Raw genomic sequence first — 72,089 nt, 5'->3', positions numbered from 1 at the left:
GCCCCTTTATAAGTACTCCCTGACCCCATGTGAGTTTCCCTAGTCCCATATAAGTACTCCCTGACCCCAAGTGAGTTACCTTAGTCCCATATAAGTAGTCCCTGACCCCAAGTGAGTTACCCTAGTCCCATAGAAGTACTCCCTGACCCCAAGTGAGTTACCATATCACCTTTATAAGTACTCCCTGACCCCAAGTGAGTTATCCAAGCCCATTTATATGTACTCTCTGACCGCAAGTGAGTTACCCTAGTCCAATATAAGTACTCCTTGACCCAAAGTGAGTTATCCTAGCCCCTTTATAAGTACTCCCTGACCCCATGTGAGTTACCCTAGTCCCATATAAGTACTCCCTGACCCCAAGTGAGTTACCTTAGTCCCATATAAGTACTCCCAGACCCCAAGTGAGTTACCCTAGTCCCATAGAAGTACTCCCAGACCCCAAGAGAGTTACCCTAATCCCACAGAAGTACTCCCTGACCCCAAGTGAGTTACCCTAGCCCCTATATAAGCACTCCCTTACCTCAAGTTAGTTATCCTAGCCCCTTTATATGTACTCTCTGAACGCAAGTGAGTTATCCTAACCCCTTTATATGTACTCTCTGACCGCAAGTGAGTTAACCTAGTCCAATATAAGTACTCCTTGACCCAAAGTGAGTTACCGTAGCCCCTTTATAAGTACTCCCTGACCCCATGTGAGTTATCCTAGCCCATTTATATGTACTCTCTGACCGCAAGTGAGTTACCCTAGTCCAATATAAGTACCCCTTGACCCAAAGTGAGTTACCCTAGCCCCTTTATAAGTACTCCCTGACCCCATGTGAGTTACCCTAGTCCCATATAAGTACTCCCTGACCCCAAGTGAGTTACCTTACTCCCATATAAGTACTCCCAGACCCCAAGTGAGTTACCCTAGTCCCATAAAAGTAGTCCCTGACCCCAAGTGAGTTTCCCTAGTCCCATAGAAGTACTCCCTGACACCGAAGTGAGTTATCCTAGCCCCTTTATAAGTACTCCCTGACCCCAAGTAAGTTATCCTAGCCCCTTTATAAGTACTCCCAGACCCCAAGTGAGTTACCTTAGTCCCATATAAGTACTCCAAGACTCCAAGTGAGTTACCCTAGTCCCATAAAAGTAGTCCCTGACCTCAAGTGAGTTACCCTAGTCCCATAGAAGTACTCGCTGACGCCGAAGTGAGTTACCCTAGCCCCTTTTTAAGTACTCCCTGACCCCATGTGAGTTACCTTAGTCCCATATAAGTACTCCCAGACCCCAAGTGAGTTACCCTAGTCCCATAGAAGTACTCCCAGACCCCAAGTGAGTTACCCTAATCCCACAGAAGTACTCCCTGACCCCAAGTGAGTTACCCTAGCCCCTATATAAGCACTCCCTTACCCCAAGTGAGTTATCCTAGCCCCTTTATATGTACTCTCTGACCGCAAGTGAGTTACCCTAGTCCAATATAAGTACTCCTTGACCCAAAGTGAGTTACCGTAGCCCCTTTATAAGTACTCCCTGACCCCATGTGAGTTATCCTAGCCCCTTTATATGTACTCTCTGACCGCAATTGAGTTACCCTAGTCCAATATAAGTACTCCTTGACCCAAAGTGAGTTACCCTAGCCCCTTTATAAGTACTCCCTGACCCTATGTGAGTTACCCTAGTCCCATATAAGTACTCCCTGACCTCAAGTGAGTTACCCTAGTCCCGTAGAAGTACTCCCTGACCCCAAGTGAGTTACCCTAATCCCTTATAACTACTCCCTGAACCAAAGTGAGTTACCCTAGCCCCTATATAAGCACTCCCTTACCCCAAGTTAGTTATCCTAGCCACTTTATATGTACTCTCTGACCGCAAGTGAGTTACCCTAGTCCCATAGAAGTACTCCCTGACCCCAAGTGAGTTACCATATCACCTTTATAAGTACTCCCTGACCTCAATTGAGTTATCCTAGCCCCTTTATATGTACTCTTTGACCGCAAGTGAGTTACCCTAGTCCAATATAAGTACTCCTAGACCCAAAGTGAGTTACCCTAGCCCCTTTATAAGTACTCCCTGACCCCATGTGAGTTACCCTAGTCCCATAGAAGTACTCCCTGACGCTGAAGTGAGTTTTCCTAGCCCCTTTATAAGTACTCCCTGACCCCATGTGAGTTACCCTAGTCCCATATAAGTACTCCCTGATCCCAAGTGAGTTACCTTAGTCCCATATAAGTACTCCCAGACCCCAAGTGAGTTATCCTAGCCCCTTTATATGTACTCTCTGACCGCAAGTGAGTTACCCTAGTCCCATAGAAGTACTCCCTGACCCCAAGTGAGTTATCCTAGCCCCTTTATATGTACTCTCTGACCGCAAGTGAGTTACCCTAGTCCCATAGAAGTACTCCCTGACCCCAAGTGAGTTACCATATCACCTTTATAAGTACTCCCTGACCCCAAGTGAGTTATCCAAGCCCATTTATATGTATTCTCTGACCGCAAGTGAGTTACTCTAGTCCAATATAAGTACTCCTTGACCCAAAGTGAGTTACCCTAGCCCCTTTATAAGTACTCCCTGACCCCATGTGAGTTACCCTAGTCCCATATAAGTACTCCCTGACCCCAAGTGAGTTACTTTAGTCCCATATAAGTACTCCCAGGCCCCAAGTGAGTTACCCTAGTCCCATAGAAGTACTCCCAGACCCCAAGTGAGTTACCCCAATCCCACAGAAGTACTCCCTGACCCCAAGTGAGTTACCCTAGCCCCTATATAAGTAATCCCTTACCCCAAGTTAGTTATCCTAGCCTCTTTATATGTACTCTCTGACCGCAAGTGAGTTACCCTAGTCCCATAGAAGTACTCCCTGACCCCAAGTGAGTTATCCTAGCCCCTTTATACGTACACTCTGACCGCAAGTGAGTTACCCTAGTCCCATAGAAGTACTCCCTGACCCCAAGTGAGTAACCATAGCTCCTTTATAAGTACTCCCTGACCCCATGTGAGTTACCATATCACCTTTATAAGTACTCCCTGACCCCAAGTGAGTTACCATATCACCTTTATAAGTACTCCCTGACCCCAAGTGAGTTACCCTAATCCCTTATAACTACTCCCTGAACCAAAGTGAATGACCCTAGCCCCTATATAAGCACTCCCTTACCCCAAGTTAGTTATCCTAGCCCCTTTATATGTACTCTCTGACCGCAAGTGAGTTACCCTAGTCCCATAGAATTACTCCCTGACCCCAAATGAGTTACCATATCACCTTTATAAGTACTCCCTGACCCCATGTGAGTTACCCTAGTCCCATATAAGTACTCCCTCACCCCAAGTGAGTTATCCTAGCCCCTTTATATGTACTCTCTGACCGCAAGTGAGTTACCCTAGTCCAATATAAGTACTCCTTGACCCAAAGTGAGTTACCCTAGCCCCTTTATAAGTACTCCCTGACCCCATGTGTGTTACCCTAGTCCCATATAAGTACTCCCTGACCCCAAGTGAGTTACTTTAGTCCCATATAAGTACTCCCAGACCCCAAGTGAGTTACCCTAGTCCCATAGAAGTACTCCCAGACCCCAAGTGAGTTACCCCAATCCCACAGAAGTACTCCCTGACCCCAAGTGAGTTACCCTAGCCCCTATATAAGTAATCCCTTACCCCAAGTTAGTTATCCTAGCCTCTTTATATGTACTCTCTGACCGCAAGTGAGTTACCCTAGTCCCATAGAAGTACTCCCTGACCCCAAGTGAGTTATCCTAGCCCCTTTATATGTACACTCTGACCGCAAGTGAGTTACCCTAGTCCCATAGAAGTACTCCCTGACCCCAAGTGAGTAACCATAGCTCCTTTATAAGTACTCCCTGACCCCAAGTGAGATACCCTAGTCCCATATAAGTACTCCCAGACGCCAAGTGAGTTACCCTAGTCCCATAGAAGTACTCCCTGACCCCAAGTGAGTTACCATATCACCTTTATAAGTACTCCCTGACCCCAAGTGAGTTACAATATCACCTTTATAAGTACTCCCTGACCCCAAGTGAGTTACCCTAATCCCTTATAACTACTCCCTGAGCCAAAGTGAATTACCCTAGCCCCTATATAAGCACTCCCTTACCCCAAGTTAGTTATCCTAGCCCATTTATATGTACTCTCTGACCGCAAGTGAGTTACCCTAGTCCCATAGAATTACTCCCTGACCCCAAATGAGTTACCATATCACCTTTATAAGTACTCCCTGACCCCATGTGAGTTACCCTAGTCCCATATAAGTACTCCCTGACCCCATGTGAGTTACTTTAGTCTCATATAAGTACTCCCAGACCCCAAGTGAGTTACCCTAGTCCCATAGAAGTTCTCCCAGACCCCAAGTGAGTTACCCTAATCCCACAGAAGTACTCCCTGACCCCAAGTTAGTTATACTAGCCCCTTTATATGTACTCTCTGACCGTAAGTGAGTTACCCTAGTCCCATAGAAGTACTCCCTGACCCCAAGTGAGTTATCCTAGCCCCTTTATATGTACTCTCTGACCGCAAGTGAGTTACCCTAGTCCCATAGAAGTACTCCCTGACCCCAAGTGAGTTACCATATCACCTTTATAAGTACTCCCTGACCCCAAGTGAGTTATCCAAGCCCATTTATATGTATTCTCTGACCGCAAGTGAGTTACTCTAGTCCAATATAAGTACTCCTTGACCCAAAGTGAGTTACCCTAGCCCCTTTATAAGTACTCCCTGACCCCATGTGAGTTACCCTAGTCCCATATAAGTACTCCCTGACCCCAAGTGAGTTACTTTAGTCCCATATAAGTACTCCCAGGCCCCAAGTGAGTTACCCTAGTCCCATAGAAGTACTCCCAGACCCCAAGTGAGTTACCCCAATCCCACAGAAGTACTCCCTGACCCCAAGTGAGTTACCCTAGCCCCTATATAAGTAATCCCTTACCCCAAGTTAGTTATCCTAGCCTCTTTATATGTACTCTCTGACCGCAAGTGAGTTACCCTAGTCCCATAGAAGTACTCCCTGACCCCAAGTGAGTTATCCTAGCCCCTTTATACGTACACTCTGACCGCAAGTGAGTTACCCTAGTCCCATAGAAGTACTCCCTGACCCCAAGTGAGTAACCATAGCTCCTTTATAAGTACTCCCTGACCCCATGTGAGTTACCATATCACCTTTATAAGTACTCCCTGACCCCAAGTGAGTTACCATATCACCTTTATAAGTACTCCCTGACCCCAAGTGAGTTACCCTAATCCCTTATAACTACTCCCTGAACCAAAGTGAATGACCCTAGCCCCTATATAAGCACTCCCTTACCCCAAGTTAGTTATCCTAGCCCCTTTATATGTACTCTCTGACCGCAAGTGAGTTACCCTAGTCCCATAGAATTACTCCCTGACCCCAAATGAGTTACCATATCACCTTTATAAGTACTCCCTGACCCCATGTGAGTTACCCTAGTCCCATATAAGTACTCCCTCACCCCAAGTGAGTTATCCTAGCCCCTTTATATGTACTCTCTGACCGCAAGTGAGTTACCCTAGTCCAATATAAGTACTCCTTGACCCAAAGTGAGTTACCCTAGCCCCTTTATAAGTACTCCCTGACCCCATGTGTGTTACCCTAGTCCCATATAAGTACTCCCTGACCCCAAGTGAGTTACTTTAGTCCCATATAAGTACTCCCAGACCCCAAGTGAGTTACCCTAGTCCCATAGAAGTACTCCCAGACCCCAAGTGAGTTACCCCAATCCCACAGAAGTACTCCCTGACCCCAAGTGAGTTACCCTAGCCCCTATATAAGTAATCCCTTACCCCAAGTTAGTTATCCTAGCCTCTTTATATGTACTCTCTGACCGCAAGTGAGTTACCCTAGTCCCATAGAAGTACTCCCTGACCCCAAGTGAGTTATCCTAGCCCCTTTATATGTACACTCTGACCGCAAGTGAGTTACCCTAGTCCCATAGAAGTACTCCCTGACCCCAAGTGAGTAACCATAGCTCCTTTATAAGTACTCCCTGACCCCAAGTGAGATACCCTAGTCCCATATAAGTACTCCCAGACGCCAAGTGAGTTACCCTAGTCCCATAGAAGTACTCCCTGACCCCAAGTGAGTTACCATATCACCTTTATAAGTACTCCCTGACCCCAAGTGAGTTACAATATCACCTTTATAAGTACTCCCTGACCCCAAGTGAGTTACCCTAATCCCTTATAACTACTCCCTGAGCCAAAGTGAATTACCCTAGCCCCTATATAAGCACTCCCTTACCCCAAGTTAGTTATCCTAGCCCATTTATATGTACTCTCTGACCGCAAGTGAGTTACCCTAGTCCCATAGAATTACTCCCTGACCCCAAATGAGTTACCATATCACCTTTATAAGTACTCCCTGACCCCATGTGAGTTACCCTAGTCCCATATAAGTACTCCCTGACCCCATGTGAGTTACTTTAGTCTCATATAAGTACTCCCAGACCCCAAGTGAGTTACCCTAGTCCCATAGAAGTTCTCCCAGACCCCAAGTGAGTTACCCTAATCCCACAGAAGTACTCCCTGACCCCAAGTTAGTTATACTAGCCCCTTTATATGTACTCTCTGACCGTAAGTGAGTTACCCTAGTCCCATAGAAGTACTCCCTGACCCCAAGTGTGTTACTATATCACCTTTATAAGTACTCCCTGACCCCAAGTGAGTTATCCTAGCCCCTTTATATGTACTCTCTGATCGCAAGTGAGTTACCCTAGTCCCATAGAAGTACTCCCTGACCCCAAGTGAGTAACCATAGCTCCTTTATAAGTACTCCCTGACCACAAGTGAGATACCCTAGCCCCTTTATAAGTACTCCCTGACCCCATGTGAGTTACTTTAGTCCCATATAAGTACTCCCAGACCCCAAGTGAGTTACCCTAATCCCACAGAAGTACTCCCTGACCCCAAGTGAGTTACCCTAGCCCCTATATAAGCACTCCCTTACCCCAAGTTAGTTATCCTAGCCCCTTTATATGTACTCTCTGACCGCAAGTGAGTTACCGTAGTCCCATAGAAGTACTCCCTGACCCCAAGTGAGTTACCATATCACCTTTATAAGTACTCCCTGACCCCAAGTGAGTTATCCAAGCCCATTTATATGTACTCCCTGACCCCAAGTGAGTTACTTTAGTCCCATATAAGTACTCCCTGACCCCAAGTGAGTTACCCTAATCCCTTATAACTACTCCCTGAACCAAAGTGAGTTATCCTAGCCCCTATATAAGCACTCCCTTACCCCAAGTTAGTTATCCTAGCCCCTTTATATGTACTCTCTGACCGCAAGTGAGTTACCTTAGTCCAATATAAGTACTCCTAGACCCAAAGTGAGTTACCCTAGCCCCTTTATAAGTACTCCCTGACCCCATGTGAGTTACCCTAGACCCATATAAGTACTCCCTGACCCCAAGTGAGTTACCTTAGTCCCATATAAGTACTCCCAGACCCCAAGTGAGTTACCCTAGTCCCATAAAAGTAGTCCCTGACCCCAGGTGAGTTACCCTAGTCCCATAGAAGTACTCCCTGACGCCGAAGTGAGTTATCCTAGCCCCTTTATAAGTACTCCCTGACCCCAAGTAAGTTATCCTAGCCCCTTTATAAGTACTCCCAGACCCCAAGTGAGTTACCTTAGTCCCATATAAGTACTCCCAGACTCCAAGTGAGTTACCCTAGTCCCATAAAAGTTGTCCCTGAACTCAAGTGAGTTACCCTAGTCCCATAGAAGTACTCCCTGACGCCGAAGTGAGTTACCCTAGCCCCTTTATAAGTACTCCCTGACCCCATGTGAGTTACCTTAGTCCCATATAAGTACTCCCAGACCCCAAGTGAGTTACCCTAGTCCCATAGAAGTACTCCCAGACCCCAAGTGAGTTTCCCTAATCCCACAGAAGTACTCCCTGACCCCAAGTGAGTTACCCTAGCCCCTATATAAGCACTCCCTTACCCCAAGTTAGTTATCCTAGCCCCTTTATATGTACTCTCTGACCGCAAGTGAGTTACCCTAGTCCAATATAAGTACTCCTTGACCCAAAGTGAGTTACCGTAGCCCCTTTATAAGTACTCCCTGACCCCATGTGAGTTATCCTAGCCCCTTATATGTACTCCCTGACCCCAAGTGAGTTACCATATCACCTTTATAAGTACTCCCTGACCCCAATTGAGTTATCCTAGCCCCTTTATATGTACACTCTGACCGCAAGTGAGTTACCCTAGTCCATTATAAGTACTCCTAGACCCAAAGTGAGTTATCCTAGCCCCTTTATATGTACTCTCTGACCGCAAGTGAGTTACCCTAGTCCAATATAAGTACTCCTAGACCCAAAGTGAGTTACCCTAGCCCCTTTATAAGTACTCCCTGACCCCATGTGAGTTACCCTAGTCCCATATAAGTACTCCCTGACACCAAGTGAGTTACCTTAGTCCCATATAAGTACTCCCAGACCCCAAGTGAGTTACCCTAGTCCCATAAAAGTAGTCCCTGACCCCAAGTGAGTTACCCTAGTCCCATAGAAGTACTCCCTGACGCCGAAGTGAGTTATCCTAGCCCCTTTATAAGTACTCCCAGACCCCAAGTGAGTTACCTTAGTCCCATATAAGTACTCCCAGACTCCAAGTGAGTTACCCTAGTCCCATAAAAGTAGTCCCTGACCTCAAGTGAGTTACCCTAGTCCCATAGAAGTACTCCCTGACGCCGAAGTGAGTTACCCTAGCCCCTTTATAAGTACTCCCTGACCCCATGTGAGTTACCTCAGTCCCATATAAGTACTCCCAGACCCCAAGTGAGTTACCCTAATCCCTTATAACTACTCCCTGAACCAAAGTGAGTTATCCTAGCCCCTATATAAGCACTCCCTTACCCCAAGTTAGTTATCCTAGCCCCTTTATATGTACTCTCTGACCGCAAGTGAGTTACCTTAGTCCAATATAAGTACTCCTAGACCCAAAGTGAGTTACCCTAGCCCCTTTATAAGTACTCCCTGACCCCATGTGAGTTACCCTAGACCCATATAAGTACTCCCTGACCCCAAGTGAGTTACCTTAGTCCCATATAAGTACTCCCAGACCCCAAGTGAGTTACCCTAGTCCCATAAAAGTAGTCCCTGACCCCAGGTGAGTTACCCTAGTCCCATAGAAGTACTCCCTGACGCCGAAGTGAGTTATCCTAGCCCCTTTATAAGTACTCCCTGACCCCAAGTAAGTTATCCTAGCCCCTTTATAAGTACTCCCAGACCCCAAGTGAGTTACCTTAGTCCCATATAAGTACTCCCAGACTCCAAGTGAGTTACCCTAGTCCCATAAAAGTAGTCCCTGAACTCAAGTGAGTTACCCTAGTCCCATAGAAGTACTCCCTGACGCCGAAGTGAGTTACCCTAGCCCCTTTATAAGTACTCCCTGACCCCATGTGAGTTACCTTAGTCCCATATAAGTACTCCCAGACCCCAAGTGAGTTACCCTAGTCCCATAGAAGTACTCCCAGACCCCAAGTGAGTTTCCCTAATCCCACAGAAGTACTCCCTGACCCCAAGTGAGTTACCCTAGCCCCTATATAAGCACTCCCTTACCCCAAGTTAGTTATCCTTGCCCCTTTATATGTACTCTCTGACCGCAAGTGAGTTACCCTAGTCCAATATAAGTACTCCTTGACCCAAAGTGAGTTACCGTAGCCCCTTTATAACTACTCCCTGACCCCATGTGAGTTATCCTAGCCCCTTATATGTACTCCCTGACCCCAAGTGAGTTACCATATCACCTTTATAAGTACTCCCTGACCCCAATTGAGTTATCCTAGCCCCTTTATATGTACTCTCTGACCGCAAGTGAGTTACCCTAGTCCAATATAAGTACTCCTAGACCCAAAGTGAGTTATCCTAGCCCCTTTATATGTACTCTCTGACCGCAAGTGAGTTACCCTAGTCCAATATAAGTACTCCTATACCCAAAGTGAGTTACCCTAGCCCCTTTATAAGTACTCCCTGACCCCATGTGAGTTACCCTAGTCCCATATAAGTACTCCCTGACACCAAGTGAGTTACCTTAGTCCCATATAAGTACTCCCAGACCCCAAGTGAGTTACCCTAGTCCCATAAAAGTAGTCCCTGACCCCAAGTGAGTTACCCTAGTCCCATAGAAGTACTCCCTGGCGCCGAAGTGAGTTATCCTAGCCCCTTTATAAGTACTCCCAGACCCCAAGTGAGTTACCTTAGTCCCATATAAGTACTCCCAGACTCCAAGTGAGTTACCCTAGTCCCATAAAAGTAGTCCCTGACCTCAAGTGAGTTACCCTAGTCCCATAGAAGTACTCCCTGACGCCGAAGTGAGTTACCCTAGCCCCTTTATAAGTACTCCCTGACCCCATGTGAGTTACCTCAGTCCCATATAAGTACTCCCAGACCCCAAGTGAGTTACCCTAGTCCCATAGAAGTACTTCCAGACCCCAAGTGAGTTACCCTAATCCCACAGAAGTATTCCCTGACCCCAAGTAAGTTACCCTAGCCCCTATATAGGCACTCCCTTACCCCAAGTTAGTTATCCTAGCCCCTTTATATGTACTCTCTGACCGCAAGTGAGTTACCCTAGCCCCTATATAAGCAATCCCTTACCCCAAGTTAGTTATCCTAGCCCCTTTATATGTACTCTCTGACCGCAAGTGAGTTACCCTAGTCCCATAGAAGTACTCCCTGACCCCAAGTGAGTTACCATAGCTCCTTTATAAGTACTCCCTGACCCCAAGTGAGATACCCTTGTTCCATATAAGTAATCCCACACCCCAAGTGAGTTACCCTAGTCCCACAGAAGTACTCCCTGACCCCAAGTGAGTTATCCTAGCCCCTTTATATGTACTCTCTGACCGCAAGTGAGTTACCCTAGTCCCATAGATGTACACCCTGACCCCAAGTGAGTTACCATATCATCTTTATAAGTACTCCCTGACCCCAAGTGAGTTATCCTAGCACCTTTATATGTATTCTCTGACCGCAAGTGAGTTACCCTAGTCCCATAGAAGTACACCCTGACCCCAAGTGAGTTACCATAGCCCCTTTATAAGTACTCCCTGACCCCAAGTGAGTTACCCTAATCCCTTATAACTACTCCCTGAACCAAAGTGAGTTATCCTAGCCCCTATATAAGCACTCCCTTACCCCAAGTTAGTTATCCTAGCCGGTAGAGGGTAAAGTGCCATAAAATTTTATAGTTACTTTCTAGGGATGGAGCTTTCGATGAGTAGACTATATTATAATGTATTTTGTGCGCATGCGTGCGAGTAGAAGAAACTTACGAACACAAGTAATCCAAAAATGTTTTCATGTAAATGTGTGTGCATTGATACTTACAGCTGAAATTAAAAGATTATAATAAGTAATATAGAAAGTTTGAGGCATAAAAGAATTAAAAGTATAATAACCATCTCTGTAAGAAAACCAAAGAGAAATGGCCTGTCATTCACTATACATATTGATGCCATATGGCATATGCACAAAGAATATAACAAAAATACTTTTAGATAAGTATATCTTTTGTATATAATAAGTGCATATTCAAGAATAAATCTTTTGTATGCTTTGTGGATGTATTTTGTTTATTTTACAGATTTAATCATTTATTTATTGTAAGCCATCTTCAATTTTTTATTGATCTGAAGTTTACATAGAATGGAAATCTCCCACAGAATAATTTCCATACCCTTCGACAAAGAGTGAAAGATCAACTTAGTAATTTTTGACATATTGTCTAACAATAGCATGTTATATATTGTGTTTATATGCTTGATTAACACTAATACTTTACATATCGAATGTACTCTTGACTATTTAATGAGAAAAATTTCATCATACAGTCTTAGGTCTAGTTGAGATAGTGTCTTTAATAGGTCTGTTGATTTGATATTATTTGTAATATTCTAATGTATTTTTCATATTATTATTATATGTCGAGTTTCGAAGCTGCAATTAAGATCCTCATACCGTGTTTAATGATTACAGGAAGTTCAACTTATATATAAAAGAAGAAAATATTTGGAATTGTCATACAAGAATGAGATAAGGAAATGGAGGAATTTTTACCAGCAGCCATAAAGGAAATTTCACAAGTATTTTCTGAACGGTGTGAAAAGATGAGAACAATTCAACAACTCCTATGGTAGCATGTGTGGTATCTATGCTATTATTGTAATATGTATAGTTTGCTACGACTTTATATCTTCAACAATAACACAGACCTGGAAAATTCAATTTTCTCAGTTTCAAGAATGGACGGGAAGGAGGGGGGGGGGGGGGCAATTCTTCCATTTTTTTTACTGAATATGAATGTGGCTTTGAAATTTGTCTATCACATCAGGTGTTTTGAAATATCAGTTAAATGGCTGAAAAACGGCTGTTTTCCTCAGTTTATGATTTTTATTTTAGAGAACAAATTTTCTTTTTGTAAATTACCACTATTGCATCGCATCCTGCTAGTATAATAAGTTTTGAAAATGGATTTTAAAGCTAACGAATAATACTATATGGTTTAATTGTGGAATTTAAACAAAATTCGTTCTCTGAAGTAAAATAATGAAAATGGCGAAAAAAGCCATTTTGTACTATTTAAGCTAAAAATTAAAAAAAAATCTGATTTACTGGAGTAATTTCAAAATCAGGTTCGTTTACAACACAATAAGATCTACAAGAATCGTCTCCGACCATTTTTAAAAATGAGGAAAATGAGATTTGGCACGTCTGTGTAAATATTTATTAAAATAAAGTGTATTAATTACTTTTCATATTATAAAAAAGAGGAATATAAAAAGCAACTTTAAAATAAAATAAGTAACAGCTATAACACTAGTGAGATTAGACTGTTAAAATCTGGGTGTAGATAAGTGATGCTGAAATTATAAGGTTCTCAAAGGCGAGTGTTTAGAAAGGCTATAACTATTATTCTTCATCAAAAATATCTTCAGCTTTAGTGTAGAAAACATTAAAATTGTGTAATATGAAAAGGGGAATTTGTAAACGATTATATGGTATCATAAAAAATAATAGTAAAGCATTACGTAATTTATGAAAAAAAAATTATTTTATTGAAGACGAAGAAACACTAAAAAAGGAATACAAATATTTGTTTAAACATGCATACAAGTTTGACCTATTTATGAGTTCGCTCCTTAGTAAAGGATAATATTAAACACGTCAATGTATCCACTAAATTGTGTAGACATGCATAATCAAAATCTGTTTGTATGTTTTCTGAATAAGTTTTATTTAATTTCAATAAAAAATAAGAATAGTTTGCATTTCAAAACTATTATACAGTCAACATTTTGTAACTGAAAGAAAAAATATATGATTTCATAATCTCCAAATTAACCTCATACAGTACATAAATGTTTAAGGAAGGATGAACATTACTATATCATATTATTTTATAGTTGATGAGACGGTAGAGGGCATGTGCTGCATAATATAAACTACTCACCCAAAGTTCCTTAAATTTGCTATAGGAAAATATTATGGCACTTTACCCTCTACCATCCTAGCCCCTTTATATGTACTCTCTGTCCGCAAGTGAGTTACCCTAGTCCCATAGAAGTACTCCCTGACCCCAAGTGAGTTACCATATCACCTTTATAAGTACACCCTGACCCCAATTGAGTTATCCTAGCCCCTTTATATGTACTCTCTGACCGCAAGTGAGTTACCGTAGTTCAATATAAGTACTCCTAGACCCAAAGTGAGTTACCCTAGCCCCTTTATAAGTACTCCCTGACCCCATGTGAGTTACCCTAGTCCCATATAAGTACTCCCTGATCCCAAGTGAGTTACCTTAGTCCCATATAAGTACTCCCAGACCCCAAGTGAGTTACCCTAGTCCCATAAAAGTAGTCCCTGACCCCAAGTGAGTTACCCTAGTCCCATAGAAGTACTCCCTGACGCTGAAGTGAGTTATCCTAGCCCCTTTATAAGTACTCCCTGACCCCATTTGAGTTACCCTAGTCCCATATAAGTAATCCCTGACCCCAAGTGAATTACCTTATTCCTATATAAATACTCCCTGACCCCAAGTGAGTTATCCTAGCCCCTTTATATGTACTCTCTGACCGCAAGTGAGTTACCCTAGTCCAATATAAGTACTCCTTGACCCAAAGTGAGTTTCCCTAGTCCCTATATAAGCACTCCCTTACCCCAAGTTAGTTATCCTAGCCCCTTTATATGTACTCTCTGACCGCAAGTGAGTTACCCTAGTCCCATAGAAGTACTCCCTGACCCCAAGTGAGTTATCCTAGCCCCTTTATATGTACTCTCTGACCGCAAGTGAGTTACCCTAGTCCCATAGAAGTACTCCCTGACCCCAAGTGAGTTACCATATCACCTTTATAAGTACTCCCTGACCCCAAGTGAGTTATCCAAGCCCATTTATATGTACTCTCTGACCGCAAGTGAATTACTCTAGTCCAATATAAGTACTCCTTGACCCAAAGTGAGTTATCCTAGCCCCTTTATAAGTACTCCCTGACCCCATATGAGTTACCCTAGTCCCATATAAGTACTCCCAGACCCCAAGTGAGTTACCCTAGTCCCATAAAAGTAGTCCCTGACCCCAAGTGAGTTACCCTAGTCCCATAGAAGTACTCCCTGACGCCGAAGTGAGTTATCCTAGCCCCTTTATAAGTACTCCCTGACCCCAAGTTAGTTATCCTAGCCCCTTTATATGTACTCTCTGACCGCAAGTGAGTTACCCTAGTCCAATATAAGTACTCCTTGACCCAAAGTGAGTTACCCTAGCCCCTTTATAAGTACTCCCTGACCCCATGTGAGTTACCCTAGTCCCATATAAGTACTCCCTGACCCCAAGTGAGTTACCTTAGTCCCATATAAGTACTCCCAGACCCCATGAGAGTTACCCTAGTCCCATAGAAGTACTCCCAGACCCCAAGTGAGTTACCCTAATCCCACGGAAGGACTCCCTGACCCCAAGTGAGTTACCCTAGCCCCTTTATGAGCAATCCCTTACCTCAAGATAGTTATCCTTGCCCCTTTATATGTACTCTCTGACCGCAAGTGAGTTACCCTAGTCCCGTTGAAGTACTCCCTGACCCCAAGTGATTTACCATAGCCCCTTTATAAGTACTCCCTGACCCCAAGTGAGTTACCCTAATCCCTTATAACTACTCCCTGAACCAAAGTGAGTTACCCTAGCTCCTATATAAGCACTCCCTTACCCCAAGTTAGTTATCCTAGCCCCTTTATATGTACTCTCTGACCGCAAGTGAGTTACCCTAGTCCCATAGAAGTACTCCCTGACCCCAAGTGATTTACCATATCACCTTTATAAGTACTCCCTGACCCCAATTGAGTTATCCTAGCCCCTTTATATGTACTCTCTGACCGCAAGTGAGTTACCCTAGTCCAATATAAGTACTCCTAGACCCAAAGTGAGTTACCCTAGCCCCTTTATAAGTACTCCCTGACCCCATGTGAGTTTCCCTAGTCCCATATAAGTACTCCCTGACCCCAAGTGAGTTACCTTAGTCCCATATAAGTAGTCCCTGACCCCAAGTGAGTTACCCTAGTCCCATAGAAGTACTCCCTGACGCTGAAATGAGTTATCCTAGCCCCTTTATAAGTACTCCCTGACCCCAAGTGAGTTATCCTAGCCCCTTTATAAGTACTCCCTGACTTCATTTGAGTTACCCTAGTCCCATATAAGTAATCCCTGACCCCAAGTGAGAACCTTAGTCCCATATAAATACTCCCTGACCCCAAGTGAGTTATCCTAGCCCCTTTATATGTACTCTCTGACCGCAAGTGAGTTACCCTAGTTTAATATAAGTACTCCCTGACCCCATGTGAGTTACCTTAGTCCCATATAAGTACTCCCAGACCCCAAGTGAGTTACCCTAGTCCCATAGAAGTACTCCCAGACCCCAAGAGAGTTACCCTAATCCCACAGAAGTACTCCCTGACCCCAAGTGAGTTACCCTAGCCCCTATATAAGCACTCCCTTACCCCAAGTTAGTTATCCTAGCCCCTTTATATGTACTCTCTGAACGCAAGTGAGTTATCCTAACCCCTTTATATGTACTCTCTGACCGCAAGTGAGTTAACCTAGTCCAATATAAGTACTCCTTGACCCAAAGTGAGTTACCGTAGCCCCTTTATAAGTACTCCCTGACCCCATGTGAGTTATCCTAGCCCATTTATATGTACTCTCTGACCGCAAGTGAGTTACCCTAGTCCAATATAAGTACCCCTTGACCCAAAGTGAGTTACCCTAGCCCCTTTATAAGTACTCCCTGACCCCATGTGAGTTACCCTAGTCCCATATAAGTACTCCCTGACCCCAAGTGAGTTACCTTACTCCCATATAAGTACTCCCAGACCCCAAGTGAGTTACCCTAGTCCCATAAAAGTAGTCCCTGACCCCAAGTGAGTTTCCCTAGTCCCATAGAAGTACTCCCTGACACCGAAGTGAGTTATCCTAGCCCCTTTATAAGTACTCCCTGACCCCAAGTAAGTTATCCTAGCCCCTTTATAAGTACTCCCAGACCCCAAGTGAGTTACCTTAGTCCCATATAAGTACTCCAAGACTCCAAGTGAGTTACTCTAGTCCCATAAAAGTAGTCCCTGACCTCAAGTGAGTTACCCTAGTCCCATAGAAGTACTCGCTGACGCCGAAGTGAGTTACCCTAGCCCCTTTTTAAGTACTCCCTGACCCCATGTGAGTTACCTTAGTCCCATATAAGTACTCCCAGACCCCAAGTGAGTTACCCTAGTCCCATAGAAGTACTCCCAGACCCCAAGTGAGTTACCCTAATCCCACAGAAGTACTCCCTGACCCCAAGTGAGTTACCCTAGTCCCATAGAAGTACTCCCAGACCCCATGAGAGTTACCCTAGTCCCATAGAAGTACTCCCAGACCCCAAGTGAGTTACCCTAATCCCACAGAAGTACTCCCTGACCCCAAGTGAGTTACCCTAGCCCCTATATAAGCACTCCCTTACCCCAAGTTAGTTATCCTAGCCCCTTTATATGTACTCTCTGAACGCAAGTGAGTTATCCTAACCCCTTTATATGTACTCTCTGACCGCAAGTGAGTTAACCTAGTCCAATATAAGTACTCCTTGACCCAAAGTGAGTTACCGTAGCCCCTTTATAAGTACTCCCTGACCCCATGTGAGTTATCCTAGCCCCTTTATAAGTACTCCCAGACCCCAAGTGAGTTACCTTAGTCCCATATAAGTACTCCAAGACTCCAAGTGAGTTACTCTAGTCCCATAAAAGTAGTCCCTGACCTCAAGTGAGTTACCCTAGTCCCATAGAAGTACTCGCTGACGCCGAAGTGAGTTACCCTAGCCCCTTTTTAAGTACTCCCTGACCCCATGTGAGTTACCTTAGTCCCATATAAGTACTCCCAGACCCCAAGTGAGTTACCCTAGTCCCATAGAAGTACTCCCAGACCCCAAGTGAGTTACCCTAATCCCACAGAAGTACTCCCTGACCTCAATTGAGTTATCCTAGCCCCTTTATATGTACTCTTTGACCGCAAGTGAGTTACCCTAGTCCAATATAAGTACTCCTAGACCCAAAGTGAGTTACCCTAGCCCCTTTATAAGTACTCCCTGACCCCATGTGAGTTACCCTAGTCTCATATAAGTACTCCCTGATCCCAAGTGAGTTACCTTAGTCCCATATAAGTACTCCCAGACCCCAAGTGAGTTATCCTAGCCCCTTTATACGTACACTCTGACCGCAAGTGAGTTACCCTAGTCCCATAGAAGTACTCCCTGACCCCAAGTGAGTAACCATAGCTCCTTTATAAGTACTCCCTGACCCCAAGTGAGATACCCTAGTCCCATATAAGTACTCCCAGACGCCAAGTGAGTTACCCTAGTCCCATAGAAGTACTCCCTGACACCGAAGTGAGTTATCCTAGCCCCTTTATAAGTACTCCCTGACCCCAAGTAAGTTATCCTAGCCCCTTTATAAGTACTCCCAGACCCCAAGTGAGTTACCTTAGTCCCATATAAGTACTCCAAGACTCCAAGTGAGTTACTCTAGTCCCATAAAAGTAGTCCCTGACCTCAAGTGAGTTACCCTAGTCCCATAGAAGTACTCGCTGACGCCGAAGTGAGTTACCCTAGCCCCTTTTTAAGTACTCCCTGACCCCATGTGAGTTACCTTAGTCCCATATAAGTACTCCCAGACCCCAAGTGAGTTACCCTAGTCCCATAGAAGTACTCCCAGACCCCAAGTGAGTTACCCTAATCCCACAGAAGTACTCCCTGACCCCAAGTGAGTTACCCTAGCCCCTATATAAGCACTCCCTTACCCCAAGTGAGTTATCCTAGCCCCTTTATATGTACTCTCTGACCGCAAGTGAGTTACCCTAGACCAATATAAGTACTCCTTGACCCAAAGTGAGTTACCGTAGCCCCTTTATAAGTACTCCCTGACCCCAAGTGAGTTATCCTAGCCCCTTTATATGTACTCTCTGACCGCAAGTGAGTTACCCTAGTCCAATATAAGTACTCCTTGACCCAAAGTGAGTTACCCTAGCCCCTTTATAAGTACTCCCTGACCCTATGTGAGTTACCCTAGTCCCATATAAGTACTCCCTGACCTCAAGTGAGTTACCCTAGTCCCGTAGAAGTACTCCCTGACCCCAAGTGAGTTACCCTAATCCCTTATAACTACTCCCTGAACCAAAGTGAGTTACCCTAGCCCCTATATAAGCACTCCCTTACCCCAAGTTAGTTATCCTAGCCACTTTATATGTACTCTCTGACCGCAAGTGAGTTACCCTAGTCCCATAGAAGTACTCCCTGACCCCAAGTGAGTTACCATATCACCTTTATAAGTACTCCCTGACCTCAATTGACTTATCCTAGCCCCTTTATATGTACTCTTTGACCGCAAGTGAGTTACCCTAGTCCAATATAAGTACTCCTAGACCCAAAGTGAGTTACCCTAGCCCCTTTATAAGTACTCCCTGACCCCATGTGAGTTACCCTAGTCCCATATAAGTACTCCCTGATCCCAAGTGAGTTACCTTAGTCCCATATAAGTACTCCCAGACCCCAAGTGAGTTATCCTAGCCCCTTTATATGTACTCTCTGACCGCAAGTGAGTTACCCTAGTCCCATAGAAGTACTCCCTGACCCCAAGTGAGTTATCCTAGCCCCTTTATATGTACTCTCTGACCGCAAGTGAGTTACCCTAGTCCCATAGAAGTACTCCCTGACCCCATGTGAGTTACCATATCACCTTTATAAGTACTCCCTGACCCCAAGTGAGTTATCCAAGCCCATTTATATGTACTCTCTGACCGCAAGTGAGTTACTCTAGTCCAATATAAGTACTCCTTGACCCAAAGTGAGTTACCCTAGCCCCTTTATAAGTACTCCCTGACCCCATGTGAGTTACCCTAGTCCCATATAAGTACTCCCTGACCCCAAGTGAGTTACTTTAGTCCCATATAAGTACTCCCAGACCCCAAGTGAGTTACCCTAGTCCCATAGAAGTACTCCCAGACCCCAAGTGAGTTACCCCAATCCCACAGAAGTACTCCCTGACCCCAAGTGAGTTACCCTAGCCCCTATATAAGTAATCCCTTACCCCAAGTTAGTTATCCTAGCCTCTTTATATGTACTCTCTGACCGCAAGTGAGTTACCCTAGTCCCATAGAAGTACTCCCTGACCCCAAGTGAGTTATCCTAGCCCCTTTATACGTACACTCTGACCGCAAGTGAGTTACCCTAGTCCCATAGAAGTACTCCCTGACCCCAAGTGAGTAACCATAGCTCCTTTATAAGTACTCCCTGACCCCAAGTGAGATACCCTAGTCCCATATAAGTACTCCCAGACGCCAAGTGAGTTACCCTAGTCCCATAGAAGTACTCCCTGACCCCAAGTGAGTTACCATATCACCTTTATAAGTACTCCCTGACCCCAAGTGAGTTACCATATCACCTTTATAAGTACTCCCTGACCCCAAGTGAGTTACCCTAATCCCTTATAACTACTCCCTGAACCAAAGTGAATGACCCTAGCCCCTATATAAGCACTCCCTTACCCCAAGTTAGTTATCCTAGCCCCTTTATATGTACTCTCTGACCGCAAGTGAGTTACCCTAGTCCCATAGAATTACTCCCTGACCCCAAATGAGTTACCATATCACCTTTATAAGTACTCCCTGACCCCATGTGAGTTACCCTAGTCCCATATAAGTACTCCCTCACCCCAAGTGAGTTATCCTAGCCCCTTTATATGTACTCTCTGACCGCAAGTGAGTTACCCTAGTCCAATATAAGTACTCCTTGACCCAAAGTGAGTTACCCTAGCCCCTTTATAAGTACTCCCTGACCCCATGTGTGTTACCCTAGTCCCATATAAGTACTCCCTGACCCCAAGTGAGTTACTTTAGTCCCATATAAGTACTCCCAGACCCCAAGTGAGTTACCCTAGTCCCATAGAAGTACTCCCAGACCCCAAGTGAGTTACCCCAATCCCACAGAAGTACTCCCTGACCCCAAGTGAGTTACCCTAGCCCCTATATAAGTAATCCCTTACCCCAAGTTAGTTATCCTAGCCTCTTTATATGTACTCTCTGACCGCAAGTGAGTTACCCTAGTCCCATAGAAGTACTCCCTGACCCCAAGTGAGTTATCCTAGCCCCTTTATATGTACACTCTGACCGCAAGTGAGTTACCCTAGTCCCATAGAAGTACTCCCTGACCCCAAGTGAGTAACCATAGCTCCTTTATAAGTACTCCCTGACCCCATGTGAGATACCCTAGTCCCATATAAGTACTCCCAGACGCCAAGTGAGTTACCCTAGTCCCATAGAAGTACTCCCTGACCCCAAGTGAGTTACCATATCACCTTTATAAGTACTCCCTGACCCCAAGTGAGTTACAATATCACCTTTATAAGTACTCCCTGACCCCAAGTGAGTTACCCTAATCCCTTATAACTACTCCCTGAACCAAAGTGAATTACCCTAGCCCCTATATAAGCACTCCCTTACCCCAAGTTAGTTATCCTAGCCCCTTTACATGTACTCTCTGACCGCAAGTGAGTTACCCTAGTCCCATAGAATTACTCCCTGACCCCAAATGAGCTACCATATCACCTTTATAAGTACTCCCTGACCCCATGTGAGTTACCCTAGTCCCATATAAGTACTCCCTGACCCCAAGTGAGTTATCCTAGCCCCTTTATATGTACTCTCTGACCGCAAGTGAGTTACCCTAGTCCAATATAAGTACTCCTTGACCCAAAGTGAGTTACCCTAGCCCCTTTATAAGTACTCCCTGACCCCATGTGAGTTACTTTAGTCTCATATAAGTACTCCCAGACCCCAAGTGAGTTACCCTAGTCCCATAGAAGTTCTCCCAGACCCCAAGTGAGTTACCCTAATCCCACAGAAGTACTCTCTGACCCCAAGTTAGTTATCCTCGCCACTTTATATGTACTCTCTGACCGTAAGTGAGTTACCCTAGTCCCATAGAAGTACTCCCTGACCCCAAGTGTGTTACTATATCACCTTTATAAGTACTCCCTGACCCCAAGTGAGTTATCCTAGCCCCTTTATATGTACTCTCTGATCGCAAGTGAGTTACCCTAGTCCCATAGAAGTACTCCCTGACCCCAAGTGAGTAACCATAGCTCCTTTATAAGTACTCCCTGACCCCAAGTGAGATACCCTAGCCCCTTTATAAGTACTCCCTGACCCCATGTGAGTTACTTTAGTCCCATATAAGTACTCCCAGACCCCAAGTGAGTTACCCTAGTCCCATAGAAGTTCTCCCAGACCCCAAGTGAGTTACCCTAATCCCACAGAAGTACTCCCTGACCCCAAGTTAGTTATCCTAACCCCTTTATATGTACTCTCTGACCGTAAGTGAGTTACCCTAGTCCCATAGAAGTACTCCCTGACCCCAAGTGTGTTACTATATCACCTTTATAAGTACTCCCTGACCCCAAGTGAGTTATCCTAGCCCCTTTATATGTACTCTCTGATCGCAAGTGAGTTACCCTAGTCCCATAGAAGTACTCCCTGACCCCAAGTGAGTAACCATAGCTCCTTTATAAGTACTCCCTGACCCCAAGTGAGATACCCTAGCCCCTTTATAAGTACTCCCTGACCCCATGTGAGTTACTTTAGTCCCATATAAGTACTCCCAGACCCCAAGTGAGTTACCCTAGTCCCATAGAAGTACTCCCAGACCCCAAGTGAGTTACCCTAATCCCACAGAAGTACTCCCTGACCCCAAGTGAGTTACCCTAGCCCCTATATAAGCACTCCCTTACCCCAAGTTAGTTATCCTAGCCCCTTTATATGTACTCTCTGACCGCAAGTGAGTTACCGTAGTCCCATAGAAGTACTCCCTGACCCCAAGTGAGTTACCATATCACCTTTATAAGTACTCCCTGACCCCAAGTGAGTTATCCAAGCCCATTTATATGTACTCCCTGACCCCAAGTGAGTTACTTTAGTCCCATATACGTACTCCCTGACCCCAAGTGAGTTACCCTAATCCCTTATAACTACTCCCTGAACCAAAGTGAGTTATCCTAGCCCCTATATAAGCACTCCCTTACCCCAAGTTAGTTATCCTAGCCCCTTTATATGTACTCTCTGACCGCAAGTGAGTTACCCTAGTCCAATATAAGTACTCCTAGACCCAAAGTGAGTTACCCTAGCCCCTTTATAAGTACTCCCTGACCCCATGTGAGTTACCCTAGACCCATATAAGTACTCCCTGACCCCAAGTGAGTTACCTTAGTCCCATATAAGTACTCCCAGACCCCAAGTGAGTTACCCTAGTCCCATAAAAGTAGTCCCTGACCCCACGTGAGTTACCCTAGTCCCATAGAAGTACTCCCTGACGCCGAAGTGAGTTATCCTAGCCCCTTTATAAGTACTCCCTGACCCCAAGTAAGTTATCCTAGCCCCTTTATAAGTACTCCCAGACCCCAAGTGAGTTACCTTAGTCCCATATAAGTACTCCCAGACTCCAAGTGAGTTACCCTAGTCCCATAAAAGTAGTCCCTGACCTCAAGTGAGTTACCCTAGTCCCATAGAAGTACTCCCTGACGCCGAAGTGAGTTACCCTAGCCCCTTTATAAGTATTCCCTGACCCCATGTGAGTTACCTTAGTCCCATATAAGTACTCCCAGACCCCAAGTGAGTTACCCTAGTCCCATAGAAGTACTCCCAGACCCCAAGTGAGTTTCCCTAATCCCACAGAAGTACTCCCTGACCCCAAGTGAGTTACCCTAGCCCCTATATAAGCACTCCCTTACCCCAAGTTAGTTATCCTAGCCCCTTTATATGTACTCTCTGACCGCAAGTGAGTTACCCTAGTCCAATATAAGTACTCCTTGACCCAAAGTGAGTTACCGTAGCCCCTTTATAAGTACTCCCTGACCCCATGTGAGTTATCCTAGCCCCTTATATGTACTCCCTGACCCCAAGTGAGTTACCATATCACCTTTATAAGTACTCCCTGACCCCAATTGAGTTATCCTAGCCCCTTTATATGTACTCTCTGACCGCAAGTGAGTTACCCTAGTCCAATATAAGTACTCCTAGACCCAAAGTGAGTTATCCTAGCCCCTTTATATGTACTCTCTGACCGCAAGTGAGTTACCCTAGCCCCTTTATAAGTACTCCCTGACCCCATGTGAGTTACCCTAGTCCCATATAAGTACTCCCTGACAACAAGTGAGTTACCTTAGTCCCATATAAGTACTCCCAGACCCCAAGTGAGTTACCCTAGTCCCATAAAAGTAGTCCCTGACCCCAAGTGAGTTACCCTAGCCCCTTTATAAGTACTCCCTGACCCCATGTGAGTTACCCTAGTCCCATATAAGTACTCCCTGACACCAAGTGAGTTACCTTAGTCCCATATAAGTACTCCCAGACCCCATGAGAGTTACCCTAGTCCCATAGAAGTACTCCCAGACCCCAAGTGAGTTACCCTAATCCCACGGAAGGACTCCCTGACCCCAAGTGAGTTACCCTAGCCCCTTTATGAGCAATCCCTTACCTCAAGATAGTTATCCTTGCCCCTTTATATGTACTCTCTGACCGCAAGTGAGTTACCCTAGTCCCGTTGAAGTACTCCCTGACCCCAAGTGATTTACCATAGCCCCTTTATAAGTACTCCCTGACCCCAAGTGAGTTACCCTAATCCCTTATAACTACTCCCTGAACCAAAGTGAGTTACCCTAGCTCCTATATAAGCACTCCCTTACCCCAAGTTAGTTATCCTAGCCCCTTTATATGTACTCTCTGACCGCAAGTGAGTTACCCTAGTCCCATAGAAGTACTCCCTGACCCCAAGTGATTTACCATATCACCTTTATAAGTACTCCCTGACCCCAATTGAGTTATCCTAGCCCCTTTATATGTACTCTCTGACCGCAAGTGAGTTACCCTAGTCCAATATAAGTACTCCTAGACCCAAAGTGAGTTACCCTAGCCCCTTTATAAGTACTCCCTGACCCCATGTGAGTTTCCCTAGTCCCATATAAGTACTCCCTGACCCCAAGTGAGTTACCTTAGTCCCATATAAGTAGTCCCTGACCCCAAGTGAGTTACCCTAGTCCCATAGAAGTACTCCCTGACGCTGAAATGAGTTATCCTAGCCCCTTTATAAGTACTCCCTGACCCCAAGTGAGTTATCCTAGCCCCTTTATAAGTACTCCCTGACTTCATTTGAGTTACCCTAGTCCCATATAAGTAATCCCTGACCCCAAGTGAGAACCTTAGTCCCATATAAATACTCCCTGACCCCAAGTGAGTTATCCTAGCCCCTTTATATGTACTCTCTGACCGCAAGTGAGTTACCCTAGTTTAATATAAGTACTCCCTGACCCCATGTGAGTTACCTTAGTCCCATATAAGTACTCCCAGACCCCAAGTGAGTTACCCTAGTCCCATAGAAGTACTCCCAGACCCCAAGAGAGTTACCCTAATCCCACAGAAGTACTCCCTGACCCCAAGTGAGTTACCCTAGCCCCTATATAAGCACTCCCTTACCCCAAGTTAGTTATCCTAGCCCCTTTATATGTACTCTCTGAACGCAAGTGAGTTATCCTAACCCCTTTATATGTACTCTCTGACCGCAAGTGAGTTAACCTAGTCCAATATAAGTACTCCTTGACCCAAAGTGAGTTACCGTAGCCCCTTTATAAGTACTCCCTGACCCCATGTGAGTTATCCTAGCCCATTTATATGTACTCTCTGACCGCAAGTGAGTTACCCTAGTCCAATATAAGTACCCCTTGACCCAAAGTGAGTTACCCTAGCCCCTTTATAAGTACTCCCTGACCCCATGTGAGTTACCCTAGTCCCATATAAGTACTCCCTGACCCCAAGTGAGTTACCTTACTCCCATATAAGTACTCCCAGACCCCAAGTGAGTTACCCTAGTCCCATAAAAGTAGTCCCTGACCCCAAGTGAGTTTCCCTAGTCCCATAGAAGTACTCCCTGACACCGAAGTGAGTTATCCTAGCCCCTTTATAAGTACTCCCTGACCCCAAGTAAGTTATCCTAGCCCCTTTATAAGTACTCCCAGACCCCAAGTGAGTTACCTTAGTCCCATATAAGTACTCCAAGACTCCAAGTGAGTTACCCTAGTCCCATAAAAGTAGTCCCTGACCTCAAGTGAGTTACCCTAGTCCCATAGAAGTACTCCCTGACCCCATGTGAGTTACCCTAGTCCCATAGAAGTACTCCCTGACGCTGAAGTGAGTTTTCCTAGCCCCTTTATAAGTACTCCCTGACCCCATGTGAGTTACCCTAGTCCCATATAAGTACTCCCTGATCCCAAGTGAGTTACCTTAGTCCCATATAAGTACTCCCAGACCCCAAGTGAGTTATCCTAGCCCCTTTATATGTACTCTCTGACCGCAAGTGAGTTACCCTAGTCCCATAGAAGTACTCCCTGACCCCAAGTGAGTTACCATATCACCTTTATAAGTACTCCCTGACCCCAAGTGAGTTATCCAAGCCCATTTATATGTACTCTCTGACCGCAAGTGAGTTACTCTAGTCCAATATAAGTACTCCTTGACCCAAAGTGAGTTACCCTAGCCCCTTTATAAGTACTCCCTGACCCCATGAGAGTTACCCTAGTCCCATATAAGTACTCCCTGACCCCAAGTGAGTTACTTTAGTCCCATATAAGTACTCCCAGACCCCAAGTGAGTTACCCTAGTCCCATAGAAGTACTCCCAGACCCCAAGTGAGTTACCCCAATCCCACAGAAGTACTCCCTGACCCCAAGTGAGTTACCCTAGCCCCTATATAAGTAATCCCTTACCCCAAGTTAGTTATCCTAGCCTCTTTATATGTACTCTCTGACCGCAAGTGAGTTACCCTAGTCCCATAGAAGTACTCCCTGACCCCAAGTGAGTTATCCTAGCCCCTTTATACGTACACTCTGACCGCAAGTGAGTTACCCTAGTCCCATAGAAGTACTCCCTGACCCCAAGTGAGTAACCATAGCTCCTTTATAAGTACTCCCTGACCCCAAGTGAGATACCCTAGTCCCATATAAGTACTCCCAGACGCCAAGTGAGTTACCCTAGTCCCATAGAAGTACTCCCTGACCCCAAGTGAGTTACCATATCACCTTTATAAGTACTCCCTGACCCCAAGTGAGTTACCATATCACCTTTATAAGTACTCCCTGACCCCAAGTGAGTTACCCTAATCCCTTATAACTACTCCCTGAACCAAAGTGAATGACCCTAGCCCCTATATAAGCACTCCCTTACCCCAAGTTAGTTATCCTAGCCCCTTTATATGTACTCTCTGACCGCAAGTGAGTTACCCTAGTCCCATAGAATTACTCCCTGACCCCAAATGAGTTACCATATCACCTTTATAAGTACTCCCTGACCCCATGTGAGTTACCCTAGTCCCATATAAGTACTCCCTCACCCCAAGTGAGTTATCCTAGCCCCTTTATATGTACTCTCTGACCGCAAGTGAGTTACCCTAGTCCAATATAAGTACTCCTTGACCCAAAGTGAGTTACCCTAGCCCCTTTATAAGTACTCCCTGACCCCATGTGTGTTACCCTAGTCCCATATAAGTACTCCCTGACCCCAAGTGAGTTACTTTAGTCCCATATAAGTACTCCCAGACCCCAAGTGAGTTACCCTAGTCCCATAGAAGTACTCCCAGACCCCAAGTGAGTTACCCCAATCCCACAGAAGTACTCCCTGACCCCAAGTGAGTTACCCTAGCCCCTATATAAGTAATCCCTTACCCCAAGTTAGTTATCCTAGCCTCTTTATATGTACTCTCTGACCGCAAGTGAGTTACCCTAGTCCCATAGAAGTACTCCCTGACCCCAAGTGAGTTATCCTAGCCCCTTTATATGTACACTCTGACCGCAAGTGAGTTACCCTAGTCCCATAGAAGTACTCCCTGACCCCAAGTGAGTAACCATAGCTCCTTTATAAGTACTCCCTGACCCCATGTGAGATACCCCAGTCCCATATAAGTACTCCCAGACGCCAAGTGAGTTACCCTAGTCCCATAGAAGTACTCCCTGACCCCAAGTGAGTTACCATATCACCTTTATAAGTACTCCCTGACCCCAAGTGAGTTACAATATCACCTTTATAAGTACTCCCTGACCCCAAGTGAGTTACCCTAATCCCTTATAACTACTCCCTGAACCAAAGTGAATTACCCTAGCCCCTATATAAGCACTCCCTTACCCCAAGTTAGTTATCCTAGCCCCTTTACATGTACTCTCTGACCGCAAGTGAGTTACCCTAGTCCCATAGAATTACTCCCTGACCCCAAATGAGTTACCATATCACCTTTATAAGTACTCCCTGACCCCAAGTGAGTTATACTAGCCCTTTATATGTACTCTCTGACCGCAAGTGAGTTACCCTAGTCCAATATAAGTACTCCTTGACCCAAAGTGAGTTACCCTAGCCCCTTTATAAGTACTCCCTGACCCCATGTGAGTTACTTTAGTCTCATATAAGTACTCCCAGACCCCAAGTGAGTTACCCTAGTCCCATAGAAGTTCTCCCAGACCCCAAGTGAGTTACCCTAATCCCACAGAAGTACTCTCTGACCCCAAGTTAGTTATCCTAGCCCCTTTATATGTACTCTCTGACCGTAAGTGAGTTACCCTAGTCCCATAGAAGTACTCCCTGACCCCAAGTGTGTTACTATATCACCTTTATAAGTACTCCCTGACCCCAAGTGAGTTATCCTAGCCCCTTTATATGTACTCTCTGATCGCAAGTGAGTTACCCTAGTCCCATAGAAGTACTCCCTGACCCCAAGTGAGTAACCATAGCTCCTTTATAAGTACTCCCTGACCCCAAGTGAGATACCCTAGCCCCTTTATAAGTACTCCCTGACCCCATGTGAGTTACTTTAGTCCCATATAAGTACTCCCAGACCCCAAGTGAGTTACCCTAGTCCCATAGAAGTTCTCCCAGACCCCAAGTGAGTTACCCTAATCCCACAGAAGTACTCCCTGACCCCAAGTTAGTTATCCTAGCCCCTTTATATGTACTCTCTGACCGTAAGTGAGTTACCCTAGTCCCATAGAAGTACTCCCTGACCCCAAGTGTGTTACTATATCACCTTTATAAGTACTCCCTGACCCCAAGTGAGTTATCCTAGCCCCTTTATATGTACTCTCTGATCGCAAGTGAGTTACCCTAGTCCCATAGAAGTACTCCCTGACCCCAAGTGAGTAACCATAGCTCCTTTATAAGTACTCCCTGACCCCAAGTGAGATACCCTAGCCCCTTTATAAGTACTCCCTGACCCCATGTGAGTTACTTTAGTCCCATATAAGTACTCCCAGACCCCAAGTGAGTTACCCTAGTCCCATAGAAGTACTCCCAGACCCCAAGTGAGTTACCCTAATCCCACAGAAGTACTCCCTGACCCCAAGTGAGTTACCCTAGCCCCTATATAAGCACTCCCTTACCCCAAGTTAGTTATCCTAGCCCCTTTATATGTACTCTCTGACCGCAAGTGAGTTACCGTAGTCCCATAGAAGTACTCCCTGACCCCAAGTGAGTTACCATATCACCTTTATAAGTACTCCCTGACCCCAAGTGAGTTATCCAAGCCCATTTATATGTACTCCCTGACCCCAAGTGAGTTACTTTAGTCCCATATACGTACTCCCTGACCCCAAGTGAGTTACCCTAATCCCTTATAACTACTCCCTGAACCAAAGTGAGTTATCCTAGCCCCTATATAAGCACTCCCTTACCCCAAGTTAGTTATCCTAGCCCCTTTATATGTACTCTCTGATCGCAAGTGAGTTACCCTAGTCCCATAGAAGTACTCCCTGACCCCAAGTGAGTAACCATAGCTCCTTTATAAGTACTCCCTGACCCCAAGTGAGATACCCTAGCCCCTTTATAAGTACTCCCTGACCCCATGTGAGTTACTTTAGTCCCATATAAGTACTCCCAGACCCCAAGTGAGTTACCCTAGTCCCATAGAAGTACTCCCAGACCCCAAGTGAGTTACCCTAATCCCACAGAAGTACTCCCTGACCCCAAGTGAGTTACCCTAGCCCCTATATAAGTACTCCCTGACCCCAAGTGAGTTACCTTAGTCCCATATAAGTACTCCCAGACCCCAAGTGAGTTACCCTAGTCCCATAAAAGTAGTCCCTGACCCCACGTGAGTTACCCTAGTCCCATAGAAGTACTCCCTGACGCCGAAGTGAGTTATCCTAGCCCCTTTATAAGTACTCCCTGACCCCAAGTAAGTTATCCTAGCCCCTTTATAAGTACTCCCAGACCCCAAGTGAGTTACCTTAGTCCCATATAAGTACTCCCAGACTCCAAGTGAGTTACCCTAGTCCCATAAAAGTAGTCCCTGACCTCAAGTGAGTTACCCTAGTCCCATAGAAGTACTCCCTGACGCCGAAGTGAGTTACCCTAGCCCCTTTATAAGTACTCCCTGACCCCATGTGAGTTACCTTAGTCCCATATAAGTACTCCCAGACCCCAAGTGAGTTACCCTAGTCCCATAGAAGTACTCCCAGACCTCAAGTGAGTTTCCCTAATCCCACAGAAGTACTCCCTGACCCCAAGTGAGTTACCCTAGCCCCTATATAAGCACTCCCTTACCCCAAGTTAGTTATCCTAGCCCCTTTATATGTACTCTCTGACCGCAAGTGAGTTACCCTAGTCCAATATAAGTACTCCTTGACCCAAAGTGAGTTACCGTAGCCCCTTTATAAGTACTCCCTGACCCCATGTGAGTTATCCTAGCCCCTTATATGTACTCCCTGACCCCAAGTGAGTTACCATATCACCTTTATAAGTACTCCCTGACCCCAATTGAGTTATCCTAGCCCCTTTATATGTACTCTCTGACCGCAAGTGAGTTACCCTAGTCCAATATAAGTACTCCTAGACCCAAAGTGAGTTATCCTAGCCCCTTTATATGTACTCTCTGACCGCAAGTGAGTTACCCTAGCCCCTTTATAAGTACTCCCTGACCCCATGTGAGTTACCCTAGTCCCATATAAGTACTCCCTGACACCAAGTGAGTTACCTTAGTCCCATATAAGTACTCCCAGACCCCAAGTGAGTTACCCTAGTCCCATAAAAGTAGTCCCTGACCCCAAGTGAGTTACCCTAGTCCCATAGAAGTACTCCCTGACGCCGAAGTGAGTTATCCTAGCCCCTTTATAAGTACTCCCAGACCCCAAGTGAGTTACCTTAGTCCCATATAAGTACTGCCCAGACTCCAAGTGAGTTACCCTAGTCCCATAAAAGTAGTCCCTGACCTCAAGTGAGTTACCCTAGTCCCATAGAAGTACTCCCTGACGCCGAAGTGAGTTACCCTAGCCCCTTTATAAGTACTCCCTGACCCCATGTGAGTTACCTTAGTCCCATATAAGTACTCCCAGACCCCAAGTGAGTTACCCTAGTCCCATAGAAGTACTTCCAGACCCCAAGTGAGTTACCCTAATCCCACAGAAGTACTCCCTGACCCCAAGTAAGTTATCCTAGCCCCTTTATATGTACTCTCTGACCGCAAGTGAGTTTCCCTAGTCCAATATAAGTACTCCTTGACCCAAAGTGAGTTACCGTAGCCCCTTTATAAGTACTCCCTGACCCCATGTGAGTTATCCTAGCCCCTTTATATGTACTCTCTTACCGCAAGTGAGTTACCCTAGTCCAATATAAGTACTCCTTGACCCAAAGTGAGTTACCGTAGCCCCTATATAAGCACTCCCTTACCCCAAGTTAGTTATCCTAGCCCCTTTATATGTACTCTCTGACCGCAAGTGAGTTACCCTAGTCCCATAGAAGTACTCCCTGACCCCAAGTGAGTTATCCTAGCCCCTTTATATGTACTCTCTGACCGCAAGTGAGTTTCCCTAGTCCAATATAAGTACTCCTTGACCCAAAGTGAGTTACCGTAGCCCCTTTATAAGTACTCCCTGACCCCATGTGAGTTATCCTAGCCCCTTTATATGTACTCTCTTACCGCAAGTGAGTTACCCTAGTCCAATATAAGTACTCCTTGACCCAAAGTGAGTTACCGTAGCCCCTATATAAGCACTCCCTGACCCCATGTGAGTTATCCTAGCCCCTTTATATGTACTCTCTGACCGCAAGTGAGTTATCCTAGTCCAATATAAGTACTCCTAGACCCAAAGTGAGTTACCCTAGCCCCTTTATAAGTACTCCCTGACCCCATGTGAGTTACCCTAGACCCATATAAGTACTCCCTGACCCCAAGTGAGTTACCTTAGTCCCATATAAGTACTCCCAGACCCCAAGTGAGTTACCCTAGTCCCATAAAAGTAGTCCCTGACCCCAAGTGAGTTACCCTAGTCCCATAGAAGTACTCCCTGACGCCGAAGTGAGTTATCCTAGCCCCTTTATAAGGACTCCCTGACCCCAAGTAAGTTATCCTAGCCCCTTTATAAGTACTCCCAGACCCCAAGTGAGTTACCTTAGTCCCATATAAGTACTCCCAGACTCCAAGTGAGTTACCCTAGTCTCATAAAAGTAGTCCCTGACCTCAAGTGAGTTACCCTAGTCCCATAGAAGTACTCCCTGACGCCGCAGTGAGTTACCCTAGCCCCTTTATAAGTACTCCCTGACCCCATGTGAGTTACCTTAGTCCCATATAAGTACTCCCAGACCCCAAGTGAGTTACCCTAGTCCCATAGAAGTACTCCCAGACCCCAAGTGAGTTACCCTAATCCCACAGAAGTACTCCCTGACCCCAAGTGAGTTACCCTAGCCCCTATATAAGCACTCCCTTACCCCAAGTTAGTTATCCTAGCCCCTTTATATGTACTCTCTGACCGCAAGTGAGTTACCCTAGTCCAATATAAGTACTCCTTGACCCCAAGTGTGTTACTATATCACCTTTATAAGTACTCCCTGACCCCAAGTGAGTTATCCTAGCCCCTTTATATGTACTCTCTGACCGCAAGTGAGTTACCCTAGTCCCATAGAAGTACTCCCTGACCCCAAGTGAGTAACCATAGCTCCTTTATAAGTACTCCCTGACCCCAAGTGAGTTACCCTAGCCCCTTTATAAGTACTCCCTGACCCCATGTGAGTTACTTTAGTCCCATATAAGTACTCGCAGACCCCAAGTGAGTTACCCTAGTCCCATAGAAGTACTCCCAGACCCCAAGTGAGTTACCCTAATCCCACAGAAGTACTCCCTGACCCCAAGTGAGTTACCCTAGCCCCTATATAAGCACTCCCTTACCCCAAGTTAGTTATCCTAGCCCCTTTATATGTACTCTCTGACCGCAAGTGAGTTACCGTAGTCCCATAGAAGTACTCCCTGACCCCAAGTGAGTTACCATATCACCTTTATAAGTACTCCCTGACCCCAAGTGAGTTATCCAAGCCCATTTATATGTACTCCCTGACCCCAAGTGAGTTACTTTAGTCCCATATAAGTACTCCCTGACCCCAAGTGAGTTACCCTAATCCCTTATAACTACTCCCTGAACCAAAGTGAGTTATCCTAGCCCCTATATAAGCACTCCCTTACCCCAAGTTAGTTATCCTAGCCCCTTTATATGTACTCTCTGACCGCAAGTGAGTTACCCTAGTCCAATATAAGTACTCCTAGACCCAAAGTGAGTTACCCTAGCCCCTTTATAAGTACTCCCTGACCCCATGTGAGTTACCCTAGACCCATATAAGTACTCCCTGACCCCAAGTGAGTTACCTTAGTCCCATAGAAGTACTCCCAGACCCCAAGTGAGTTACCCTAGTCCCATAAAAGTAGTCCCTGACCCCAAGTGAGTTACCCTAGTCCCATAGAAGTACTCCCTGACGCCGAAGTGAGTTATCCTAGCCCCTTTATAAGTACTCCCTGACCCCAAGTAAGTTATCCTAGCCCCTTTATAAGTACTCCCAGACCCCAAGTGAGTTACCTTAGTCCCATATAAGTACTCCCAGACTCCAAGTGAGTTACCCTAGTCTCATAAAAGTAGTCCCTGACCTCAAGTGAGTTACCCTAGTCCCATAGAAGTACTCCCTGACGCCGAAGTGAGTTACCCTAGCCCCTTTATAAGTACTCCCTGACCCCATGTGAGTTACCTTAGTCCCATATAAGTACTCCCAGACCCCAAGTGAGTTACCCTAGTCCCATAGAAGTACTCCCAGACCCCAAGTGAGTTTCCCTAATCCCACAGAAGTACTCCCTGACCCCAAGTGAGTTACCCTAGCCCCTATATAAGCACTCCCTTACCCCAAGATAGTTATCCTAGCCCCTTTATATGTACTCTCTGACCGCAAGTGAGTTACCCTAATCCCACAGAAGTACTCCCTGACCCCAAGTGAGTTACCCTAGCCCCTATATAAGCACTCCCTTACCCCAAGTTAGTTATCCTAGCCCCTTTATATGTACTCTCTGACCGCAAGTGAGTTACCCTAGTCCAATATAAGTACTCCTAGACCCAAAGTGAGTTATCCTAGCCCCTTTATATGTACTCTCTGACCGCAAGTGAGTTACCCTAGTCTAATATAAGTACTCCTAGACCCAAAGTGAGTTACCCTAGCCACTTTATAAGTACTCCCTGACCCCATGTGAGTTACCCTAGTCCCATATAAGTACTCCCTGACACCAAGTGAGTTACCTTAGTCCCATATAAGTACTTCCAGACCCCAAGTGAGTTACCCTAGTCCCATAAAAGTAGTCCCTGACCCCAAGTGAGTTACCCTAGTCCCATAGAAGTACTCCCTGACGCCGAAGTGAGTTATCCTAGCCCCTTTATAAGTACTCCCAGACCCCAAGTGAGTTACCTTAGTCCCATATAAGTACTCCCAGACTCCAAGTGAGTTACCCTAGTCCCATAAAAGTAGTCCCTGACCTCAAGTGAGTTACTCTAGTCCCATAGAAGTACTCCCTGACGCCGAAGTGAGTTACCCTAGCCCCTTTATAAGTACTCCCTGACCCCATGTGAGTTACCTTAGTCCCATATAAGTACTCCCAGACCCCAAGTGAGTTACCCTAGTCCCATAGAAGTACTCCCAGACCCCAAGTGAGTTACCCTAATCCCACAGAAGTACTCCCTGACCCCAAGTGAGTTACCCTAGCCCCTATATAAGCACTCCCTTACCCCAAGTTAGTTATCCTAGCCCCTTTATATGTACTCTCTGACCGCAAGTGAGTTACCCTAGTCCAATATAAGTACTCCTTGACCCCAAGTGTGTTACTATATCACCTTTATAAGTACTCCCTGACCCCAAGTGAGTTATCCTAGCCCCTTTATATGTACTCTCTGACCGCAAGTGAGTTACCCTAGTCCCATAGAAGTACTCCCTGACCCCAAGTGAGTAACCATAGCTCCTTTATAAGTACTCCCTGACCCCAAGTGAGTTACCCTAGCCCCTTTATAAGTACTCCCTGACCCCATGTGAGTTACTTTAGTCCCATATAAGTACTCGCAGACCCCAAGTGAGTTACCCTAGTCCCATAGAAGTACTCCCAGACCCCAAGTGAGTTACCCTAATCCCACAGAAGTACTCCCTGACCCCAAGTGAGTTACCCTAGCCCCTATATAAGCACTCCCTTACCCCAAGTTAGTTATCCTAGCCCCTTTATATGTACTCTCTGACCGCAAGTGAGTTACCGTAGTCCCATAGAAGTACTCCCTGACCCCAAGTGAGTTACCATATCACCTTTATAAGTACTCCCTGACCCCAAGTGAGTTATCCAAGCCCATTTATATGTACTCCCTGACCCCAAGTGAGTTACTTTAGTCCCATATAAGTACTCCCTGACCCCAAGTGAGTTACCCTAATCCCTTATAACTACTCCCTGAACCAAAGTGAGTTATCCTAGCCCCTATATAAGCACTCCCTTACCCCAAGTTAGTTATCCTAGCCCCTTTATATGTACTCTCTGACCGCAAGTGAGTTACCCTAGTCCAATATAAGTACTCCTAGACCCAAAGTGAGTTACCCTAGCCCCTTTATAAGTACTCCCTGACCCCATGTGAGTTACCCTAGTCCCATAAAAGTAGTCCCTGACCTCAAGTGAGTTACTCTAGTCCCATAGAAGTACTCCCTGACGCCGAAGTGAGTTACCCTAGCCCCTTTATAAGTACTCGCTGACCCCATGTGAGTTACCTTAGTCCCATATAAGTACTCCCAGACCCCAAGTGAGTTACCCTAGTCCCATAGAAGTACTTCCAGACCCCAAGTGAGTTACCCTAATCCCACAGAAGTACTCCCTGACCCCAAGTAAGTTACCCTAGCCCCTATATAAGCACTCCCTTACCCCAAGTTAGTTATCCTAGCCCCTTTAAATGTACTCTCTGACCGCAAGTGAGTTACCCTAGTCCCATAGAAGTACTCCCTGACCCCAAGTGAGTTATCCTAGCCCCTTTATATGTACTCTCTGACCGCAAGTGAGTTTCCCTAGTACAATATAAGTACTCCTTGACCCAAAGTGAGTTACCGTAACCCCTTTATAAGTACTCCCTGACCCCATGTGAGTTATCCTAGCCCCTTTATATGTACTCTCTGACCGCAAGTGAGTTACCCTAGTCCAATATAAGTACTCCTTGACCCAAAGTGAGTTACCGTAGCCCCTATATAAGCACTCCCTGACCCCATGTGAGTTATCCTAGCCCCTTTATATGTACTCTCTGACCGCAAGTGAGTTACCCTAGTCCAATATAAGTACTCCTAGACCCAAAGTGAGTTACCCTAGCCCCTTTATAAGTACTCCCTGACCCCATGTGAGTTACCCTAGATCCATATAAGTACTCCCTGACCCCAAGTGAGTTACCTTAGTCCCATATAAGTACTCCCAGACCCCAAGTGAGTTACCCTAGTCCCATAAAAGTAGTCCCTGACCCCAAGTGAGTTACCCTAGTCCCATAGAAGTACTCCCTGACGCCGAAGTGAGTTATCCTAGCCCCTTTATAAGTACTCCCTGACCCCAAGTAAGTTATCCTAGCCCCTTTATAAGTACTCCCAGACCCCAAGTGAGTTACCTTAGTCCCATATAAGTACTCCCAGACTCCAAGTGAGTTACCCTAGTCTCATAAAAGTAGTCCCTGACCTCAAGTGAGTTACCCTAGTCCCATAGAAGTACTCCCTGACGCCGCAGTGAGTTACCCTAGCCCCTTTATAAGTACTCCCTGACCCCATGTGAGTTACCTTAGTCCCATATAAGTACTCCCAGACCCCAAGTGAGTTACCCTAGTCCCATAGAAGTACTCCCAGACCCCAAGTGAGTTACCCTAATCCCACAGAAGTACTCCCTGACCCCAAGTGAGTTACCCTAGCCCCTATATAAGCACTCCCTTACCCCAAGTTAGTTATCCTAGCCCCTTTATATGTACTCTCTGACCGCAAGTGAGTTACCCTAGTCCAATATAAGTACTCCTTGACCCCAAGTGTGTTACTATATCACCTTTATAAGTACTCCCTGACCCCAAGTGAGTTATCCTAGCCCCTTTATATGTACTCTCTGACCGCAAGTGAGTTACCCTAGTCCCATAGAAGTACTCCCTGACCCCAAGTGAGTAACCATAGCTCCTTTATAAGTACTCCCTGACCCCAAGTCAGATACCCTAGCCCCTTTATAAGTACTCCCTGACCCCATGTGAGTTACTTTAGTCCCATATAAGTACTCCCAGGCCCCAAGTGAGTTACCCTAGTCCCATAGAAGTACTCCCAGACCCCAAGTGAGTTACCCTAATCCCACAGAAGTACTCCCTGACCCCAAGTGAGTTACCCTAGCCCCTATATAAGCACTCCCTTACCCCAAGTTAGTTATCCTAGCCCCTTTATATGTACTCTCTGACCGCAAGTGAGTTACCGTAGTCCCATAGAAGTACTCCCTGACCCCAAGTGAGTTACCATATCACCTTTATAAGTACTCCCTGACCCCAAGTGAGTTATCCAAGCCCATTTATATGTACTCCCTGACCCCAAGTGAGTTACTTTAGTCCCATATAAGTACTCCCTGACCCCAAGTGAGTTACCCTAATCCCTTATAACTACTCCCTGAACCAAAGTGAGTTATCCTAGCCCCTATATAAGCACTCCCTTACCCCAAGTTAGTTATCCTAGCCCCTTTATATGTACTCTCTGACCGCAAGTGAGTTACCCTAGTCCAATATAAGTACTCCTAGACCCAAAGTGAGTTACCCTAGCCCCTTTATAAGTACTCCCTGACCCCATGTGAGTTACCCTAGACCCATATAAGTACTCCCTGACCCCAAGTGAGTTACCTTAGTCCCATATAAGTACTCCCAGACCCCAAGTGAGTTACCCTAGTCCCATAAAAGTAGTCCCTGACCCCAAGTGAGTTACCCTAGTCCCATAGAAGTACTCCCTGACGCCGAAGTGAGTTATCCTAGCCCCTTTATAAGTACTCCCTGACCCCAAGTAAGTTATCCTAGCCCCTTTATAAGTACTCCCAGACCCCAAGTGAGTTACCTTAGTCCCATATAAGTACTCCCAGACTCCAAGTGAGTTACCCTAGTCTCATAAAAGTAGTCCCTGACCTCAAGTGAGTTACCCTAGTCCCATAGAAGTACTCCCTGACGCCGAAGTGAGTTTCCCTAGCCCCTTTATAAGTACTCCCTGACCCCATGTGAGTTACCTTAGTCCCATATAAGTACTCCCAGACCCCAAGTGAGTTACCCTAGTCCCATAGAAGTACTCCCAGACCCCAAGTGAGTTTCCCTAATCCCACAGAAGTACTCCCTGACCCCAAGTGAGTTACCCTAGCCCCTATATAAGCACTCCCTTACCCCAAGATAGTTATCCTAGCCCCTTTATATGTACTCTCTGACCGCAATTGAGTTACCCTAGTCCAATATAAGTACTCCTTGACCCAAAGTGAGTTACCGTAGCCCCTTTATAAGTACTCCCTGACCCCATGTGAGTTATCCTAGCCCATTTATATGTACTCTCTGACCGCAAGGGAGTTACCCTAGTCCAATATAAGTACTCCTTGACCCATAGTGAGTTACCCTAACCCCTTTATAAGTACTCCCTGACCCCATGTGAGTTACCCTAGTCCCATATAAGTACTCCCTGACCCCAAGTGAGTTATCATAGCCCCTTTATAAGTACTCCCTGACCCCAAGTGAGTTACCCTAATCCCTTATAACTACTCCCTGAACCAAAGTGAGTTACCCTAGCCCCTTATAAGCACTCCCTTACCCCAAGTGAGTTACCATTGCCCCTTTATAAGTACTCCCTGACCCCAAGTGAGTTAACATAGCCCCTTTATAAGTACTCTCTGACCCCAATTGAGTTATCCTAGCCCCTTTATATGTACTCTCTGACCGCAAGTGAGTTACCCTAGTCCAATATAAGTACACCTAGACCCAAATTGAGTTACCCTAGCCCCTTTATAAGTACACCCTGACCCCATGTGAGTTACCCTAGTCCCATATAAGTACTCCCTGACCCCATGTGAGTTACCCTAGTCCCATATAAGTACTCCCTGTCCCCAAGTGAGTTACCTTAGTCCCATATAAGTACTCCCAGACCCCAAGTGAGTTACCCTAGTCCCATAAAAGTAGTCCCTGACCCCAAGTGAGTTACCCTAGTCCCATAGAAGTACTCCCTGACCCCAAGTGAGTTATCCTAGCCCCTTTATATGTACTCTCTGACCGCAAGTGAGTTACCCTAGTCCAATATAAGTACTCCTTGACCCAAAGTGAGTTACCGTAGCCCCTTTATAAGTACTCCCTGACCCCATGTGAGTTATCCTAGCCCATTTATATGTACTCTCTGACCGCAAGTGAGTTACCCTAGTCCAATATAAGTACTCCTTGACCCATAGTGAGTTACCCTAACCCCTTTATAAGTACTCCCTGACCCCATGTGAGTTACCCTAGTCCCATATAAGTACTCTCTGACCCCAAGTGAGTTACCATAGCCCCTTTATAAGTACTCCCTGGCCCCAAGTGAATTACCCTAATCCCTTATAACTACGCCCTGAACCAAAGTGAGTTACCCTAGCCCCTTATAAGCACTCCCTTACCCCAAGTGAGTTACCATTGCCCCTTTATAAGTACTCCCTGACCCCAAGTGAGTTAACATAGCCCCTTTATAAGTACTCTCTGACCCCAATTGAGTTATCCTAGCCCCTTTATATGTACTCTCTGACCGCAAGTGAGTTACCCTAGTCCAATATAAGTACACCTAGACCCAAAGTGAGTTACCCTAGCCCCTTTATAAGTACACCCTGACCCCATGTGAGTTACCCTAGTCCCATATAAGTACTCCCTGACCCCATGTGAGTTACCCTAGTCCCATATAAGTACTCCCTGACCCCAAGTGAGTTACCTTAGTCCCATATAAGTACTCCCAGACCCCAAGTGAGTTACCCTAGTCCCATAAAAGTAGTCCCTGACCCCAAGTGAGTTACCCTAGTCCCATAGAAGTACTCCCTGACGCCGAAGTGAGTTATCCTAGCCCCTTTATAAGTACTCCCTGACCCCAAGTGAGTTATCATAGCCCCTTTATAAGTACTCCCTGACCCCAAGTGAGTTACCCTAGCCCCTTTATAAGTACTCCCTGACCTCATGTGAGTTACTTTAGTCCCATATAAGTACTCGCAGACCCCAAGTGAGTTACCCTAGTCCCATAGAAGTACTCCCAGACCCCAAGTGAGTTACCCTAATCCCACAGAAGTACTCCCTGACCCCAAGTGAGTTACCCTAGCCCCTATATAAGCACTCCCTTACCCCAAGTTAGTTATCCTAGCCCCTTTATATGTACTCTCTGACCGCAAGTGAGTTACCGTAGTCCCATAGAAGTACTCCCTGACCCCAAGTGAGTTACCATATCACCTTTATAAGTACTCCCTGACCCCAAGTGAGTTATCCAAGCCCATTTATATGTACTCCCTGACCCCAAGTGAGTTACTTTAGTCCCATATAAGTACTCCCTGACCCCAAGTGAGTTACCCTAATCCCTTATAACTACTCCCTGAACCAAAGTGAGTTATCCTAGCCCCTATATAAGCACTCCCTTACCCCAAGTTAGTTATCCTAGCCCCTTTATATGTACTCTCTGACCGCAAGTGAGTTACCCTAGTCCAATATAAGTACTCCTAGACCCAAAGTGAGTTACCCTAGCCCCTTTATAAGTACTCCCTGACCCCATGTGAGTTACCCTAGTCCCATAAAAGTAGTCCCTGACCTCAAGTGAGTTACTCTAGTCCCATAGAAGTACTCCCTGACGCCGAAGTGAGTTACCCTAGCCCCTTTATAAGTACTCCCTGACCCCATGTGAGTTACCTTAGTCCCATATAAGTACTCCCAGACCCCAAGTGAGTTACCCTAGTCCCATAGAAGTACTCCCTGACGCCGAAGTGAGTTACCCTAGCCCCTTTATAAGTACTCCCTGACCCCATGTGAGTTACCTTAGTCCCATATAAGTACTCCCAGACCCCAAGTGAGTTACCCTAGTCCCATAGAAGTACTTCCAGACCCCAAGTGAGTTACCCTAATCCCACAGAAGTACTCCCTGACCCCAAGTAAGTTACCCTAGCCCCTATATAAGCACTCCCTTACCCCAAGTTAGTTATCCTAGCCCCTTTAAATGTACTCTCTGACCGCAAGTGAGTTACCCTAGTCCCATAGAAGTACTCCCTGACCCCAAGTGAGTTATCCTAGCCCCTTTATATGTACTCTCTGACCGCAAGTGAGTTTCCCTAGTCCAATATAAGTACTCCTTGACCCAAAGTGAGTTACCGTAACCCCTTTATAAGTACTCCCTGACCCCATGTGAGTTATCCTAGCCCCTTTATATGTACTCTCTGACCGCAAGTGAGTTACCCTAGTCCAATATAAGTACTCCTTGACCCAAAGTGAGTTACCGTAGCCCCTATATAAGCACTCCCTGACCCCATGTGAGTTATCCTAGCCCCTTTATATGTACTCTCTGACCGCAAGTGAGTTACCCTAGTCCAATATAAGTACTCCTAGACCCAAAGTGAGTTACCCTAGCCCCTTTATAAGTACTCCCTGACCCCATGTGAGTTACCCTAGATCCATATAAGTACTCCCTGACCCCAAGTGAGTTACCTTAGTCCCATATAAGTACTCCCAGACCCCAAGTGAGTTACCCTAGTCCCATAAAAGTAGTCCCTGACCCCAAGTGAGTTACCCTAGTCCCATAGAAGTACTCCCTGACGCCGAAGTGAGTTATCCTAGCCCCTTTATAAGTACTCCCTGACCCCAAGTAAGTTATCCTAGCCCCTTTATAAGTACTCCCAGACCCCAAGTGAGTTACCTTAGTCCCATATAAGTACTCCCAGACTCCAAGTGAGTTACCCTAGTCTCATAAAAGTAGTCCCTGACCTCAAGTGAGTTACCCTAGTCCCATAGAAGTACTCCCTGACGCCGCAGTGAGTTACCCTAGCCCCTTTATAAGTACTCCCTGACCCCATGTGAGTTACCTTAGTCCCATATAAGTACTCCCAGACCCCAAGTGAGTTACCCTAGTCCCATAGAAGTACTCCCAGACCCCAAGTGAGTTACCCTAATCCCACAGAAGTACTCCCTGACCCCAAGTGAGTTACCCTAGCCCCTATATAAGCACTCCCTTACCCCAAGTTAGTTATCCTAGCCCCTTTATATGTACTCTCTGACCGCAAGTGAGTTACCCTAGTCCAATATAAGTACTCCTTGACCCCAAGTGTGTTACTATATCACCTTTATAAGTACTCCATGACCCCAAGTGAGTTATCCTAGCCCCTTTATATGTACTCTCTGACCGCAAGTGAGTTACCCTAGTCCCATAGAAGTACTCCCTGACCCCAAGTGAGTAACCATAGCTCCTTTATAAGTACTCCCTGACCCCAAGTCAGATACCCTAGCCCCTTTATAAGTACTCCCTGACCCCATGTGAGTTACTTTAGTCCCATATAAGTACTCCCAGGCCCCAAGTGAGTTACCCTAGTCCCATAGAAGTACTCCCAGACCCCAAGTGAGTTACCCTAATCCCACAGAAGTACTCCCTGACCCCAAGTGAGTTACCCTAGCCCCTATATAAGCACTCCCTTACCCCAAGTTAGTTATCCTAGCCCCTTTATATGTACTCTCTGACCGCAAGTGAGTTACCGTAGTCCCATAGAAGTACTCCCTGACCCCAAGTGAGTTACCATATCACCTTTATAAGTACTCCCTGACCCCAAGTGAGTTATCCAAGCCCATTTATATGTACTCCCTGAGCCCAAGTGAGTTACTTTAGTCCCATATAAGTACTCCCTGACCCCAAGTGAGTTACCCTAATCCCTTATAACTACTCCCTGAACCAAAGTGAGTTATCCTAGCCCCTATATAAGCACTCTCTTACCCCAAGTTAGTTATCCTAGCCCCTTTATATGTACTCTCTGACCGCAAGTGAGTTACCCTAGTCCAATATAAGTACTCCTAGACCCAAAGTGAGTTACCCTAGCCCCTTTATAAGTACTCCCTGACCCCATGTGAGTTACCCTAGACCCATATAAGTACTCCCTGACCCCAAGTGAGTTACCTTAGTCCCATATAAGTACTCCCAGACCCCAAGTGAGTTACCCTAGTCTCATAAAAGTAGTCCCTGACCCCAAGTGAGTTACCCTAGTCCCATAGAAGTACTCCCTGACGCCGAAGTGAGTTATCCTAGCCCCTTTATAAGTACTCCCTGACCCCAAGTAAGTTATCCTAGCCCCATTATAAGTACTCCCAGACCCCAAGTGAGTTACCTTAGTCCCATATAAGTACTCCCAGACTCCAAGTGAGTTACCCTAGTCTCATAAAAGTAGTCCCTGACCTCAAGTGAGTTACCCTAGTCCCATAGAAGTACTCCCTGACGCCGAAGTGAGTTACCCTAGCCCCTTTATAAGTACTCCCTGACCCCACGTGAGTTACCTTAGTCCCATATAAGTACTCCCAGACCCCAAGTGAGTTACCCTAGTCCCATAGAAGTACTCCCAGACCCCAAGTGAGTTTCCCTAATCCCACAGAAGTACTCCCTGACCCCAAGTGAGTTACCCTAGCCCCTATATAAGCACTCCCTTACCCCAAGTTAGTTATCCTAGCCCCTTTATATGTACTCTCTGACCGCAATTGAGTTACCCTAGTCCAATATAAGTACTCCTTGACCCAAAGTGAGTTACCGTAGCCCCTTTATAAGTACTCCCTGACCCCATGTGAGTTATCCTAGCCCATTTATATGTACTCTCTGACCGCAAGTGAGTTACCCTAGTCCAATATAAGTACTCCTTGACCCATAGTGAGTTACCCTAACCCCTTTATAAGTACTCCCTGACCCCATGTGAGTTACCCTAGTCCCATATAAGTACTCCCTGACCCCAAGTGAGTTACCATAGCCCCTTTATAAGTACTCCCTGGCCCCAAGTGAATTACCCTAATCCCTTATAACTACGCCCTGAACCAAAGTGAGTTACCCTAGCCCCTTATAAGCACTCCCTTACCCCAAGTGAGTTACCATTGCCCCTTTATAAGTACTCCCTGACCCCAAGTGAGTTAACATAGCCCCTTTATAAGTACTCTCTGACCCCAATTGAGTTATCCTAGCCCCTTTATATGTACTCTCTGACCGCAAGTGAGTTACCCTAGTCCAATATAAGTACACCTAGACCCAAAGTGAGTTACCCTAGCCCCTTTATAAGTACACCCTGACCCCATGTGAGTTACCCTAGTCCCATATAAGTACTCCCTGACCCCATGTGAGTTACCCTAGTCCCATATAAGTACTCCCTGACCCCAAGTGAGTTACCTTAGTCCCATATAAGTACTCCCAGACCCCAAGTGAGTTACCCTAGTCCCATAAAAGTAGTCCCTGACCCCAAGTGAGTTACCCTAGTCCCATAGAAGTACTCCCTGACGCCGAAGTGAGTTATCCTAGCCCCTTTATAAGTACTCCCTGACCCCAAGTGAGTTATCATAGCCCCTTTATAAGTACTCCCTGACCCCATTTGAGTTACCCTAGTCCCATATAAGTAATCCCTGACCCCAATTGAGTTACCTTAGTCCCATATAAACACTCCCTGACAACAAGTGAGTTATCCTAGCCCCTTTATATGTACTCTCTGACCGCAAGTGAGTTACCCTAGTCCAATATAAGTACTCCTAGACCCAAAGTGAGTTACCCTAGCCCCTTTATAAGTACTCCCTGACCCCATGTGAGTTACCCTAGTCCCATATAAGTACTCCCTGACCCCAAGTGAGTTACCTTAGTCCCATATAAGTACTCCCAGAACCCAAGTGAGTTACCCTAGTCCCATGAAAGTAGTCCTTGACCCCAAGTGAGTTACCCTAGTCCCATAGAAGTACTCCCTGACGCCGAAGTGAGTTATCCTAGCCCCTTTATAAGTACTCCCTGACCCCAAGTGAGTTACCCTAGCCCCTTTATAAGTACTCCCTGACCCCATGTGAGTTTTCTTAGTCCCATATTAGTACTCCCAGACCCCAAGTGAGTTACCCTAGTCCCATAGAAGTACTCCCAGACCCCAAGTGAGTTACCCTAATCCCACAGAAGTACTCCCTGACCCCAAATGAGTTACCCTAGCCCCTATATAAGCACTCCCTTACCCCAAGTTAGTTATCCTAGCCCCTTTATATGTACTCTCTGACCGCAAGTGAGTTACCCTAGTCCAATATAAGTACTCCTAGACCCAAAGTGAGTTATCCTAGCCCCTTTATATGTACTCTCTGACCGCAAGTGAGTTACCCTAGTCCAATATAAGTACTCCTAGACCCAAAGTGAGTTACCCTAGCCCCTTTATAAGTACTCCCTGACCCCATGTGAGTTACCCTAGTCCCATATAAGTACTCCCTGACCCCAAGTGAGTTACCTTAGTCCCATATAAGTACTCCCAGACCCCAAGTGAGTTACCCTAGTCCCATAAAAGTAGTCCCTGACCCCAAGTGAGTTACCCTAGTCCCATAGAAGTACTCCCTGACGCCGAAGTGAGTTATCCTAGCCCCTTTATAAGTACTCCCAGACCCCAAGTGAGTTACCTTAGTCCCATATAAGTACTCCCAGACTCCAAGTGAGTTACCCTAGTCCCATAAAAGTAGTCCCTGACCTCAAGTGAGTTACCCTAGTCCCATAGAAGTACTCCCTGACGCCGAAGTGAGTTACCCTAGCCCCTTTATAAGTACTCCCTGACCCCATGTGAGTTACCTTAGTCCCATATAAGTACTCCCAGACCCCAAGTGAGTTACCCTAGTCCCATAGAAGTACTTCCAGACCCCAATTGAGTTACCCTAATCCCACAGAAGTACTCCCTGACCCCAAGTAAGTTACCCTAGCCCCTATATAAGCACTCCCTTACCCCAAGTTAGTTATCCTAACCCCTTTATATGTACTCTCTGACCGCAAGTGAGTTACCCTAGTCCCATAGAAGTACTCCCTGACCCCAAGTGAGTTATCCTAGCCCCTTTATATGTACTCTCTGACCGCAAGTGAGTTACCCTAGTCCCATAGAAGTACTCCCAGACCCCAAGTGAGTTACCCTAATCCCACAGAAGTTCTCCCTGACCCCAAGTGAGTTACCCTAGCCCCTATATAAGCAATCCCTTACTCCAAGTTAGTTATCCTAGCCCCTTTATATGTACTCTCTGACCGCAAGTGAGTTACCCTAGTCCCGTAGAAGTACTCCCTGACCCCAAGTGAGTTACCATAGCCACTTTATAAGTACTCCCTGACCCCAAGTGAGTTCTTATAACTACTCCCTGAACCAAAGTGAGTTACCTTAGCCCCTATATAAGCACTCCCTTACCCCAACTTAGTTATCCTAGCCCCTTTATATGTACTCTCTGACCGCAAGTGAGTTACCCTAGTCCCATAGAAGTACTCCCTGACCCCAAGTGAGTTATCCTAGCCCCTTTATATGTACTCTCTGACCGCAAGTGAGTTACCCTAGTCCAATATAAGTACTCCTTGACCCAAAGTGAGTTACCGTAGCCCCTTTATAAGTACTCCCTGACCCCATGTGAGTTATCCTAGCCCATTTATATGTACTCTCTGACCGCAAGTGAGTTACCCTAGTCCAATATAAGTACTCCTTGACCCATAGTGAGTTACCCTAACCCCTTTATAAGTACTCCCTGACCCCATGTGAGTTACCCTAGTCCCATATAAGTACTCCCTGACCCCAAGTGAGTTACCATAGCCCCTTTATAAGTACTCCCTGACCCCAAGTGAGTTACCCTAATCCCTTATAACTACTCCCTGAACCAAAGTGAGTTACCCTAGCCCCTTATAAGCACTCCCTTACCCCAAGTGAGTTACCATTGCCCCTTTATAAGTACTCCCTGACCCCAAGTGAGTTAACATAGCCCCTTTATAAGTACTCTCTGACCCCAATTGAGTTATCCTAGCCCCTTTATATGTACTCTCTGACCGCAAGTGAGTTACCCTAGTCCAATATAAGTACACCTAGACCCAAAGTGAGTTACCCTAGCCCCTTTATAAGTACACCCTGACCCCATGTGAGTTACCCTAGTCCCATATAAGTACTCCCTGACCCCATGTGAGTTACCCTAGTCCCATATAAGTACTCCCTGACCCCAAGTGAGTTACCTTAGTCCCATATAAGTACTCCCAGACCCCAAGTGAGTTACCCTAGTCCCATAAAAGTAGTCCCTGACCCCAAGTAAGTTACCCTAGTCCCATAGAAGTACTCCCTGACGCCGAAGTGAGTTATCCTAGCCCCTTTATAAGTACTCCCTGACCCCAAGTGAGTTATCATAGCCCCTTTATAAGTACTCCCGGACCCCATTTGAGTTACCCTAGTCCCATATAAGTAATCCCTGACCCCAATTGAGTTACCTTAGTCCCATATAAACACTCCCTGACAACAAGTGAGTTATCCTAGCCCCTTTATATGTACTCTCTGACCGCAAGTGAGTTACCCTAGTCCAATATAAGTACTCCTAGACCCAAAGTGAGTTACCCTAGCCCCTTTATAAGTACTCCCTGACCCCAAGTGAGTTACCTTAGTCCCATATAAGTACTCCCAGACCCCAAGTGAGTTACCCTAGTCCCATAAAAGTAGTCCCTGACCCCAAGTGAGTTACCCTAGTCCCATAGAAGTACTCCCTGACGCCGAAGTGAGTTATCCTAGCCCCTTTATAAGTACTCCCTGACCCCAAGTGAGTTATCATAGCCCCTTTATAAGTACTCCCTGACCCCATTTGAGTTACCCTAGTCCCATATAAGTAATCCCTGACCCCAATTGAGTTACCTTAGTCCCATATAAACACTCCCTGACAACAAGTGAGTTATCCTAGCCCCTTTATATGTACTCTCTGACCGCAAGTGAGTTACCCTAGTCCAATATAAGTACTCCTAGACCCAAAGTGAGTTACCCTAGCCCCTTTATAAGTACTCCCTGACCCCATGTGAGTTACCCTAGTCCCATATAAGTACTCCCTGACCCCAAGTGAGTTACCTTAGTCCCATATAAGTACTCCCAGAACCCAAGTGAGTTACCCTAGTCCCATAAAAGTAGTCCTTGACCCCAAGTGAGTTACCCTAGTCCCATAGAAGTACTCCCTGACGCCGAAGTGAGTTATCCTAGCCCCTTTATAAGTACTCCCTGACCCCAAGTGAGTTACCCTAGCCCCTTTATAAGTACTCCCTGACCCCATGTGAGTTTTCTTAGTCCCATATTAGTACTCCCAGACCCCAAGTGAGTTACCCTAGTCCCATAGAAGTACTCCCAGACCCCAAGTGAGTTACCCTAATCCCACAGAAGTACTCCCTGACCCCAAATGAGTTACCCTAGCCCCTATATAAGCACTCCCTTACCCCAAGTTAGTTATCCTAGCCCCTTTATATGTACTCTCTGACCGCAAGTGAGTTACCCTAGTCCAATATAAGTACTCCTAGACCCAAAGTGAGTTATCCTAGCCCCTTTATATGTACTCTCTGACCGCAAGTGAGTTACCCTAGTCCAATATAAGTACTCCTAGACCCAAAGTGAGTTACCCTAGCCCCTTTATAAGTACTCCCTGACCCCATGTGAGTTACCCTAGTCCCATATAAGTACTCCCTGACCCCAAGTGAGTTACCTTAGTCCCATATAAGTACTCCCAGACCCCAAGTGAGTTACCCTAGTCCCATAAAAGTAGTCCCTGACCCCAAGTGAGTTACCCTAGTCCCATAGAAGTACTCCCTGACGCCGAAGTGAGTTATCCTAGCCCCTTTATAAGTACTCCCAGACCCCAAGTGAGTTACCTTAGTCCCATATAAGTACTCCCAGACTCCAAGTGAGTTACCCTAGTCCCATAAAAGTAGTCCCTGACCTCAAGTGAGTTACCCTAGTCCCATAGAAGTACTCCCTGACGCCGAAGTGAGTTACCCTAGCCCCTTTATAAGTACTCCCTGACCCCATGTGAGTTACCTTAGTCCCATATAAGTACTCCCAGACCCCAAGTGAGTTACCCTAGTCCCATAGAAGTACTTCCAGACCCCAAGTGAGTTACCCTAATCCCACAGAAGTACTCCCTGACCCCAAGTAAGTTACCCTAGCCCCTATATAAGCACTCCCTTACCCCAAGTTAGTTATCCTAACCCCTTTATATGTACTCTCTGACCGCAAGTGAGTTACCCTAGTCCCATAGAAGTACTCCCTGACCCCAAGTGAGTTATCCTAGCCCCTTTATATGTACTCTCTGACCGCAAGTGAGTTACCCTAGTCCCATAGAAGTACTCCCAGACCCCAAGTGAGTTACCCTAATCCCACAGAAGTTCTCCCTGACCCCAAGTGAGTTACCCTAGCCCCTATATAAGCAATCCCTTACTCCAAGTTAGTTATCCTAGCCCCTTTATATGTACTCTCTGACCGCAAGTGAGTTACCCTAGTCCCGTAGAAGTACTCCCTGACCCCAAGTGAGTTACCATAGCCACTTTATAAGTACTCCCTGACCCCAAGTGAGTTCTTATAACTACTCCCTGAACCAAAGTGAGTTACCTTAGCCCCTATATAAGCACTCCCTTACCCCAACTTAGTTATCCTAGCCCCTTTATATGTACTCTCTGACCGCAAGTGAGTTACCCTAGTCCCATAGAAGTACTCCCTGACCCCAAGTGAGTTATCCTAGCCCCTTTATATGTACTCTCTGACCGCAAGTGAGTTACCCTAGTCCAATATAAGTACTCCTTGACCCAAAGTGAGTTACCGTAGCCCCTTTATAAGTACTCCCTGACCCCATGTGAGTTATCCTAGCCCACTTATATGTACTCTCTGACCGCAAGTGAGTTACCCTAGTCCAATATAAGTACTCCTTGACCCATAGTGAGTTACCCTAACCCCTTTATAAGTACTCCCTGACCCCATGTGAGTTACCTTAGTCCCATATAAGTACTCCCAGACTCCAAGTGAGTTACCCTAGTCCCATAAAAGTAGTCCCTGACCTCAAGTGAGTTACCCTAGTCCCATAGAAGTACTCCCTGACGCCGAAGTGAGTTACCCTAGCCCCTTTATAAGTACTCCCTGACCCCATGTGAGTTACCTTAGTCCCATATAAGTACTCCCAGACCCCAAGTGAGTTACCCTAGTCCCATAGAAGTACTTCCAGACCCCAAGTGAGTTACCCTAATCCCACAGAAGTACTCCCTGACCCCAAGTAAGTTACCCTAGCCCCTATATAAGCACTCCCTTACCCCAAGTTAGTTATCCTAACCCCTTTATATGTACTCTCTGACCGCAAGTGAGTTACCCTAGTCCCATAGAAGTACTCCCTGACCCCAAGTGAGTTATCCTAGCCCCTTTATATGTACTCTCTGACCGCAAGTGAGTTACCCTAGTCCCATAGAAGTACTCCCAGACCCCAAGTGAGTTACCCTAATCCCACAGAAGTTCTCCCTGACCCCAAGTGAGTTACCCTAGCCCCTATATAAGCAATCCCTTACTCCAAGTTAGTTATCCTAGCCCCTTTATATGTACTCTCTGACCGCAAGTGAGTTACCCTAGTCCCGTAGAAGTACTCCCTGACCCCAAGTGAGTTACCATAGCCACTTTATAAGTACTCCCTGACCCCAAGTGAGTTCTTATAACTACTCCCTGAACCAAAGTGAGTTACCTTAGCCCCTATATAAGCACTCCCTTACCCCAACTTAGTTATCCTAGCCCCTTTATATGTACTCTCTGACCGCAAGTGAGTTACCCTAGTCCCATAGAAGTACTCCCTGACCCCAAGTGAGTTATCCTAGCCCCTTTATATGTACTCTCTGACCGCAAGTGAGTTACCCTAGTCCAATATAAGTACTCCTTGACCCAAAGTGAGTTACCGTAGCCCCTTTATAAGTACTCCCTGACCCCATGTGAGTTATCCTAGCCCATTTATATGTACTCTCTGACCGCAAGTGAGTTACCCTAGTCCAATATAAGTACTCCTTGACCCATAGTGAGTTACCCTAACCCCTTTATAAGTACTCCCTGACCCCATGTGAGTTACCCTAGTCCCATATAAGTACTCCCTGACCCCAAGTGAGTTACCATAGCCCCTTTATAAGTACTCCCTGACCCCAAGTGAGTTACCCTAATCCCTTATAACTACTCCCTGAACCAAAGTGAGTTACCCTAGCCCCTTATAAGCACTCCCTTACCCCAAGTGAGTTACCATTGCCCCTTTATAAGTACTCCCTGACCCCAAGTGAGTTAACATAGCCCCTTTATAAGTACTCTCTGACCCCAATTGAGTTATCCTAGCCCCTTTATATGTACTCTCTGACCGCAAGTGAGTTACCCTAGTCCAATATAAGTACACCTAGACCCAAAGTGAGTTACCCTAGCCCCTTTATAAGTACACCCTGACCCCAAGTGAGTTACCTTAGTCCCATATAAGTACTCCCAGACCCCAAGTGAGTTACCCTAGTCCCATAAAAGTAGTCCCTGACCCCAAGTAAGTTACCCTAGTCCCATAGAAGTACTCCCTGACGCCGAAGTGAGTTATCCTAGCCCATTTATATGTACTCTCTGACCGCAAGTGAGTTACCCTAGTCCAATATAAGTACTCCTTGACCCATAGTGAGTTACCCTAACCCCTTTATAAGTACTCCCTGACCCCATGTGAGTTACCCTAGTCCCATATAAGTACTCCCTGACCCCAAGTGAGTTACCATAGCCCCTTTATAAGTACTCCCTGACCCCAAGTGAGTTACCCTAATCCCTTATAACTACTCCCTGAACCAAAGTGAGTTACCCTAGCCCCTTATAAGCACTCCCTTACCCCAAGTGAGTTACCATTGCCCCTTTATAAGTACTCCCAGACCCCAAGTGAGTTACCCTAGTCCCATAAAAGTAGTCCCTGACCCCAAGTGAGTTACCCTAGTCCCATAGAAGTACTCCCTGACGCCGATGTGAGTTATCCTATCCCCTTTATAAGTACTCCCTGACCCCAAGTGAGTTATCATAGCCCCTTTATAAGTACTCCCTGACCCCATTTGAGTTACCCTAGTACCATATAAGTAATCCCTGACCCCAATTGAGTTACCTTAGTCCCTTATAAATACTCCCTGACCCCAAGTGAGTTATCCTAGCCCCTTTATATGTACTCTCTGACCGCAAGTGAGTTACCCTAGTCCAATATAAGTACTCCTAGACCCAAAGTGAGTTACCCTAGCCCCTTTATAAGTACTCCCTGACCCCAAGTGAGTTATCCTAGCCCCTTTATAAGTACTCCCTGTCCCCATTTGAGTTACCCTAGTCCCATATAAGTAATCCCTCACCCCAAGTGAGTTACCTTAGTCCCATATAAATACTCCCTGACCCCAAGTGAGTTATCCTAGCCCCTTTATATGTACTCTCTGACCGCAAGTGAGTTACCCTAGTCCAATATAAGTACTCCGTGACCCTAAGTGTTTGACCCTAGTCCCATATAAGTACTCCCTGCCCCGAATGAGTTATTCTAGCCCCTTTAAAAGTACTCCCTGTCCCCAAGTGAGTTAACCTATCCCCTTTATAAGTACTCCATGTCCCCAAGTGAGTTACCCTAGCCATTTATAAGTACTCCCTGACCCCAAGTGAGTTACCCTTTTTTTTTTTTTTTTTTTTTTTTTTTCCGACGCTTTGCGAGGTAGGGGGAAACTTCTTAAAGCCTTACGGCTTGTTAAGTACCTCCGGCGGCCGATGTTTTGGCCAGAGTTTATGTGGGATTCTAACCCACCAAAACCCCCTACCTGCCCCCCTACCCGGTACCAAGCATAGCTTATAACATCAGGTAGGAGGGTATACGCTCTACTCTACGACCGTATGCGGTCATCCCAAGACAAACAAAAACCCCAGACTCTACCCCACCCCAGAGGAGAGAGCTGCAGACTCCTCAGCTCGGACTCTACTGTCCTTGGAGGTGAGGACCCTAACCGAGAAGCTGGAAAATGCATTCCAAGTTCTCGGCGTACTCGTAACATGGGACACAAGGGTCTCCACCTCCAACGAGGGCACACCTAAAGCATCACAGAGTTCTGCTCTTTCGCATTCCCACAGGGGACACCACAACAGCGTGTGCTCCGCCGTATCCGCGACCGGATTCGGGGAGCACCAGCAGTCGGGAGTCGCCCTGCGGCCCACCCTCGCGCGATGACACATGAAACTACCATGCCCCAGGAGCATCTGGGAAACATGGTAGTTCAAGCTTCTACAATTAGCAGCCAGCCAGGACCGGATGTCCGGGATGAGGCGGTGGGTCCACTTACCCCGACCATCCGAGTCCCATGCTGCCTGCCATCTCTCTACTAAATTAGCCCTCGCCAATCTCCGCGCTTCGGCCACGCCACCCGAGGAGCCACCCGTACGCGACGCATCGTACACCTCCCTGCGCTCCAAAGCTAAAAGATGGGCCGGTGGTATGCCCGAGATTACTAATAGCGCACAGGACGAAGCCGTACGACACGCGCGGGAAACCCTCAGCGCCATGACCCTCTGCGCGGAGATTAGGGACCTCGCAATGGTTGGGCGAGAGGCAGCCTCAGCCCAGCAAGGCGCCCCGTAAAGAAGAATGCTGTGCACTAAATTCGTGTACAACATCCTTCCCGAGACCCCCGACCCACCCACGTTCGGCAATAAATTACTCAACGCCCACCCAGCCTTTTTGGCTTTTCCCACCATGCAATCAATGTGAAACTTGAAGGAAAGACGACGATCCAAACACACACCGAGGTATTTCGCCCGCGGGGAGACGGAAACCGTCTCGCCCCCGACCGAAAACCGCGGAGCCCGATCAGACCGCCTCCTAGAGAAGAAAACAGCCTCCGATTTGGAGACGTTCACCTCCAGGTTCCTCCCCTCAAGCCACAGAACGATACGCGACAAAGCCCTGTTAGCCTTCAACTGCAAGGACCCGACGCTTCCCGCAGACACACACAATGCCGTATCGTCCGCGTAACAAGTCAACGTGCAGCCCTCCGGGAGACTCAACCGCAGCAGACCGTCGAAACAAATGTTCCACAGGAGAGGTCCTAAGACCGATCCCTGCGGAACACCCGCCCCAACGCGCTACTGCCGTCCAGCGCACTCAATGACCCGGTCCCCCAGGTAACTGCGGACTATATCCACAATCACCCCCGGGACCGCGCCATTGGCGGCCAGGGCCTCCAAGATGGCCGCATGCGACACAGAATTGAACGCGTTTTTAATGTCGAGAAGGATTACGGCCACGCGTTTGCTCCGGTACACAGACCCCCGAAGGGCGATCCGAATAAAATTCTGGACAGCCGATACGGCATCCATGGTACTTCTACCAGGACGGAACCCGTATTGACCGTCCGCGAGAGGTGCGACCCCCTCATAAACCTCCGTAAGACGAGCGACAACTACCCTCTCGAACAACTTCCCCACCAACGGTAGGAGAGATATGGGTCTGAAGCCCCCGATCCCTTTCGGGATTAGGACAACCCTCGCCCTCCTCCAGATAGCGGGAAAGTCGCCGAGTTCCAGGCAGCTGTTGAACAACCGGGCAAAATCAGCGGGGCAACTCATTGCTGCAACCTTAACCACTTCCGGGAGAATGCCATCGACACCAGGGGCCCCCTTTGCAGGGGACCTCCCGGCAGCCATGACAATCTCTGCTTCCGTGATGAGATCAGACTCCAAGATCGGCCTGGTGTTACCGCGAACCACGAATGGAACGCCCCCAGGCCTCACTTGCGACGTCGAGAAAAGACTCTCAATCGCAACCACCGTCTCAGACTCCGTCAGACTAGCAGATGTCTGTCTCTTCAATCTCTTGTAGGCCACCCAGAAGGGGCGACCCCAAGGATCTGCCTCCACTTCATTCACCAGCGCCAACCATGCGGCCCGCTTCCTCTCGCGTATAGCGGAGGAGAAAGCGGTTCTCGCCGTCTTATAGGCTTCACGCAAGTGAACTTCCGTATTGGCACCCCTCGACCTCAAACTACCTCCTGCGGGCAGCATTAGCTGCCTTACGGAGACGGTCGAGGTCCTCACACCACCAATACGCTGCTTTCCAGCGCTTGGCAGTTCCGTGAGCCCTGGGCATAGAAGCGTCGGACGCCCGGACGAGTCTCCGGAGATAACCCTCCGGCGAGACGCCCGAGCCGTCACCGCCGACGTCCGCCCCGGCCCTCCCCCGCCCGGACGGAGGGGAAGCCGAGCTGCTCGAGGCTATTCCCCACGCAAATGCCAATTCGCATAAGAGTGGGTCGAACCTCGAGCGAACCCAGCGCACCCCCCGCTCCGGCGAGGCAGGGCCAGGACCCCCATCCGTGAGAATCCACTGGATGAAGCGGTGATCGCTCAGAGTCTCGTCATCGAGCACCTCCCAAGAGACTACTCTCGAGGCGATCGACGACGATACCCAGGTGAGATCTATTATACTACCACGGTCGCCTGAGACGAAGGTCGGAGAACGACCTCGGTTGAGCAATGTCAACCCGAGCTGACCGCCCCATTCCTCAACAAGCTCTCCACGTCGGTTAGTGCAACCGGATCCCCATGATGTCGACCACGAGTTGAAGTCTCCACCAATGAGGACCGGCACCCCATGCTCCCTGACACTCCCCGCCAAGTCCTCCAGGAAAGCCTCGAACTCCCCGATGGGGGCATTAGGGGTAAAGTAAACACTGTACACCCTAATGTCCCCAACGAGAGACGAACAAAACCCCCGACCGGACGAGACGGATGCCAGTTTGCACGAAGCACCGGGCAGCATAGCCGAATCCCCCCCGACATCCTCCAAGCCGGTGCTTGGGAAATTACTATTCCTATGCTGCTCTGAGACAAGGCAGACCGTGTACTCGCCAGAGTACGTGCAATGGACGGCCAAGTCCTGAGCAGATCGCGAACGATTGACATTGATCTGGAGACCCTTCATGTACGTCTCGATCCTCTCCACACCCCGATCGATCCGCACGCTGAAGAGCCCCCAGCGTGATCATGCGCAAGCCCCGAGTCCCTACAGGCGAGACAACAAGGAGAACCCCTACAACTGGCAGAGGCATGACCCCCCTCCCCGCATCTCCAACACAGCCCCGAACGGTCTGTGCTGAATTTGCAGCTACCCGAGGTGTGACCGAAGTGGTGACACCTCTTGCACCGCACGATACTGGTCGCAGGGCGAACCCTGCAGACCACCCACCCAACGCGAACGCGCCCAAGCCGCAACAACTTGCCAGCCACCTCGGGTGGCATGGAAGCGCCGACGGCCCAGGAGCCCCCACCAGTTCTTCGCGGCGCGGAGACTCTAACCCCGGCTGCCTCCTCGCCCAGTGCGGCCAGAAGGGCCGCACGCACATCCTCCCCGGACGAAACCCCATCGAGGTCCCGGATCTCCACCCTCTCCATCGGAGAGAGAGCAGAGACCGGAATCCCGTTACCCAACGCCTCCGCGACCGCCCCCGCGAGCGTGGACTCGGAGCCCCCTCCCTTATTCAGCTCAATCAGGAGGTCTCCCCTGCGAGTCCTCCTGATCGACCTGACCTCAACCCCGACCTTACCGGGGTCCACCCTTTCCTTCAGCAACCTCATCGCCCCCCCATACCCATCCGACCCGCACGCTACGAGCACGGCCTGGGCACGGGGGCGACGAGGAGGTCCCCCAACCCTACCCGAATGAGGAGGACGGGATATCGGGGCCGGCCCCAAATCCCTCCTCCCCTTTCCCTTCCGCCCAGCCACGACCGACCATTGCACCCCCTCCTCCCGCGGAGGAGATGCCGTAGCCACTGGTGTCGGGCCAGCTGCCCCAGAGGCCCCCTCCTTCGGCGGAGAAGGCGTCCCCAGGGCAGCTCCCCTTTTCGCGCCCCTTTCCCTATTGCCGCTTCCACCCGACTTAATCGAAACCCCCCTCCCCCCTTTAGAAGTCGGTGGAAGCGGAAGCGACGTCTGCGTACCCTTATTCTTCAGCGCTGGCCGTTGCACCTCTTCTCGCGCTTCGTCCCGCTCCCTCGTCTCAAGAAGCACAGGGAGAAGTGACCCACAATCCTGGGTCGCAGCTCCCTGCACCTCCTGTACAGCGGAGACGACGAGATCCCGCAGGTCCCTCACTTTTCCCTAAATGCTCCTCTTGACGCCCTTTCTCCCGTCCGTGAGTCCAAGAAGCTCCGTCATTGCTACTGACATACGCTGGATGAGCGTATGCAGTTCCTGCGCACTTCTGTCACGGGCCTCCAGGCGCAGCCGCACCTCCTCCAAGTCCATGGCTCTGGAGCCCGATCCTGCGCTAACGCCGTTACCTGTAGGGGAAGAATAAGAAGAAGTTTGGTTTTCCATAAATTAATAAATAATCACCAGCATGCGGAGCGTCTCCGAACGCGCCGCCTCAGGAAGTGGAGGGGTGATCACCATGATGCCAACCTCCATCAGACACCATGGCTTGGGGCTCAAACCCGGGGACAAACATCCAGGCCGCCTTACACCTTCTTCCATCACTGGCATTCCGCATACCTCCGTGGGAGGACGGTGCGTAGACACCGGGATCCGACACGAGCCCGACCTTACTGGAATCATCCACACATCCCTTTCGGGCAGTGTCAACACAGAGGCCGTACCCGTGTCCCCTGAAATGGGTGAAATGAGAAAAGTGATGTTATGGGGCCCTCGTCCGGAATCCGTACGACGGCAGATGACACATGAGAATGAAATGAGGCAAGGGTGAGAATACCATTTTGGTTCGCGACTGCTTATTCGTCCGTATGAAACGGCTTATTTCGCAGCTAACCGGCATATCTGCCGGCCGTCCCCCTATCCACCACCCGGGGACGCGCCTGGTAGCGTGGTAAACCGCCCCAGGAAGTGAGGTACCCTAGTCCCATATAAGTACTCCCTGACCCCAAGTGAGTTACCCTAGCCCCTTTATAAGTACTCCATGTCCCCAAGTGAGTTACCCTAGTCCAATATAAGTACTCCCTGTCTCCAAGTGAGTTACCCTAGTCCCTTTTAAGTAATCCCTGACCCCAAGTGAGGTACCCTAGTCCCATATAAGTGCTACCTGACCACAAGCGAGTTACCCTAGTCCCATATAAGTACTCCCTGCCCCCAAGTGAGTTACCCTAGTCCCAAATAAGTTCTCCCTGACCCCAAGTGAGTTACCCTAGTCCCATATAAGTACTCCCTGACCCCAACTAAGTTACCCTAGTCCCATATAAGTACACCCTGACCCCAAGTGGGTTACCCTAGTCCCATATATGTACTCCCTGCCCCGAATGAGTTACCCTAGCCCCATTATAATTACACCCTGACCCCAAGTGTGTTACCCTAGTCCCATATAAGTACTCCCTGACACCAAATGAGTTACCCTAGCCCCTTTATAAGTACTCCCTGACCACAAGTGAGTTACCCTAGCCCCTTTATAAGTACTCCATGTCCCCAAGTGAGTTACCCTAACCCCTTTATAAGTACTCTCTGTCCCTAAGTGAGTTACCCTAGTCCCATATAAGTACTCCCTGATTCCAAGTGAGTTACCCTAGCCCCTTTATAAGTACACACTGACCCCAAGTCTGTTACCCTACTCACACATAAGTACTCCGTGACCCAATGTGTGTGAACCTAGTCCCATAAAAGTACTCCCTGACCCCAAGTGAGTTACCCTAGTCCCTTATAAGTACTCCCTGACCCCAAGTGAGGTACCCTAGTCCCATATAAGTACTCCCTGACCCCAAGTGAATTACCCTAGTCCCATATAAGTACTCCCTGCCCCCAAGTGAGTTACCCTAGTCCCCTATAAGTACTCCCTGACCCCAAGTGAGGTACCCTAGTCCCATATAAGTACTCCCTGACCTCAAATGTGTTACCCTAGTCCCAAATAAGTACTCCCTGCCCCGAATGAGTTACACTAGCCCCTTTATAAGTACACCCTGACCCCAACTGCGTTACCCTAGTCCCATAAGAGTACTCCCTGACCCCAAGTGAGTTAACCTAGTCCCATATAAGTACTCCCTGACCCCAAGTGAGTTACCCTTGCGCCTTTATAAGTACTCCCTGTCCCTAAGTGAGTTAGCCTAGTCCCATATAAGTACTCCCTGACCCCAAGTGAGGTACCCTAGTCCCATATAAGTACTCCCTGACCCCAAGTGAGTTACCCTAGTCCCATATAAGTACTCCCTGCCCCGAATGAGTTACACTAGCCCCTTTATAAGTACTCCCTGACCCCAAGTGAGTTAACCTAGTCCCATATAAGTACTCCCTGGCCGCAAGTGAGTTACCCTAGTCCCATATATGTACTGCCTGACCCCAAGTGAGTTACCCTAGTCCCATATAAGTACTCCCTGACCCCAAGTTAGTTACCCTAGCCTCTTTATAAGTACTCCCTGTCCCCAAGTGAGTTACCCTAGTCCGTTATAAGTACTCCCTGACCCCAAGTGAGGTACCCTAGTCCCATATAAGTACTCCCTGACCCCAAGTGAGTTACCCTAGTCCCAAACAAGTTCTCCCTGACCCCAAGTGAGTTACCCTAGTCCCATATAAGTACTCCCTGACCCCAAGTGAGTTACCCTAGTCCCATATAAGTACTCCCTGCCCCGAATGAGTTACCCTTTTTTTTTTTTTTTTTTTTTTTTTTTTCGACGCTTTGCGAGGTAGGGGGAAACTTTTTAAAGCCTTACGGCTTGTTAAGTACCTCCGGCGGCCGATGTTTTGGCCAGAGGTTATGTGGGATTCTAACCCACCAAAACCCCCTACCTGCCCCCCTTTTTTTTTTTTTTTTTTTTTTTTTCCGACGCTTTGCGAGGCAGGGGGAAACTTCTTAAAGCCTTACGGCTAGTTAAGTACCTCTGGCGGCCGATGTTTTGGCCAGAGGTTATGTGGGATTCTAACCCACCAAAACCCCCTACCTGCCCCCCTACCCGGTACCAAGCATAGCTTATAACATCAGGTAGGAGGGTATACGCTCTACTCTACGACCGTATGCGGTCATCCACAGACAAACAAAAACCCCAGAGTCTACCCCACCCCAGAGGAGAGAGCAGCAGACTCCTCAGCTCGGACTCTACTGTCCTTGGAGGTGAGGACCCTAACCGAGAAGCTGGAAAATGCATTCCAAGCTCTCGGCGTACTCGTAACATGGGAGACAGGGGTCTCCACCTCCAACGAGGGCACACCTAAAGCATCACAGAGTTCTGTTCTTTCGCATTCCCACAGGAGACACCACAACAGCGTGTGCTCCGCCGTATCCGCGACCGGATTCGGGGAGCACCAGCAGTCGGGAGTCGCCCTGCGGCCCACCCTCGCGCGATGACTCATGAAACTACCATGCCCCAGGAGCATCTGGGAAACATGGTAGTTCAAGCTTCTACAATTAGCAGCCAGCCAAGACCGGATGTCCGGGATGAGGCGGTGGGTCCACCTACCCCGACCATCCGAGTCCCATGCTGCCTGCCATCTCTCTACTAAATTAGCCCTCGCCAATCTCCGCGCTTCGGCCACGCCAGCCGAGGAGCCACCCGCACGCGACGCATCGTACACCTCCCTGCGCTCCAAAGCTAAAAGATGGGCCGGTGGTATGCCCGAGATTACTAATAGCGCACAGGACGAAGCCGTACGACACGCGCGGGAAACCCTCAGCGCCATGACCCTCTGCGCGCAGATTAGGGACCTCGCAATGGTTGGGCGAGAGGCAGCCTCAGCCCAGCAAGGCGCCCCGTAAGGAAGAATGCTGTGCACTAAATTCGTGTACAACATCCTTCCCGAGACCCCCGACCCACCCACGTTCGGCAATAAGCTACTCAACGCCCACCCAGCCTTTTTGGCTTTTCCCACCATGCAATCAATGTGAAACTTGAAGGAAAGACGACGATCCAACCACACACCGAGGTATTTCGCCCGCGGGGAGACGGAAACCGTCTCGCCCCCGACCGATAACCGCGGAGCCCGATCAGACCGCCTCCTAGAGAAGAAAACAGCCTTCGATTTGGAGACGTTCACCTCCAGGTTCCTACCCTCAAGCCACAGAACGATACGCGACAAAGCCCTGTTAGCCTTCAACTGCAAGGATCCGACGCTTCCCGCAGACACACACAATGCCGTATCGTCCGCGTAACAAGTCAACGTGCAGCCCTCCGGGAGACTCAACCGCAGCAGACCGTCGAAACAAATGTTCCACAGGAGAGGTCCTAAGAGCGATCCCTGCGGAACACCCGCCCCAACGCGCCACTGCCGTCCAGCGCACTCAATGACCCGGTCCCCCAGGTAACTGCGGACTATATCCACAATCACCCCCGGGACCGCGCCGTTGGCGGCCAGGGCCTCCAAGATGGCCGCATGCGACACAGAATTGAACGCGTTCTTAATGTCGAGAAGGATTACGGCCACGCGTTTGCTCCGGTACACAGACCCCCGAAGGGCGATCCGAATAAAATTCTGGACAACCGATACGGCATCCATGGTACTTCTACCAGGACGGAACCCGTATTGACCGTCCGCGAGAGGTGCGACCCCCTCATAAACCTCCGTAAGACGAGCGACAACTACCCTCTCGAACAACTTCCCCACCACCGGTAGGAGAGATATGGGTCTGAAGCCCCCGATCCCTTTCGGGATTCCGAATGAGTTACCCTAGTCCCATATAAGTACTCCCTGACCCCAAGTGTGTTACCCTAGTCCCATATAAGTACTCCGTGACCCAAAGTGTGTTACCCTAGTCCCATATAAGTACTCCCTTACCCCAAGTGAGTTACCCTAGTCTCATATAAGTACTCCCTGACCCCAAGTGAGTTACCTTTGCCCATTTATAAGTACTCCCTGTCCCTAAGTGAGTTACCCTAGTCCCATATAAGTACTCCCTGACCCCAAGTGAGGTACCCTAGTCCCATATAAGTACTCCCTGACCCCAAGTGGGTTACCCTAGTCCCATATAAGTACTCCCTGCACCCAAGTGAGTTACCCTAGTCCCAAATAAGTACTCCGTGACCCAAAGTGTGTTACGCTAGTCCCAAATAAGTACACCCGGTCCCCAAGTGAGTTACCCTAGTCCCATATAAGGACTCCCTGACCCCAAGTGAGTTACCCTAGTCCCATATAAGTACTCCCTGAACCCAAGTGAGTTACCCTAGTCCCATATAAGTACTCCCTGACCCCAAGTGAGTTACCCTAGCCCCTTTATAAGTACTCCCTGTCCCCAAGTGAGTTACTTTAGCTCCTATATAAGTACTCCCTGACCCAGAGTGAGTTACTTTAGCTCCTATGTAAGTACTCCCTGACCCCAATTGAGTTACCCTAGTCCCATTTAAGTACTCCCTGACCCCAAGTGTGCTACCCTAGTCCCATATAAGTACTCCGTGACCCAAAGTGTTTGACCCTAGTCCCATATAAGTATTCCCTGACCCCAAGTGAGTTACCCTAGTCCCATATAAGTACACCCGGTCCCCAAGTGAGTTACCCTAGTCCCATATAAGGACTCCCTGACCCCAAGTGTGTTACCCTAGTCCCAAATAAGTACTCCCTGACCCCAAGTGAGTTACTTTAGCTCCTATATAAGTACTCCCTGACCCAGAGTGAGTTACCCTAGTCCCATATAAGTACTCCCTAATCCCAAGTGAGTTACCCTAGCCCCTTTATAAGTACACCCTGGCCCCAAGTGTGTTACCCTAGTCCCATATAAGTACTCCGTGACCCAAAGTGTGTGAACCTAGTCCCATGTAAGTACTCCCTGACCCCAAGTGAGTTACCCTAATCCCATATAAGTAATCCCTGACCCCAAATGATTTACCCTAGCCCCTTTATAAGTACTCCCTGACCCCAAGTGAGTTACCCTAGTCCCAAATAAGTACTCCCTCACCCCAAGTGAGTTACCCTAGTCCCATATAAGTACTCCCTGACCCCAAGTGAGTTACCCTGGTCCCATATAAGTACTCCCTGCCCCGAATGAGTTACCCTAGTCCCATATAAGTACTCCCTGACCCCAAGTGAGTTACTTTAGCTCCTATGTAAGTACTCCCTGACCCAGAGTGAGTTACTTTAGCTCCTATATAAGTACTCCCTGACCCCAATTGAGTTACCCTAGTCCCATTTAAGTACTCCCTGACCCCAAGTGTGCTACCCTAGTCCCATATAAGTACTCCGTGACCCAAAGTGTTTGACCCTAGTCCCCTATAAGTACTCCCTGTCCCCAAGTGAGTTACTTTAGCTCCTATATAAGTACTCCCTGACCCAGAGTGAGTTACTTTAGCTCCTATGTAAGTACTCCCTGACCCCAATTGAGTTACCCTAGTCCCATTTAAGTACTCCCTGACCCCAAGTGTGCTACCCTAGTCCCATATAAGTACTCCGTGACCCAAAGTGTTTGACCCTAGTCCCATATAAGGACTCCCTGACCCCAAGTGAGTTACCCTAGTCCCATATAAGTACTCCCTGACCCCAAGTGAGTTACTTTAGCTCCTATATAAGTACTCCCTGACCCAGAGTGAGTTACTTTAGCTCCTATATAAGTACTCCCTGACCCCAATTGAGTTACCCTAGTCCCATTTAAGTACTCCCTGACCCCAAGTGTGCTACCCTAGTCCCATATAAGTACTCCGTGACCCAAAGTGTTTGACCCTAGTCCCATATAAGTACTCCCTGAACCCAAGTGAGTTACCCTAGTCCCATATAAGTACACCCGGTCCCCAAGTGAGTTACCCTAGTCCCATATAAGGACTCCCTGACCCCAAGTGAGTTACCCTAGTCCCATATAAGTACTCCCTGACCCCAAGTGAGTTACCCTAGCCCCTTTATAAGTACACCCTGGCCCCAAGTGTGTTACCCTAGTCCCATATAAGTACTCCGTGACCCAAAGTGTGTGAACCTAGTCCCATGTAAGTACTCACTGACCCCAAGTGAGTTACCCTAATCCCATATAAGTAATCCCTGACCCCAAATGATTTACCCTAGCCCCTTTATAAGTACTCCCTGACCCCAAGTGAGTTACCCTAGTCCCAAATAAGTACTCCCTGACCCCAAGTGAGTTACCCTAGTCCCATATAAGTACTCCCTGACCCCAAGTGAGTTACCCTGGTCCCATATAAGTACTCCCTGCCCCGAATGAGTTACCCTAGTCCCATATAAGTACTCCCTGACCCCAAGTGAGTTACTTTAGCTCCTATATAAGTACTCCCTGACCCCAATTGAGTTAACCTAGTCCCATATAAGTACTCCCTGATCCCAAGTGAGTTACCCTTGCCCCTTTATAAGTACTCCCAGACCCCAATTGAGGTACCCTAGTCCCATATAAGTACTCCCTGACCTCAAGTGAGTTACCCTAATCCCATATAAGTACTCCCTGCCCCCAAGTGAGTTACCCTAGTCCCAAATAAGTACTCCATGACCCCAAGCGAGTTACCCTAGTCCCATATAAGTACTCCCTGACCCCAAGTGAGTTACCCTAGTCCCATATAAGTACACCCTGACCCCAAGTGGGTTACCCTAGTCCCATATAAGTACTCCCTGACACCAAATAAGTTACCCTAGCCCCTTTATAAGTACTCCCTGACCACAAGTGAGTTACCCTAGCCCCTGTATAAGTACTCCATGTCCCCAAGTGAGTTACCCTAGTCCCATATAAGTACTCCCTGACCTCAAGTGAGTTACCCTAATCCCATATAAGTACTCCCTGCCCCCAAGTGAGTTACCCTAGTCCCATATAAGTACTCCCTGACCCCAATTGAGGTACCCTAGTCCCATATAAGTAATCCCTGACCTCAAGTGAGTTACCCTAATCCCATATAAGTACTCCCTGCCCCCAAGTGAGTTACCCTAGTCCCATATAAGTACTCCCTGACCCCAAGTGAGTTACCCTAGTCCCATATAAGTACTCCCTGCCCCGAATGAGTTACCCTAGTCCCATATAAGTACTCCCTGACCCCAAGTGAGTTACTTTAGCTCCTATATAAGTACTCCCTGACCCAGAGTGAGTTACTTTAGCTCCTATATAAGTACTCCCTGACCCCAATTGAGTTACCCTAGTCCCATTTAAGTACTCCCTGACCCCAAGTGTGCTACCCTAGTCCCATATAAGTACTCCGTGACCCAAAGTGTTTGACCCTAGTCCCATATAAGTACTCCCTGATCCCAAGTGAGTTACCCTAGTCCCATATAAGTACACCCGGTCCCCAAGTGAGTTACCCTAGTCCCATATAAGGACTCCCTGACCCCAAGTGAGTTACCCTAGTCCCATATAAGTACTCCCTGACCCCAAGTGAGTTACCCTAGCCCCTTTATAAGTACACCCTGGCCCCAAGTGTGTTACCCTAGTCCCATATAAGTACTCCGTGACCCAAAGTGTGTGAACCTAGTCCCATGTAAGTACTCCCTGACCCCAAGTGAGTTACCCTAATCCCATATAAGTAATCCCTGACCCCAAATGATTTACCCTAGCCCCTTTATAAGTACTCCCTGACCCCAAGTGAGTTACCCTAGTCCCAAATAAGTACTCCCTGACCCCAAGTGAGTTACCCTAGTCCCATATAAGTACTCCCTGACCCCAAGTGAGTTACCCTGGTCCCATATAAGTACTCCCTGCCCCGAATGAGTTACCCTAGTCCCATATAAGTACTCCCTGACCCCAAGTGAGTTACTTTAGCTCCTATATAAGTACTCCCTGACCCCAATTGAGTTAACCTAGTCCCATATAAGTACTCCCTGACCCCAAGTGAGTTGCCCTAGTCCCATATAAGTACTCCCTGTCCCCAAGTGAGTTACCCTAGTCCCTTATAAGTACTCCCTGACCCCAAGTGAGGTACCCTAGTCCCATATAAGTACTCCCTGACCCCAAGTGAGTTACCCTAGTCCCCTATAAGTACTCCCTGCCCCGAATGAGTTACCCTAGTCCCATATAAGTACTCCCTGACCCCAAGTGAGTTACTTTAGCTCCTTTATAAGTACTCCCTGACCCCAAGTGAGTTACTTTAGCTCCTATATAAGTACTCCCTGACCCAGAGTGAGTTACTTTATCTCCTATATAAGTACTCCCTGACCCCAATTGAGTTACCCTAGTCCCATTTAAGTACTCCCTGACCCCAAGTGTGCTACCCTAGTCCCATATAAGTACTCCGTGACCCAAAGTGTTTGACCCTAGTCCCATATAAGTACTCCCTGATCCCAAGTGAGTTACCCTGGTCCCATATAAGTACACCCGGTCCCCAAGTGAGTTACCCTAGTCCCATATAAGGACTCCCTGAACCCAAGTGAGTTACCCTAGTCCCATATAAGTACTCCCTGTCCCTAAGTGAGTTACCCTAGTCCCTTATAAGTACTCCCTGACCCCAAGTGAGGTACCCTAGTCCCATATAAGTACTCCCTGACCCCAAGTGAGTTACCCTAGTCCCCTATAAGTACTCCCTGCCCCGAATGAGTTACCCTAGTCCCATATAAGTACTCCCTGACCCCAAGTGAGTTACTTTAGCTCCTATATAAGTACTCCCTGACCCCAAGTGAGTTACTTTAGCTTCTATATAAGTACTCCCTGACCCAGAGTGAGTTACTTTAGCTCCTATATAAGTACTCCCTGACCCCAATTGAGTTACCCTAGCCCCTTTATAAGTACTCCATGTCCCCAAGTGAGTTACCCTAGCCCCTTTATAAGTACTCTCTGTCCCTAAGTGAGTTTCCCTAGTCCCATATAAGTACTCCCTGATTCCAAATGAGTTACCCTAGCCCCTATATAAGTACACACTGACCCCAAGACTGTTACCCTACTCACACATAAGTACTCCGTGACCCAAAGTGTGTGAACCTAGTCCCATATAAGTACTCCCTGACCCCAAGTGAGTTACCCTAGTCCCATATAAGTACTCCCTGTCCCCAAGTGAGGTACCCTAGTCCCATATAAGTACTCCCTGACCCCAAGTGAGTTACCCTAGTCCCATATAAGTACTCCCTGCCCCCAAGTGAGTTACCCTATTCCCAAATAAGTACTCCCTGACCCCAAGTGAGTTACCCTAGTCCCATATAAGTACTCCCTGACCCCAAGTGAGTTACCCTAGTCCCATATAAGTACTCCCTGCCCCGAATGAGTTACCCTAGTCCCATATAAGTACTCCCTGACCCCAAGTGAGTTACTTTAGCTCCTATATAAGTACTCCCTGACCCAGAGTGAGTTACTTTAGCTCCTATATAAGTACTCCCTGACCCCAATTGAGTTACCCTAGTCCCATTTAAGTACTCCCTGATCCCAAGTGAGTTACCCTAGCCCCTTTATAAGTACACCCTGACCCCAAGTGTGTTACCCTAGTCCCATATAAGTACTCCCTGACCCAGAGTGAGTTACTTTAGCTCCTATATAAGTACTCCCTGACCCCAATTGAGTTACCCTAGTCCCATTTAAGTACTCCCTGATCCCAAGTGAGTTACCCTATTCCCAAATAAGTACTCCCTGACCCCAAGTGAGTTACCCTAGTCCCATATAAGTACTCCCTGACCCCAAGTGAGTTACCCTAGTCCCATATAAGTACTCCCTGCCCCGAATGAGTTACCCTAGTCCCATTTAAGTACTCCCTGATCCCAAGTGAGTTACCCTAGCCCCTTTATAAGTACACCCTGACCCCAAGTGTGTTACCCTAGTCCCATATAAGTACTCCGTGACCCAAAGTGTGTTACCCTAGTCCCATATAAGTACTCCCTGGCCCCAAGTGAGTTACCCTAGTCCCATATAAGTACTCCATGACCCCAAGCGAGTTACCCTAGTCCCATATAAGTACTCCCTGACCCCAAGTCAGTTACCCTAGTCCCATATAAGTACACCCTGACCCCAAGTGGGTTACCCTAGTCCCATATAAGTACTCCCTGACCCCAAGTGAGTTACTTTAGCTCCTATATAAGTACTCCCTGACCCCAATTGAGTTAACCTAGTCCCATATAAGTACTCCCTGATCCCAAGGGAGTTACCCTTGCCCCTTTATAAGTACTCCCTGACCCCAAGTGAGGTACCCTAGTCCCATATAAGTAATCCCTGACCCAGAGTGAGTTACTTTAGCTCCTATATAAGTACTCCCTGACCCCAATTGAGTTACCCTAGTCCCATTTAAGTACTCCCTGACCCCAAGTGAGTTACTTTAGCTCCTATATAAGTACTCCCTGACCCCAATTGAGTTACCCTAGTCCCATTTAAGTACTCCCTGACCCCAAGTGAGTTACTTTAGCTCCTATATAAGTACTCCCTGACCCCAATTGAGTTAACCTAGTCCCATATAAGTCCTCCCTGATCCCAAGTGAGTTACCCTTGCCCCTTTATAAGTACTCCCTGACCCCAAGTGAGGTACCCTAGTCCCATATAAGTACTCCCTGACCCCAAGTGAGTTACCCTAATCCCATATAAGTACTCCCTGCCCCCAAGTGAGTTACCCTAGTCCCAAATAAGTACTCCATGACCCAAAGCGAGTTACCCTAATCCCATATAAGTACTCCCTGACCCCAAGTGAGTTACCCTAGTCCCATATAAGTACACCCTGACCCCAAGTGGGTTACCCTAGTCCCATATAAGTACTCCCTGCCCCGAATGAGTTACCCTAGCCCCTTTATAATTACACCCTGACCCCAAGTGTGTTACCCTAGTCCCATATAAGTACTCCCTGAAACCAAATGAGTTACCCTAGCCCCTTTATAAGTACTCCCTGACCACAAGTGAGTTACCCTAGCCCCTTTATAAGTACTCCATGTCCCCAAGTGAGTTACCCTAGCCCCTTTATAAGTACTCTCTGTCCCTAAGTGAGTTACCCTAGTCCCATATAAGTACCCCCTGATTCCAAATGAGTTACCCTAGCCCCTTTATAAGTACACACTGACCCCAAAACTGTTACCCTACTCACACATAAGTACTCCGTGACCCAAAGTGTGTGAACCTAGTCCCATATAAGTACTCCCTAACCCCAAGTGAGTTACCCTAGCCCCTTTATAAGTACTCTCTGTCCCTAAGTGAGTTACCCTAATCCCATATAAGTACTCCCTGATTCCAAATGAGTTACCCTAGCCCCTTTATAAGTACACACTGACCCCAAGACTGTTACCCTACTCACACATAAGTACTCCGTGACCCAAAGTGTGTGAACCTAGTCCCATATAAGTACTCCCTGACCCCAAGTGAGTTACTTTAGCTCCTTTATAAGTACTCCCTGACCCCAAGTGAGTTACTTTAGCTCCTATATAAGTACTCCCTGACCCAGAGTGAGTTACTTTAGCTCCTATATAAGTACTCCCTGACCCCAATTGAGTTACCCTAGTCCCATTTAAGTACTCCCTGACCCCAAGTGTGCTACCCTAGTCCCATATAAGTACTCCGTGACCCAAAGTGTTTGACCCTAGTCCCATATAAGTACTCCCTGATCCCAAGTGAGTTACCCTGGTCCCATATAAGTACACCCGGTCCCCAAGTGAGTTACCCTAGTCCCATATAAGGACTCCCTGAACCCAAGTGAGTTACCCTAGTCCCATATAAGTACTCCCTGTCCCTAAGTGAGTTACCCTAGTCCCTTATAAGTACTCCCTGACCCCAAGTGAGGTACCCTAGTCCCATATAAGTACTCCCTGACCCCAAGTGAGTTACCCTAGTCCCCTATAAGTACTCCCTGCCCCGAATGAGTTACCCTAGTCCCATATAAGTACTCCCTGACCCCAAGTGAGTTACTTTAGCTCCTATATAAGTACTCCCTGACCCCAAGTGAGTTACTTTAGCTTCTATATAAGTACTCCCTGACCCAGAGTGAGTTACTTTAGCTCCTATATAAGTACTCCCTGACCCCAATTGAGTTAACCTAGTCCCATATAAGTCCTCCCTGATCCCAAGTGAGTTACCCTTGCCCCTTTATAAGTACTCCCTGACCCCAAGTGAGGTACCCTAGTCCCATATAAGTACTCCCTGACCCCAAGTGAGCTACCCTAATCCCATATAAGTACTCCCTGCCCCCAAGTGAGTTACCCTAGTCCCAAATAAGTACTCCATGACCCCAAGCGAGTTACCCTAGTCCCATATAAGTACTCCCTGCCCCGAATGAGTTACCCTAGTCCCATTTAAGTACTCCCTGATCCCAAGTGAGTTACCCTAGCCCCTTTATAAGTACACCCTGACCCCAAGTGTGTTACCCTAGTCCCATATAAGTACTCCGTGACCCAAAGTGTGTTACCCTAGTCCCATATAAGTACTCCCTGGCCCCAAGTGAGTTACCCTAGTCCCATATAAGTACTCCATGACCCCAAGCGAGTTACCCTAGTCCCATATAAGTACTCCCTGACCCCAAGTCAGTTACCCTAGTCCCATATAAGTACACCCTGACCCCAAGTGGGTTACCCTAGTCCCATATAAGTACTCCCTGACCCCAAGTGAGTTACTTTAGCTCCTATATAAGTACTCCCTGACCCCAATTGAGTTAACCTAGTCCCATATAAGTACTCCCTGATCCCAAGTGAGTTACCCTTGCCCCTTTATAAGTACTCCCTGACCCCAAGTGAGGTACCCTAGTCCCATATAAGTAATCCCTGACCCAGAGTGAGTTACTTTAGCTCCTATATAAGTACTCCCTGACCCCAATTGAGTTACCCTAGTCCCATTTAAGTACTCCCTGACCCCAAGTGAGTTACTTTAGCTCCTATATAAGTACTCCCTGACCCCAATTGAGTTAACCTAGTCCCATATAAGTCCTCCCTGATCCCAAGTGAGTTACCCTTGCCCCTTTATAAGTACTCCCTGACCCCAAGTGAGGTACCCTAGTCCCATATAAGTACTCCCTGACCCCAAGTGAGCTACCCTAATCCCATATAAGTACTCCCTGCCCCCAAGTGAGTTACCCTAGTCCCAAATAAGTACTCCATGACCCCAAGCGAGTTACCCTAGTCCCATATAAGTACTCCCTGACCCCAAGTGAGTTACCCTAGTCCCATATAAGTACACCCTGACCCCAAGTGGGTTACCCTAGTCCCATATAAGTACTCCCTGCCCCGAATGAGTTACCCTAGCCCCTTTATAATTACACCCTGACCCCAAGTGTGTTACCCTAGTCCCATATAAGTACTCCCTGAAACCAAATGAGTTACCCTAGCCCCTTTATAAGTACTCCCTGACCACAAGTGAGTTACCCTAGCCCCTTTATAAGTACTCCATGTCCCCAAGTGAGTTACCCTAGCCCCTTTATAAGTACTCTCTGTCCCTAAGTGAGTTACCCTAGTCCCATATAAGTACCCCCTGATTCCAAATGAGTTACCCTAGCCCCTTTATAAGTACACACTGACCCCAAAACTGTTACCCTACTCACACATAAGTACTCCGTGACCCAAAGTGTGTGAACCTAGTCCCATATAAGTACTCCCTAACCCCAAGTGAGTTACCCTAGCCCCTTTATAAGTACTCTCTGTCCCTAAGTGAGTTACCCTAATCCCATATAAGTACTCCCTGATTCCAAATGAGTTACCCTAGCCCCTTTATAAGTACACACTGACCCCAAGACTGTTACCCTACTCACACATAAGTACTCCGTGACCCAAAGTGTGTGAACCTAGTCCCATATAAGTACTCCCTGACCCCAAGTGAGTTGCCCTAGTCCCATATAAGTACTCCCTGTCCCCAAGTGAGTTACCCTATTCCCTTATAAGTACTCCCTGACCCCAAGTGAGGTACCCTAGTCCCATATAAGTACTCCCTGACCCCAAGTGAGTTACCCTAGTCCCCTATAAGTACTCCCTGCCCCGAATGAGTTACCCTAGTCCCATATAAGTACTCCCTGACCCCAAGTGAGTTACTTTAGCTCCTTTATAAGTACTCCCTGACCCCAAGTGAGTTACTTTAGCTCCTATATAAGTACTCCCTGACCCAGAGTGAGTTACTTTAGCTCCTATATAAGTACTCCCTGACCCCAATTGAGTTACCCTAGTCCCATTTAAGTACTCCCTGACCCCAAGTGTGCTACCCTAGTCCCATATAAGTACTCCGTGACCCAAAGTGTTTGACCCTAGTCCCATATAAGTACTCCCTGATCCCAAGTGAGTTACCCTGGTCCCATATAAGTACACCCGGTCCCCAAGTGAGTTACCCTAGTCCCATATAAGGACTCCCTGAACCCAAGTGAGTTACCCTAGTCCCCTATAAGTACTCCCTGCCCCGAATGAGTTACCCTAGTCCCATATAAGTACTCCCTGACCCCAAGTGAGTTACTTTAGCTCCTATATAAGTACTCCCTG

Source organism: Prorops nasuta, unplaced genomic scaffold (assembly GCF_024137725.1).
Source record: "Prorops nasuta isolate Cenicafe-Biocafe unplaced genomic scaffold, Cenicafe_Pnas_1.2 PNAS00077, whole genome shotgun sequence".
NCBI lineage: Eukaryota > Metazoa > Arthropoda > Insecta > Hymenoptera > Bethylidae > Prorops > Prorops nasuta.
Note: the sequence above shows the minus strand (reverse complement) of the source record.